This window comes from Carcharhinus amblyrhynchos, chromosome 10, assembly GCF_965287045.1.
Source record: "Carcharhinus amblyrhynchos chromosome 10, sCarAmb.v2.hapA, whole genome shotgun sequence".
Lineage (NCBI taxonomy): Eukaryota > Metazoa > Chordata > Chondrichthyes > Carcharhiniformes > Carcharhinidae > Carcharhinus > Carcharhinus amblyrhynchos.
Window position 1 is genome coordinate 75,362,676 of NC_137333.1, and position 66,363 is coordinate 75,429,038.

The 66,363-nt window shown below is 40.3% G+C and overlaps 1 protein-coding gene and 1 non-coding gene across 3 annotated transcripts; both read right to left on the reverse strand.

Annotated features, from left to right (window-relative positions):
- Window positions 1–3,409: 3,409 nt before the first annotated feature.
- On the reverse strand, window positions 3,410–45,278 carry usp12a (ubiquitin specific peptidase 12a). Of its 2 annotated transcripts, XM_080197390.1 has the most exons (9): window positions 44,674–45,278; window positions 31,183–31,263; window positions 28,026–28,239; window positions 21,313–21,542; window positions 20,844–20,920; window positions 19,726–19,809; window positions 16,380–16,577; window positions 14,381–14,459; window positions 3,410–6,394 (listed from the first exon to the last, which is right to left on the reverse strand). In XM_080197390.1, exons 1-9 carry the CDS (start codon window positions 44,860–44,862, stop codon window positions 6,293–6,295), a joined length of 1,254 nt encoding a protein of 417 aa, XP_080053516.1. In that variant the 5' UTR covers window positions 44,863–45,278; the 3' UTR covers window positions 3,410–6,292. The 2 variants fall into 2 exon arrangements, with proteins under 2 accessions (XP_080053516.1, XP_080053517.1); XM_080197391.1 differs by lacking the exons at window positions 28,026–28,239; window positions 31,183–31,263 and having other exon boundaries at window positions 44,674–44,764.
- Window positions 19,481–19,672, reverse strand: LOC145349602 (U2 spliceosomal RNA). Its single transcript, XR_013888113.1, has one exon. It is a non-coding gene; the product is annotated as a U2 spliceosomal RNA (small nuclear RNA).
- Window positions 45,279–66,363: the final 21,085 nt, after the last annotated feature.

Below are 66,363 nucleotides of genomic sequence, written 5' to 3' on the forward strand. Positions count from 1 at the left end.
AATAGAAGGTGGTGGTGAGCTAATTTCTTGAACTACTGCAGTTCCTGAGGTGTACCACAGTGCTGTTAGGGAGGAAATTTTGGGAATTTGGCTCAGTGACAGTGAAGGAACAGCGATATATTTCCAAGTCAGGATGATGAGTGACTTGGAGGCAGCTGCATTGTCTTGGATGGTGACAAGCTGCTTCTGGCGATTGTTCAATTTGTAAGTGATTGATATCTGTTATCCCTTTGTCTCATTATATGTTTTCTACATACTTGACAACAGACAAGGGGCCATTCATTATGATTGGTCATTTAGACTTACAGTGAGCTTGGAGGCATTACTCATTTGCTTTGGCAGCTAGGCCAAGTTTGTGAATGATACATGTTCACTGCCTATTTAGATAACAAAGCCAGGAAAGGTGCCCTAAGGTGGCCACTGTTGTACGTAGTTTCTTCTGATGCTCAGAAGCCAAATTAACTACTCAAATGGATCACTGGAGAAAGTCACCCAGAAGCGCAGGGTTCTTTTACCACCTTACTGTGGAGCTGGCAGTTCCTGCCACTTCATTGCCTACTGTCATGACTATTGAGCTGGTTCTGGGTCACCAATCATATGTAGATCACCAGCCTATCCTAATGAGGCAAGCCAATTAATTTATCATGCTCTCACTGCCAGCTCAGCAGGACATGTCATGATTCAGGCACAGTCCAATTCTAAAGTTATTATTTTGTAACCTCACTGATTCTAAAAGTTTTAATTTACTTTCTGAAAGCAACAGTTTTAAGCAGCAGGTGGGCTTCCATGCATTGACTGACAGTGAGGATACTGAACTATTTGGGCCAGATGCGAAGGTAAATGGTGATATTTTTCAGTCTGTCTAAAAGGTTACATAGGATGCTAAATGATCAATCATGGCAATTGGACCTTATGCCGATTGTTTCAGTTGGCTTGTGATCTACTGATGATCTTACTGCGCCAATTATTATGGCAGAAAGAGGAAACTATTTCTCAGGCGATGACCTAGTGGTATTCTTGCTACACCATTAATCCAAAACTCATCTAATGCTCTGGGAACCCAGGTTCGAATCCCATATAGCAGATGGTGGAATTTGAATTCAATGAAAAGTCTGGAATTAAGAATCTGATGACCATGAAATCATTCTTCTTGTTGAAAAAAAATTCATCTGGTTCTCTAATATCCTTTAGGGAATGAAACCTGCTGTCCTCACCTGGTCTGGGCTACATGTAATTCTAGAGCCACAGCAATATGGTTGACTCTCAACTACCTTCTGAAATGTCCTAGCAAACCACTCAATTTCAAGGGCAACTAGGGACGGGCAATAAATGCTGGCCAGCCAGCAAAGCCCATGTCCACAAATTTATTTTTTAGGCAATCCATGCAGTCATGTGATTACATTAGGAATACAGAAAAGGGACAGATTACTCTGCCTCAGAATTGCATAGGTATAGTGTTGTTCTGGATTTTGAAATCAGACATCTGCATATGCAATTAAATATAGAAATTTAAGAGTTGGAGTTCTCCTGCTCCTCAAGTTTCACTCCATCGTTACCTCACCAAGAAACTCAGCATTCAAAAATATGGTGTGAAATTGTGCTGCTTACCCACCAGATACCCATAAAACGTGACAGAAAAACCAATGCTTGCCCATTCAAATGGCACTGAAAATTTAGTGTAGAGGCTCATTCAGATTTTAATTATTGTTGGAGATTGTAAAAAAGTTTTGTTTCTTTGATCTCTTCCTCTTAATTGCATTATTCTCCCCCTCCCCCCTTTTGCTTTATGTAGATAATTTTATATTAAATTAAATATTCAACTTTACACTTCTTTCTTTAGACTTTTGAGTCTTAACAGGGATTCCACAATCCAAATGGTAAGACAAACTTGATTGTCCTCTTCACATTGTCCCAGATCCCCTGTAGATGACTACACACTGCAGACTTATTTTCAGTTAATATGTTTTTACTTAGCATGGTAACACTTTCAAGAATAATGCAAGGCTTTTGGAAGAGGCCTGTGAGTAGGGAAGGCTTTAAAAACACTACTTTAGGTATTAGAAATTTCAATTGGTGAAAAAAAGGCAATCTTCCCCCATAAAAACATCTTGAATAATTTAATTGGTTCATTACAAACCATAATGGCTAAATTCCAAAAGCCTGGCTTTACTCTTGGAAGTGTCACCATGCTAGCTAAAAATGTATAGCTGAACATGGGTCCTGCAGTTTGGACGTTTTGTTGTGTACACCTTCCTGGGATTTATCAGTAACATTTAAGATTATCAATGTTTAATGTAAATTTTCATTATAAAATTGACACGTTTATTTACAGAACACCACTGATGGCTCATATAGTAAGATTCCAGTATAATTATTTGGATTCAATTCTAAGTGCACAATCCCTGTCTTATTACCCCATTTTCATTCTTATGTCAACATTTATTATGAAAAGTTGTTGGGCTGTAATTAAACTTCCTTCCCCTAGCAACACCCACTCAATGGAGGCACAACATAGGATAATATAGAAATAAAAGAATGTGGAGTTAATATTGTGACATCTGGTCCAATTATCATGCAGTCTAAAAGAGATTACATTTGATCGTGCATTGCCAAACAAGATTTTTAACATATCAAAAGCCTTAATATTTTCTCATTCTAAATTCTAATGTTCACATTTATAATAATTTCTAATCTAAATTTGAGTCTCTAATGAACCAACCCATCTTCCACACTGGGGAGGCACTACAACACTACCATACATAGGAGGGTGTAATTACAGCACAAGTTTAGATTAATTATTCCACTATAAATGTACACTTAAGAATTTATGATGGGAGTGGGTAAAATATGGCTTTAAAATGGGAACTGAATGACAGCTGCATGCTCAATTATAATTAGCTTCTGACCTATAAAACTGCTTCACCTAAAGACTATACTTGGTTTTAACTCCCAATGACAGATCAACTAGTTTGCAATACATGTTAGAAAAGATCAGATTTGTGGACAGCAAGTGCAAAGTATAAACATACATTTCATGTTAAGTGACTCTCTGCAAACAACACTAAATGAAATCTGCTAGTAATAGATTTAAACAATGAACACTAAATTATGTATATGGTTGACTTTGATTGCAATTCCAGATTGATCATCCCTCTGAATGAGCTCTCAGAGATCTCTGAAATATATGTCTTAGTCCCACAAGAAGTCATTAGACAAAAAAATTAAGTTCTTTTTGACAACACAAAAATGTGAAAATAATGCAGATGCTCAGTGTATAAAAGCAGAGCTTAACTAAAACATACCCCTTTTCAAATATAATGTAATTGGGAGTTAAAAAGATTGACTTGAAGAATAATGTGTGTAATTACAAGTTAAACAAAATTCAAGCAGTCTTTAGGCCTGTAAATTATCTTTTTTTATTTCTGTAAGACAAAAACATAATTAAACAACAGGCCATCTCATGTAACCCTTTAAATACACCTAAAAATCAGTATCAAAAGTGCAATTTATAATTTAGAGTAATTTTTCAATATATATACATACAATATTATGCTATCAAAGAACATACATTTTTCTGTAGAAATTTCTGACCCAATATACAAAATATTCAGCTGCTGTGTCCCAAAGAGCTTCTCGACAAAGACATTAATCAGTTCCGTTATTTACTGGTTACTTTTCCCCCTATCACCCTGATTTCTGATGGCTAAAATGCAATTTTGTAGTACTTAAAATGTCCAAAACTGAACTCTGCACCATTTAACTGCTGCACAGTAGCCGGACCAGTTCCTAATATTCATTAACATCCACACCCAAAAACATTTCTCTATTTTCTTTTAAAAATCCCAAGCATAATACAGGAATAAACGCATAATGTTGCAATATTCTGACAAATTTGAATTAATCACCGATTTTAAAATGATGATTGAAGTACTATTTTTTGATACAATTGAAGACTTTTTTGAAACTATATATAGCAACCATTAAGCATATCATCTTCTAAACATGAAAGTGGGGAGATGAAGAGAAGGAGCAGAAAAAAATTTAACTGAATGTACATGGCTTCTCTATTGTTGAATCTGAAGGTGAGCTTTAATGCAGGAAATACGAGGGATTGATCAAAGCACTTTAAAGAATGCCTAGTGGATTTCAATGAAAAAATACAATTTTGGAAAAAAATACTTTGGGCATTTCAGCCATTTAGAAGCAATCATCTGAACTTCTGCCCCCACAAGTTTACACCTTGCCCTAATAACATGATACTATTCTCCTTTAAAAAAAATACCTAAAGGTAAATGCTAAGGGTTAAATGGCATCAAATGTTAAGACCACAGCATTTCCTGAGCCAACAGGTCAAAAAAGCATTATTCTAAAAGCTACAGAATGTTCTCCGATGAATTAAAGTTCAGTTTAGCAGCAGATAGACATTTTTTCACAGGATTTAAAAGTATTGATATTAGGTACTGTACAAGAGAAAGGTGGTAAAGTTCTCCACCTGATTCATTTAGAACAGTGATCCTGGTCTTAAATCCTACTTTAAAGTTTATGCAAGCCACTTTAAAATTAATTTTATCAGCCTCTTACATTCATCTAAGTCATCAGCCAGAATGGGTGTTCAGATTCTTTTGAAGTTGAACTGCTATTAATCTACCTCCACTTACACATCATTCTGGCTTTAAACCAGGGCAATTAGTCAGACTGTCAAACCATATGTCAGAGGCATGGGCTAGTGTGCACTACAAAGAGGCAGCAAGCAAAAATTCTTTATCAGTTTGATTCAAATACATGACCAGATTTTAAATTAATATGGGAGGTAGGATTTTTTTTTTTACATAAAACTTACAAATTTATAGGTACCATACGAACAATGTACTTGGATTTCCATAAACAGAAATGCAAAACAGAGCTGAATGTACAAATTGTCTAAATGGGAGCTTGAGATATTACATTCATCTGTGACTGAGTTCAACTAAGCGCTTAGGAACATGGACCATATTTTTCTGGCAAACAAGTTGATTACTTCAATTGTTACACTGAAGTATGCTGGAGCAGGTTAGCAATGCAGACAACTAATGCAGGAGACATTATAAGATGCTACAATGAAGATTAATTATATTATACATAATAGTGGACAACCAAAAATTTATAAGAACTGAAATGGTTTATAAAGAAACTAATGGATCTTAAACACAATCAAATTATCTACATACTATATACAACGGAAGATAATTAGTGCACACTCCAATATGGCAGAACAGTAGAGTGTTTCACTTTAGTGAGACATTTAAAATATGGTCTATTTACTTTTTCATGATGCATGGAGTCAAAAAGCAATTGGAATTACTTTTATAACACTGTCACTTTACAGTTTTTCTGGGATAACAAAAATACTTTACAAAACGCATTTAATTCTTTGACACTAACAAATTATGTCACTAATATTTACAAGGCTCTACAGCTCTTTGCCTGCCATTGCTCCTGCCCTGCATTTAACATCGACTCATAGTTAATGCTCCTTGTGCATTAGATCACTATCCAGCAATCAGCACCAGATTTTTTTGTGAATAGAGTGCCAATGTGTGAATAGATGGTAAAACAAAAGAAATACTTGAACTTAACGCAAGTTGACACCAAGTCTGCTGATATTTTATACATTTAGCTTGTGGAAATTGAAAGTAGATACAATTGCAAGGTTGATACCAGTCAAATATGTTTTAAGAGGTGTAAACACCTTAATAATCCAGAATGTCATACTCATCTTTGGCAGGAAATTTTGTTCACATTTGTTAATATCAACTGTCATTGTTTTTGGTCATTTACTTTTAAAAGGGAAAAAAATGTAATCCCAGTAGTTCCCAAATTTAAGAATGTAAAAATTATGTTAATTAAAAAGCCAACAGGATGAAGCCAGAGAGAGATCAATCTGATTGAACATCAGTTCACTTTGGTTTCATGCGTATGCATTTAGCATGCATCACTTTCTCTTGTGTCGATTTGAGCTCTGGAACTGATATCACAGCATCAGTTCAGTGTCACTTACACAGCGTCCCTTATACACAGCTGCTACAGCTTTATTTCAATGTGCTTTCACAATAAGTAAAACTGTTCTGCTTACATGGATATTTTTGCTTTACCATTACATTCAGTATTACTCTAGTGTGACCCAAGCTTTGCAAACAAGACTGAAACATTCAATCATCCTCTTTCTTTTGCATGGTCTCAATGCCTCGTTTCTGCAAAGATGAGCATTGGGAAGTGAATAAGGTGGAACTGTTCTCCTGCATTCTACATCCATTTAATCCCTAGACTGGTAGAAAAGGATATAACCAGACTCAGAGTTCTTTGAGATATCAGATGTCAGTCCATAGAATTCTTCAATGGCTTGCGCATCTATTTTCTGTGTGGTTGGCAACATAAACATTGTTAACAATTTTTAAAAAGAGCAGAGTTTAGTTCAGTTCTAAGAAACAAATTTAGTGCAATAGTAGACCCAAATGCCTCATAAGTCAAAGCTTCTGCCCCAATAGTAAACATACTATACATGAAATAAAGAACTACACAGGTACATGTCTTGCTGTCAAAAGTCCTCACTTACTACAGCTGAATAATAACCTACTCTATCAGATGGGGCAACTCTCTTCTTGACAAATCAATAGGGGCGAAATTTGTCTTCAGCAGCAATATAAAACAGTAACAGTAAATCAGAAGTGACTGGACAGAGCATAAAACAGGTCATCTGTTTTGCCTCACCAACCAAGAAGGGTTTCACCCTCAATGTTTGACTAGATATTTTGTTTAATTGATGGAATCTTCACTGTAGTTGTAAATAATATGTAGATTATTAGGAAAACATGTAGGAATTACTGGTTGGACCATTCAACCCCTTTTGCCTGTTGTGTTATTCAGTTAGATCATGTCTGATCTATACATGAACACCATTTACCCACTTTAGACCTATATCCCTCAATACCCTTTACTTCTCGTGATTTACAACAAAGTTTAGAAACAATACTTGAACAAGGTCTTCATCTCAGAATCAGAAAGTGATCTTTGAAGTGTAATTGATCAGTCACTTTGTGAAGCAGAACTGCAAGTGAAGTACAGTAAACATAAATTAACTGCACGATTGCTCCAAAATATTTTTTGAAAAGGTAAAGCTACCCTTTCTTTTGTGCCTCAGTCTGGCTTTGCTGCCACGTTGTATGTTACTGAATTGCTGACTGGAGGCAATGTAGGATCAGAACTTCCTCACCATTGGACATCATGAAACTCCACTAAGTATTCTGCCTCTACCCAGTTCTAAAGCATAACAAAGGCCAGAATAAGAAGGGACACCTAAAAGACACCAATCAAGACAAGTTCAATGTTTAAGAATTGTACAGTAGTTCAGCAGAATATTTCAAACAGGCAGCCTATAATCTTTTCTCCATCTTCCCTCACTTTAGAATAAAAAAATCAAACACAAAGAATCACTTCTGAAAGTACTATGTATGGATATCTGCCAAAAAGATGGGAAATTCTGACAAGTTCTGTTCCAAATTTAACATTGAAGTGAGATTAGAACTATGCTTTGAAAGTTTGCCAGACAACAGAAAAACCACATTCCTTAATCGAGCTACTTATACTTTGGTACAGTTAATAACACAAAAAAAAATGACTTTTAGACCTGCAAAGGCACAGAGATTTATATAGGAACGCATTCAGCCCTTTGGGTCTGTCCTGGTTCATTGAAAGAGCTGCTAATTAGGCCCACTTTCTGGCTCCTTCCCTTAGCTCTGAAAATCTTTCCTTTTTATGTATACACCCATGTTCCTTCTGAAGGTTATCAAATCTACTCCCACCACCACCTTTTCCTAAAAATATTTTTAGAAGTCTCCATTAAAATAGTGATGTTCTGAAGAGTAGGTTAACAAAGTTTATACTTTTTTTGTTGTAATACAAATATTTTTTTTCCAGAACAGTGAAGCCTAACATGCTCAAACATAAGATAAAAGATGGAGCTATACTAAGTATTTCACAAAAGTCGACATATATATTTTACAAATTAAACATTACATTCTAGAAATCCCCAAAAGCTGTGGATATTAGGCCAGTTAGTGCTTTCAAAACTGAGATTGTTACTTTTGATTTGATAGATATGGATATCAAGGGATATGGAGCTAAGATGGATAAATGAAATGGAGGTACAGGTTAGCCATGGTCTCGCTGAATGGAGGACAATAGACTTAAAGAACTGAATAACTATAGGCTGTTCCTATGTATACATCTGGTAAGTGATCAAGCTCTATGTTGTGAAGGTTTAAAACAGTACTGGAGTTTTTGATAAGAGTAAAAATATCTAAAATAAATAACTGAAAATAATTCAGTAATTAAAGTTAATTGGTATCGCAGGACAGGTGGTGATCCGTCAAGGCTACAGCATGTGGGAGCTAGTGGATACCACGGTTACCCAGGCCAAGTACATCTGCAGTTAACTGGGTCTGCAGCTTGAACAGCTTTGGCTCAAGATTCATTGAACTGGAGACTGAGCTGTGGACACTGCGACACATCAGGGAGGGAGAGAGTCACCTGGAAGCTTTGTTTCAGGAGGTGGTCATGACCCTTGTGATCAAATCTTCCGGTTTGGAAAGTGGTCAGGGGCAGGAGGGTGTGACTGCAGCTGTAGCAGGTAAGATGACCCAGAAGGGGCAGGAATATAAGCCTCTGCAATTACCCAACAGGTTTGAGGTTCTTTCAGCTCATTTGGATGAAAGTGATGTTGCAGAATGGATGAGCTGACTGACCATGACACAGTGGTCCTGAAAGCCAATTAAAGTCGGGAGAGCACTTAAGAATCTAGTGGTAGTAGGGGACTGACACACTCTACTCTGGGGTGGAGAAGAACTTGCAGTAGGAGGGGGAGAGTCCTATTATCACATTCTACATAGGTATCAACAACATACGTAGAATGAGGAAAGAAGTTCTGAATAGAGAGTTTGAGGAGCTAGACACTAAATCAATGGTTTTCTACGCCATGGTATACCTCCGTACTAAAAAAAAAATTGAGGCACATCTCCTATTTTTTTCAGTTTTCTTCCCTTATAGGGAACTTCATTTTTAACTTCTTCCATCCCCTTGCCTGTTTTTTTAAAACCACACTTTAAACTGCTCCGTCTCTCTTGCAGCTCCAAGGGAATTTGTACTTCTTGAGTTTTTGCTTTTTGTGTGGGCGCATGGGACCTTTGTCTTCAGCTCGAAATCCCGTTGGTCATGCACATGGGCCTGACCAACATTAAAAATCTAAACCAACTGGTGCCTGCACAGAAGGTTCAAGATTCTTTGGATCTTGACGATGCTGGCCAAAGAACTGAAGACAAAGGTTAGTTTTAGTTTAATTACATGAATTTTGAATCCTCTTGAAATCTTTTCAAGGCACACCAGGCACACTGGTTGGGAACCACTAAATTACAGAACCTCCAAGGTTGTAATCTCTGGATTAGCACCAGGGCCACGTGCAATTTAGCATCGAGTACGTAACATTAGAGAAATGAATATGCAGCTCAAAGACTGGTGCAAGAGAAATTAATTTTAGTTCGTGGGATATTGGCATCAGTCCTGGGGAAAATGAGGACTGTATCTTTGGGACAGCCAACTTCTGAACCATACTGGGACCAGTATTCTTACACAATGCATAAGAGGGTTTTGCAACTAAATAGAGCAGGGAAATGGTTCTGGAGAGGGGATGCACAGACTTACAAAGCAAAAGGATATGGCAGCATTGCAAGGCAGCTCTTTAGATAACGATATCCAGAGTGTGACAGAAAGGGACAGCATGTGCAAGCATTAAAAAAAGAGGAAATAGGGTTAAAGGAGTAAAACAAAATGGTAAAAAGGAAAAAGGAATGGCTCTTGAATGCATGTAGTAAAGAATAAAGAATATTACAGCACATGAACAGATGCTTTAGCCCTCCAAGCCTGCACCTACCCATGCAGCCTGACTGAACTAAAAAGAACAAAGAAAATTACAGCACTTGAACGGGCCCTTTGTATTCAGCACAAAATAAATGACCGTAGAACCCTACAGTGCACAAAGAGGCTCTTCGGCCCATCGAGTCTGCACTGACCACAATCCCACCCAGCCTTACCCCCACATCCCTACAAATTTTACCTGCAAATCCCTCTAACCTACACATCTTTGAGCACTAAGGGACAATTTTAGCATGGCCAATCAACCTAACCCGCACATCTTTGGACTGTGGGAGGAAACCGGAGCACCCAGAGGAAACCCATGCAGACATGGGGAGAATGTGCAAACTCTACACAGACAGTGATCCGAGCCAGGAATCGAACCCAGGTCCCTGGAGCTGTGAAGCAGCAGTGCTAACCACTGTGCCACCATATAAATGAATTAACCACACAAATTGACGTTAATCAGCATGATCTCATAGTCATTACAGAAACATGGTGTGGGATGGAATAAATATGGTAGCAAGAAATAATCTTGGATTGGAAGACATAGAATATGGATGACCGTAAGAAATAACAAGGGGAAGAGGGCATTGGTGGGAGTGGTCTATAGACCTTCCAACAATAGTTATACTGTAGGATGGAGAATAAAGGCACTACGTTAATCAGGGTTGACTTTAATCTTAGAACATAGAACACTACAGCACAAACAGGCCCTTTAGCCCACAAGTTCCACCGATCACATCTATACCTACCAAGCCATAGAACTATCTGTAACTTCCAATGCCATTAGATCCCATATACTCATCCAGAAGTCTTTTAAAAGACCCCAGTGAGTTCGCCTCTACCACCACCGACGGCAGCCAATTCCAGTCACTCACCACCCTCTGAGTGAAAAACTTACCCCTAACATCTCTTCTGTACTTGCTTCCCAGCACCTTAAACCTGTGTCCTCTCGAAGCGACCATTTCAGCTTTGGGAAATAGCCTCCGAGAATCCACCCTATCTACTTGTCTCGACATTTTATAAACCTCCAACAGGTCGCCTCTCAACCTTTGTCTCTCCAGGGAGAAGAGACCTAGCTCCCTCAACCTAAGGCATGCCTCCCAATCCAGACAACATTCTTGTAAATCTCCTCTGCACCCTCTCAATAGCTTCCACATCCTTCCTTCCTGTAGCGAGGTGACCGGAACCACGCACAGTACTCCAAGTGGGGTCTGACAAGGGTCCTATAAAGTTGCGGCATTACCTCCCGACTCCTAAACTCAATCCCTCGATTAATGAAGACCAGTACACTATATGTTTTCTTGACCACATCCTCCACCTGCGAGGCCGATTTAAGAATCCTACCGACCCAGACCCCAAGATCCTTCTGCTCTTCAACCCAGCTAAGACTCCTACCCTTGATATTGTACTCCTGCATCCCATTGGTCCTGCCAAAATGGACCACTACACATTTATCCACGTTGAAGTCTATCTACCACTTTTCTGCCCAGTCTTGCATCCTATGTCATGCTGCAACTTCTGACATCCCTCCAGACTATCCACAACACCACCAACCTTCGTATCATCGGCAAACTTACTAACCCATCCCTCCACTTCCTCATCCAGGTAATTTATGAAAATGACATGAATCTTCATGTGAATTGGGAAAATGAAGTTGGCAGACATGGCCAAGAAGAAGAACTTAGAGTTTATTTGGTACAGTTTCCTAGAACAATATGTTGTGGATAGTCATTACAGAAACATGGTGTGGGATGGAATAAATATGATAGCAAGAAATGATCTTGGATCGGAAGACATAGAATATGGATGACCGTAAGAAATAACAAGGGGAAGAGGGCATTGGTGGGAGTAGTCTATAGACCTTCCAACAATAGTTATACTGTAGGATGGAGAATAAAGGCTTAAACCAAGGATCAGGCTTTGATCATATGTAATGTGGCAGGACTAATAAACAATTTGAGTGTAAAAGATCACCTAGTAAATAGCAATCATAATATGCCAGAATTTAGCAATCTATTTGAGAATAAGAAACATAGATCAGAAACAATTGTGCTAAACTTAAATAAGCGTAATTACAAAGGAATGAGGGCAGAGTTGACCGGCGCGGACTAGAAAAGAATTTTAGCCGAAAAGGAGTTGATCAGCAATGGCAGACATTTACCAAAATAGTTCATGACAACAAAGATATATCCCAATGAGGAAGGAGATAAATCAATAATGGCTTTTCTAAGAAGTATAGTATTAGACTGAAAGAAAAAAAAACTTAGTGTGGACAAAGGTTAATGATTGGCCAGAAGATTGGGATAAGATAAATTAGGAGGATAAACAAGTAATATAAAAACGGACAGTTTCTTTAAATATATAAAAATGATAGTGGGAGTGATTCATTTTGGTAGGACAAACTTGAATGCGGATTACAGGGTCAACGGCAGGCTTCTGAGGAACAGAGATATCTTAGAGTTCATATCCACAGATCTCTGAAGGTTGCCACTCAAGTGGATAGAGCTGTGAAGAAGTCTTATAGTGTGTTAGCATTTATTAACAGGGGGTTTGAGTTTAAGAGTCGTGGCGTTGTGCTGCAACTATACTGGACCTTGGTGAGACCACATTTGGAATAGTGTGTTCAGTTCTGGTCAACTCACTATAAGAGTGATGTGGAAGCATTGGAGAGAGTGCAGAGGAGATTTACCAGGATGCTGGTAAATCTCCTCTGCACTCTCTCCAAGGCTTTTAATTTTTAGCTGGATATGTTGCAGTTGGGGTCAGGACACTGGGGAGTGAACATCTTTCAACTCTGCCAGGAGAAGCTGGACAGGAAAAAAAAGAGTTGCAAAGGTGCAGGCTTCCTAAGGAACGAGTTACTGTCCAGAATACCAGGAAATTTGGACAGAAAGAATGATTAAGACAACTGGAGCTAAGAGAACAGAGACCAAGGTATTGTTCAGAAGAATTCAAGGAAGAGTAAACAAAGTGCTCTAAGTTAAAAAGGCAATTGCAGTAGCCAGTTTTAAAGTGTGACAGCAGACACCAGAGGTAATTCAAACATTTGATGCCATTATAGTAACAGCCTGGGAATTTGAGTGTCTAAGCAATTGTGAACACAGCATGGTGGCACAGTGGTTAGCACGGCTGCCTCACAGTACCAGGGACCTTGACTCGATTCCTGGCTTGGGTAACTTTCTCCCTCTTTCTGCATGGGTTTCCTCCCACAGTCCAAAACATGTGCTGGTTTGGTGCATTGTCTGTGCTAAATTCTCCCTCAGTGTACCGGAACAAGTGCAGGAGTTTGGCGACTGGGGGATTTTCACAGTAACTTCGTTGCAGTGTTAATGTAAACTGACTTGCGACACTAATCAATAAACTTTAAAACTCTGAACAGCTTGTACAGCAGTCAAGACAAAGAAATCCTAAAGGATGAGTTGGAAAGCCTGGACAAGATTTTGGGGGTGTAGTTTGAAAACTCTTGTGACAGTCATTTTGGGGGATGCTGAGATGAAATCCACAGGCACTAACTTGAGTTCAGAACAAAATGTGTGTATTTAACCACAGCCAATCGGCATGCTTAAATGGAACTGTGTGTTAACAGAATCATTGTAGTTTAACATCTACCTTGTAATTTGTGTTAGTCTTAAAGTCTGTGTTTAATTGTTAAAATAAGGGTGGAAAACAAAGTATCATAATTCAATATTTTCATGTATAATAATTTCTTTTGTTGTTAGAACAAATTGACAGTCCTATGACTCTGTTCCTCCATGTTTTATAAAAAAGTAAAAGTTACAGTCATCGGGGCCAGAGCTCCATTTTGGAATCTTCCAGTTCAATTACAACATCTTTATTCAGGTTTCTGCTATTACACAAAAAAAAGCTAGGAAAAATTCACCAGTTAACCAGTTAACATTGTTAAGATCCCAGATATACTGGTTAACAACTGCATCAATAACAATTTTGCAGATATGGTAAAAAGTGTCATACAAATGTCCATGCGCTTTTTAACTCAAAGTTAAAGTTTATTTTGTTACTCACAAGTAGGCTTACATCACAATGATGTTACTGTGAAATTCCCCTACTCACCATACTCAGGTGCCTGTTCAGGTCAATGTACCTAACCAGCATATCTTTCAGACTGTGGGAAGAAACCAGAGCACCCGGAGGAAACCCATGTAAGCGTAGGGAGAACATGCAAACTCCACAAAGACAGGGACCCAAGCCGGGAATTGAACTCAAATCCTTGGCACTATGAGGTTACAGTGCTAACCACTGTGCCACCTTACCACCCCACTCAAGTTTCAAGTATAATGGTAAAATAATGTTCTTAATTAGTGGCAATATTTGACAATCACGCAGCATAATCGAATCACACCGATACAATGGGACACAAAAGTTGCATTCCAAGCCTGTACTAATTGCACAAAATAACTTTGAATAAACATACCTCTACTATATCATCATCAAACAGCAACCAAAAGTCATGGCTCTTTACTATTGCAATGTAATGCCCTCGATTAGGACCACTAAAGAAAAGAAACAATTAGCATTAGCACAAAATCTCCCTTCAATGTTTCTGTAGTGTCAGATAAATTTTATACTAACAAGAGTTAAGAATAAGTGTTGCAGTAAAATTCTGGCTTTTGAAGATGAAATTGCCGATCCATCATTTTCTCCTCACAGCTCGTATTAGATTTTGCCAGAAAATCTGGCAGGGAGCCTAGGATATAGTGATTAATTCACATCTTAAAGGTTTAATCAGTTTTGCACAAAAAAAATGCTACAAGGGATATTTAAAGTCTCAAAAGACTGCTGCTGGCTATATTACATACAGATAAACCATGTTATGTTTAACAAAATATTAGATTATAGGCTGTCATTAAAGAAGGCTCCAATAGATTTTGATCCAGTTTTCAGATAATAAAAAACTAATTTACAGTATTAGTGCCAAGCTCATTTTGTAAACTAATATCAATATGCAATAAGAAAAAAAATGCTTAAAGCCATTTCAAAATGCTTTGTGATATTCTTAACTCATCAGCTAAAAGTGCTTAAACCACCACTGGCTTCAATCTCCTGTGTATTACCACAGCTGAAAACGTTTCCTTTAGACACAACGGAAGTTCAGAAAAATATTATCTATGACAACTGTTGGGCACTTTTTAAAACTTTGAATGAAATATTAGGCATCACGGTAGCAAGCACTGCTGCCTCTCTGCACCAAGGACACAGGTTCGATTCTGGCCTTGGGTATGTGTGGAGTTTCACCTTCTTCCCCGTGTTTGTGTGCGCAGGTATTTCCTTCGGGTGCGCCAGTTTCCTCCCACAATCCAAAAATGTGCAGGTTAGGTGGATTGGCCATGTTAAATTGCCCCTTAGTTTCCAAAAACATGGAGGTTACGTGGATTAACCACAGTAAATGATGGGGATAGGGTGGAACAAAGGGCCTGGGTGGGATGCAATTTCAGAGAGTCACTGTAGACTCAATCATCTGGATGGCCTTTTTCTGCACTGTCAGGATTACATGGAATATAGTGCAAATGTTTCTCGTTCATCATTACACCTTATAGATGTATTGGCAGGGAGGAGTGGAGCAGATGGTGCAGATCATCTATACTGGGGGAAGAGTGCAATTAGAGTAGAAAGTTCAGAGACATTTTCTATTATAAAATCGAACAAAGCAGTTTAAAATGACAAGAGGTGCCCAGGCAGTATATACAAATGAAAGACATACATTTGTATATGAGTATGAGTTTGCAAATAGGTTTTGAGTATTTGGATTAAGCGCATTCATAAATTACAATCAATACAAGTGTATCATCACCCAAAAAGATTTGAAGAGCTATAGGGGAAGGCAGGGGAGTAGGACTAGCCGATTTGCGCTTGCAGAGAGCTGGCATGGACATGACAAACTGCACTCTTTCTGTGCTGTAACCATTTGATGATTCAATCCATCCATTACTTTGTGCCCAAATGGAACAGACAAAAATCTAGCTCCTATAGTCTAGCAGTGACAGTAATACTGAGATGCAATTCCACAAAAGCAAGATGCCGTCGCAGTAAAGCTTAACTATTAAAGACAGTGCAGAATCTGTGCCTGCTCATATTCTCATTTTACATTCATGAATGTGCATTTTCTAAGAAAGGCTAATGGATTGTGATAAGAAACAAAAATGCAGGTTACTTTTTCCCTTTGTTAGCTCAGAGATGCTGAATGCAATTATACAAATCCATCATAAACAACACATCCTTCAGCTGTGCAGAGCGCTATTCTGGAATTTTACTTGATTTTGTTTGGGGAGTTGTGGGGGATTAGCAATGTCTTTTCTGCCCCTTTCCTCAGGGATGAAATGGTCGGCCAGAATCCTAGATATAGCACAGTATATACCCAAAAGAGATGGATTTTTCTCATATCCTTAAGTGCAAATGGTACATTTAGTGCTTACCTTCCACAGTGTACCACCACAGCAACCAGGTCATACATTCTGTCTGGATTCGTGGCATCGCCTGATGTGTTAAATAGTCGGAGCTCGAGAGGAAAGACTACTCTGTAGGATAACTTTGTGTATCGATGTAATTGATCCATATATTTGAATCTCTTCAGGTGAAGAGCTAAAATCATAGGCAGTTTTTTTACTTTCATCCTACAAAATAACAAAGGATTATGTGACAAATATAATATAATTCTATTTTGATAATCTCAAAAGGCCTATCAGATTAGAGTCAAGTTTTTTAATTTACACATTATTTAGAGAGCTATATTTTTCATCTATTGGTTAAATTATGATTTTTTTAAAAAAGCTCTTCCATGTTCCCTGTCCTCTTCCTCGCTAAATCTTAATTCATCCAAATGACATCTGTTAGTGCGCCACCAAAAAGCAGTCAATGCTTTTCTCAGATGAGTTTTGGAAGACAAAAGTAGATGGAGAGAAAATGGGGAACAAGCTGAATAGATAAAGGTGCGTGAGCTAGATTGGTTTAAATGTTTTATTTTCTTGTGGTATTAACTATATGCAGTTAAGACAAATAAACAAAGCAGCCAGTCTAAATTGGTTGGAATGTCTTAAGAGTTAATATTGCATAATCATGTATGGTTTTTTTTTCCTGATAATTCAGATATTTTTTGCATTAGAAATTAAATTATCCAATAACTGGAGTTATGCAAAGTTAAAAAAAGTACAGCAGGAATTTAATGCTTAAAATTACATGAGATCACTGGAACTACACCACTTGGTATTAAGACGAGAAATGTATAATACGGTTTTCAGTAACTTAAGGGTGAATTAAATAAATGCAATTACAGTAATACATTTGGTCCCTAAAACAACTCAAAATTATTGAAATTGCAACCAGAGGAATCACTTTTAGTCATTTTTAGAATTTCTGGAAACATCTTGCAAATAAACTAAATTTGACATCTGAAGCAGTTCTGCTCATCAGTTTGCAGTGAATCTGTTCCCCATCACCAATATTTGATGACAAAGAGCACACTGTCTGCAGCAAGCAATGACAACCAATGCAGAACTGTGAAGCTTCTTGGTTGAACGGAGTGAACATTCTTCCCAGCAATTGCACAAAACTAAAATACTGAAAATTAATGAGATGACCACTTAGCATTGGACCAATTCATAAGCTGCCCCAATTCTTATCATTTTACAGGTTTGTGGATCTGAGACACCTTGAAATCAGAGGCTATTTCTGATATAGAAAAACCAATAGGGCAGTTCTGTCTGAAGACTCAGTCGAAGAGAATATTGGTTCCTTAAGTTCTGCTTTTACTTGTCCAGACCAATGTGTGTGTTATCCAGTTATACATTCTTTTCTGACACAAAAATACAGCAAGAAAAATGGCCCAACAATGGCTTACAAAACAAATTGAGAATAGTATTACATCGAAAAAGGATCGCAAAGTTGCTAGAAAGAGGTAGCAAGCCTAAGGATTGGGAATTCAGTAAAGGAGGTCCAAGAAATTGATTAACAAGGGAAAAATAGAGCTTCAGAGTAAATGTAATATAAAAATGTCCCTTAAAGTCTGAAACAGGAGAATTTATAGCAGATAACAAGGAAGTGACAGAGCAATTAAACAATTACTTATGTTCTTATGATCTGTGTGGAGGAAGACACACATAACTTCTCAGAAATACTAAGGAATTATGGAACCAGTGAGGAGGAGGAATTGAAGGAAATAAATATTACTAAAAATATTGTTAGGAGAAATGAACGGAACTGAAAAGCAGGTAAATCTCTAGGGCCTGATAATCTACATCCCATGGTACTAAAGGACGTGGCCACGGAAGTACTAGGCGCGTTAGCTTTCATCTCTCAAAATTCTGTAGATTTGAGGGTTGCAAATGTAATCAAGAATCAGTGCTTGTGACCCAGCTATTCACAACATATATCAAAGATTTGGATGAGGAAAATAAATGCAATATTTCCAAGTTTGCCAATGACAAAATTTGGTGAGAATGGGAGTGGTGAGTAGAATGTTAAGAGGCTTCAAGGTAATTCAGATGAGCTGAGTGAGTGGCAAATGCATGGATGCACCGCAGCACCCAAATGTTGGGTGCCTTCTGCTTGTACTCTTACAATCTAGGCCTGTATTCACTGGAATTTAGAAGAATGAGAAGAGATCCAATTGAAACGTTTAAAATTCTGACACGGCTGATAGACTGGATTGGGCGGGGGGGAGGATGTTGTTTCCTCTGGCTGGGTGTATCTACAACAAAAGGGTCACAGTCTCAGGATATGCGATAGGACATTTAGGATTTGAGGTGAGGTGAAACCTGTTCACTCAGAATTCCACAAGTTCATCACCCTCTATCATAGAAGGCTGCAGAGGCCAAGTCACTGAAGATATTTAGAGGGAAAATGTCCATACTCTTGAAGATATCAAGGGAAAAGGGAAGAGCTTGGGAACATGGTGTTGAAATAGAAGATCAGCCATGATCACAATGAATGACAGAGCAGGCTCAAAGGGCTGAATGGCCCACTCCTGTTCCTTTTTTATACATTTTTATATTTGTAGTACCAGAAGCAGGGAACATGCAGTGTTCATTCAAATTAAAAAAGACTGCTGAAACATCAGTTCCTTATTGGAAAATAAATTTAAGGAAAGCAATCTACAACACAGTCTACAAATGAGTTCAATAACACTGGTTTCATGATTATATGCAACTTTACTCAATTCCCTTTAGAGTCATTCATTGCAGAAAGGACATTTCATCTTCTCCTTTCATTCACATATCATTTGATTTTTATTCATTTGGAACAATGACTAATCTAAAAGCAACCCTGAAGGAATATAAAGAATTATGAAATGATTCAGTTTTTTCAGAAAACTGCAAGAAACTATGCATTTCTCCATTTGATACAGAAAAGGACCTGTAATTTCAGGTTAGTCCAACTCTGACAGTCATAATTTTTTTTTTAAACTTTATTCCAATCCAATCAAGTCAAATTAAAGCCAATTCAGAGTCCCAACAAGTCGGGACATTCCCGATCCAAGCTGACAAGACAGGGCTCTCACCACCTGTCTTGAGCTTGATCTACATGATCCAAGCTGATTGGAGTAGGTGTAGCTCCTCCTCCAAGGCTTGATCTAATTTGCATCTTAGCCAAAAGGCTGAGATGCCGCTTTAAAAAATTGCTTCAAATGAAGCTGAAATGTAACCTAATGACTTCAACCAAGTGCAGCATGTCAATACTACACTTGATCTGAGCCAAAAGGCCGAGAAGCGATAATAATGGATTAAAACATGTCAGTTAAAACAATACATATACATAGATTCTTACCTTTTCTGAGCTTCTTGTTTACTGCAGCACACTTCACAGTAATATTTATATTCACTACACAGCGTCTCTGTATTGCTAAACCCCCTGTGCAAGAAAAGGCAAATTTTGCATTTATCTTCTATAATAAATAGAATTTTAAATAAATTCGATTTTTAAAAGATGATAATTGACTGGGGGTGGAAATGCTCCCAGGGTACATAAGCATAGGCCATGTAGCGGGCTTCCCGCTGGGTGTCACAGCTTCCGTGTGTCTCCAGCTGCTGGATTTCTGGCATCGCCAGCTCCATACCAGAAATCAGCGTAAAGCTGATTTGAATAGTAAGATCAAAATTTGAATATCATTAGCAGGCCCATTAGCAGTCCCCCCCACTCCTCCCCCCCGCAGCCAGGGGTGTTTCACTCCAACAGGGTTTACAACAGCTCCACACTAATGGGGAACTGGCAGCCAAACCTCATTGGAGTGATGGGGAACCATGAAGACCTTCGAGGAGGTTGGGGGTAAGGAGGTGTGTGCCCCTCGGGAATTGCCAGCCTGGCCCCCTGGCACTGCCAAAAGGTGCAAAGCCTGGGGGCACCTTGGCACTGCCTAATGCCTGGTAGACAAAGGGGTGGGGAGATCAGTGGGAGTTTGGGGCCCCGCTGCCACTCCGCAAAGAAATGATCGCGACTGCCAGCGGGAGTGGGGGTGGGGTGGTTGCTGGCCTGGACACATCTGGGAGGCCAGCGACGTGGGGCTGGCCAGCAATCTGGAGGCCGGCAGTGCGGGCTACTGCGCAAGCGGCCATGTCCGCTATGACAAAATGAGCATATGCACAGTGGCTTACTCAGCACTATGCTGTCGACCTCCCACTGATTTTTAATGAGATTCACACTAGGGGCTCTTTGTGATGCAGAGTGTGGGATTCATTTCGAAAATCCTGCTGGAAAAGAGTAGCAGGATTTACTCCAATTTTCACACGAATTCGGCACTTAGAATTTTTGACAGAATTCTAACCTAGATACTTTAAAAGACATCTAGAAATCACCTAGTCTGATTGTTCAACTTGATAACAGTAAAATTATACTGACTTCTAAAAATAATTAAAGTTAGATATCTTTTAACATTTTACTCAGCGTACCTCAAGCAATGTGTAATTGAAGTATTCTGCTCCACGTCAACAGAAAGGTCTAAAAAGTCTTCATCTTTGCTACTTACCTGTGAAGAGGGGAAAGTTTAAAGTTACTAGCAGTAGTAATACAATAATCTGAAAGCAGTTTCTCCTCAAACACAACAAAAGAATGCACCAGAGATTTATTCTTTCTGGGATGCTTGTGGATAGTTAAATGAATGGAAACGTGCATCTGTTTTTAAAGCAAAGGTGATCAAACCCAGTCAACAACATAGGAATTTCAAGAAAAATATTAAAGAATCTGGGATAAAGTGGCAAAATAGCAGAAGGATAGATATTCTAATGTGGAGCTAACACTACTAATGCAGCAGCTTAAATGATGTCCACTATATTTCAAGCAACCGCAGACAAAGGAGTGGAAAATAAAAGTTAATTGACAAATTCAGAAATCATGATGTTTACTGAGTGCCAAACTTACAGTTTCACAATTAAGACATCGGGTTTCATTAGTTAATGTTCCTTGAAACATTTCATGCACCCAAGTTGGTTCTGGTACGTCATTGCCATTGTCATCGTTGATGCAGCCATTATGTAGCTGTCCATTCTGTTTTTCCTGCTTTTTCTCTTCCTGCAGGATATCGGCAATGGTGTTTAACAAGTAGTTCAAGAACTCATGAGCATCTTGTTGCATGTAATTATCAAAAAGTTCTGAAACAAAAAAAAGAATGAGGTGAACAATTCTATCTGTACTGATAGGGAGCAAAATATGAGCTGCGTTGTATTGCTAATTGGACCAAGTACTCAATTTAAGTTCCTAATTGTGAGCTTCATCCTAGTGTCAGAGTCAAAAAGAGCAGACCAAGCTATCCATCATTTCCAGTAATCACAATAATAGATGATGTGGGAATGGTGTGAAATGAGTTTAGGATTGTCTGCCTTCAACACACCCAAGTAGATTGTACTGCAATGATGTAATGCTTCCTCATGAAAAATCTAAAGTATCATTATACAGCAATTTTGCTTTCAGTCAGTGCTTGGCACAGGGGAGTAATAATTTCAACATCCTGTTACCGAAATGGAGGGAAAAACTGTTCTGGTGGGACGTTCCAACCCAGGAGCACATGGAGGATGCTGGATGAATATCCTGGAGCTCTGAACTTCAGAATTTTCTTACAGGAAATTAAATAACTGTGGCAATGCTCACAATGCAATCATTGGTTACAGGGAAAAGACAGAACGGGTTGAGGAATTTATCAGCCATTATCGAATGGTGGAGTAGACTCGATGGGTTGAATGGCCTTATTCCACTCCTATGTCTTATGCTCTTCTGGGTATGATGGTGGTATATATGAAATCTTCAAAGCCTGTTCTATGGGGTGAGAATTTTAAATTTGTGATGTGGGATGGGGGGCAGAATTCTATGTAGTTCAACAATGAAAATGTTGCTTTGAGAGTGGACTTTGTGCAAGATAGGATATAAGTCGTATTTTGGGCTGATATTTACAGAAGCTGAAGGATGGGAGACGGGCTGAAAGAGCACTGAAATAGTTAATTCTGAAAATGACAAAAGATGTGGATGAGAGATTAGCAATGACTGACAAAGTGTGTTGAAGACCAACAATGGCATTGGTCTTTAGGGTGGAGAAGATACTCGAGTTTGAATACAATGCAGGACCAACACCTTCAGGAAACAGTGAAAACAAAAACAAACAATTAGAGATATCAGAAAAAAATAACAGCAGCAGAACTTAATACCCCCTGAAAATGGATGCAGGATCACCTTGTGCAATTAAACAACATCCATTCCTTCCAATACAAGTGCTGACTTGAAGTGTACGCAATATTCAGATTGTGTTTAACTAGTTGCACAGTTCTAACATAACCTCCCTGCTTGTATATTTTATACCTCAATATTTCCTTTTATTACCTCTTAAATGGGAGGTGCATTCTGGCTGGAGCAGATCCTCAAAATTGCAGGCAAAGACATGGTGATCTGCAAGAAGGCTGAGTATTGGCACACAAGGGAAGAAAGTGCATTCCAAGGTTTTCAGACACAGAGGCTTTGGTGCAGGAGGGGATATGTTATCTATGCATGGGACAAATGATCCATCAGCCAAACTTGTAGAAGGCAATAGAAAAGCTGCCATTGTGGTTAGTGCAAAAGTGAGGATGGGACGCAGTGCAAGAAGTTTAATTACCTCACTGATATCGACTTCACAATACAACCAGAACGAATGCTTTCTATGGTGCATCTGTAAAAGTTGGTGCGAGTTGTCGCTGAAATGCCAAATTTCCGTACTCTTCTGAAAGAGGAGTTGGTGGGCTTTCTTAGCCAGTGTCAGCATGGGGGGTCCAGGACAAATTGCTGGTGTCCTGGACACCTAAAAACTTGGTATGGCTCCTACTCTGCCCAAGACTGCAAGAAACTACAAAGGGTCGTGAACATAGCCTAATTCATCACGCAAACCAGCTTCTCATCCACTGATACTGTGTATACTTCCTGCTGCCTCAGCAAAGCAGCCAGCACAATTAAGGGCCCCACGCACCACGGACATTCTCTCTTCCACCTTCTTCCATCAGGAAAAGGATATAAAAGTCTGGAGGTCACTTATCAATCAATTTAAGAACAGTTTCTTCCCTGCTGCCATCGGACTTTTGAACCTCGCACTAAGTTGATCTTTCTCTACCCCCTAGCTATGACTGTAACACTACATTCTGCACACTCTCGTTTCCTTCTCTATGTACAGTATGCAAGAAACAATACTTTTCATTGTATACTAATACATGTGACAATAATAAATCAAATGGAGTGAACAAAGTAAGTGACCATCTTCAATTGTCATACCCTTATAACCGAGACACTTGGGTCACGTACTGCTCAATTCATCAACTTTCCTTCACTCAACTACCAACAATGTCAACCAACTATGATTCAAGCCTCACCCCACCCTCACAATTAGCACTGTTGTAAGCCTCACCCACAAGGCACAGCTGTGTACATTGTAAGCTATTCAAACATAGCAGGCACATCACCCAAACACCTTGCACCACATTCACTGACCAATCTCACTCTCTCTCTCTCTTGCAGAATATGTTGGCACATGACCGAAGGCAGCAAGAGCTAACCGACAAGGAAATGGCACAGCTAAAGATCCTTATCCCAGTGCTGTATATCACCAGAGTCATGAATAAGGCCATGACCAGCAGCAGTGTTGGAAATATGATAGAATCCCCACAGTGAGGAAGCCATTTAGGGCAGCAGTGTCTTGCACTGCTGCCTCAGTGCCAGGGACCCAGATTCAATTCTGGCCTTGGGTCACCTGTGTGTTTGCACTTTTTCTCTGTGTCTGGTGTGGATTTCTTCCGAGTGTTCCGGTTTTCTCCCACTGTCCAAAGATGTGTGGGTTAGGTTGATTGACCATGCTAAATTGACAGGAGTATTAGCAAGGTAAATGTGTGGGGTTAGGGGAACAGGGCCTGGGTGGGATGTGGTCGGTACAGACTTGATGGGCTGTATGTACTTTAGGGATGCTATGGATTCAGCCCATCATAATGCAATGACTCTCCCCCACCCTATCCCTGTAACCCCGCACATTTACCACCATTAATCCACCAAACCTGTGCATCTTTGAACATTAAAGGGGCAATTTAGCATGACCAATTCACCTAGCCCGCACATCTTTGGACTGTGGGAGGAAACCCACGCAGAATTGGGGAGATCACTGTGCCACCACATCGAAGATGACATAATGTTCATCCCCAATTCTCCACCTCACAGCTCATTTTCCCCTCACCCCACAATCACTTCTGATATACAGTCTGCACATGCTAGAAGCACGCATCTCTTGTTCCCTGCCATCGCGGAGTCCTCATATCCAAGTTCTACCCTTGCATTTTTTCTTTTCAGGTGCCCAAGAATTACCACCTTTTCAGGCAGTGGTGGAAGACCAAAAGATAAAAGAACAGGAAAACTGTGATGAAGAAATACAGTGACTTATTCTCATACCTGTAACCATCAACTCAAATGCTGAATCTGCACCCTTTTAGAGAGCTGCTCAGAAACAAGGTCTATGTGTGGTGATGCACAGAGCACAAGTGGTCTGCAGCAAGAGCTGGGACTAGGGTACCACTGCTGCCAGCTCGCTGGAGTGTGAGGTGACACACATGTACTGCTGCAAAGAAATCAGATGAGGATTTTGATGGCAGAAATCACCAAAGGCGGCTGCTGGGTGTGAACATTGAACTGCTTTGTACCCTGTCAGGCCTGCCAAAATATATACACTCAATATCAAGAAGCATGGAAGAGTCTGGCACCAACTTGGCACAGGGCTTTGCACTGGTCTTGCTGCCCACACTTTCCAGTCTGGAGCTGGCGTCCAGAATGAGAATACTTGTGGTTTTAGTATCAGATGGCTGATTTCTCAATTTCTATACAGTACAAGGAGAAGGCACCCAACATTTGGGTGCTGCAGTGAAAGCTCAGGATGAAACCATGTAAACTCAGTAGGTGTCATACAAGTTTAGAATCATGTCACTCAATGTGGTTTTTGGGAGAGACAGTGGCTCAGTCTTAGTGCATTATAAGTCCGCTAGTTATTTTGCAGTTACTGTCAGCCAGCCAGTCTAAACTTCCATCCCTCCTACTTAGTCTAAAACCAGGCTCTTGTAGACCAGAACAGTGCAAGATACTCTTGCAAAGTCAGCAATCTTCCATAAGTAATACTGAAGTCAGTGGGTGCTGCACAACACTCCATTGAGGGATTGCATGCTCGTTCACTTGTTTCCCCGGGGCAGGAAGTGAAATATTTGCAAAAGAGCTGACTTTTGTATGGAACAAGTGGGTGGTTTGATTCAGTTCAGATGGAAGGTTAATTCTGAGTACTTCTTGCATTTTCTGTTTTTATTACAGATTTCCAGCATCCGCAGTATTTTGTCTTTGTATTAGCTTGAATTATAAATTTGGTTTGAAAAGTTTATTTTGTGGCCAAGGGGCACTATGACAGGAGTAACAAGGTGTTGGACATTGGTGAAAAAAACTGGGGTTGCATTTGGATGATTCAACTGCGGATAGCTGAGCCAGAGAGGGAATACTCCTTTTCTCCTTCGTCCTCAGCTGCTTACAATATCGCTGATAGAGAGAGATAGCAAGGTGATAGCAAGGTTGTGCAGCATGCAATAACAAATCTTGACACAAGCTCTACTCAAGTACTGGTAGGTTCCTCCAAAACAATTCAGGCAGTGGAAGCACTGTTTATGCATCCCGAAGCTCTGCCCAATACGTGCGGATTTGCTTTCACCATGTGCAAGTTTTTCATATTATGTATTTGTATTAATTCTTACTGGCTGACTGAATTCTGCTGTATTTATGTATTCACAAAAGTGACATAAGTCCCTAACACAAGAAACAGGCAGAGAAAAAGCAGCCATGTAAGAGAACATATACCTGTAACTAAAGTTCTGACGTTTTCAACCTTCTGTTATACAACAGCCCACATTTCCATCCATTGCACACCAGAGTCATAAGCCAGCTGGACAGCAGACAGCCTTTGTCACCCAACAGCCATGTTTTAGTTTGTCATGGTAATTCAAATACCAATGACACATCAGACTACCACAGAATGAAGGCACCAAAATTGCTATCAGAATTGCATGATGCTGAGTATGGTAGCACACCTGGATATTGAGAATGCAAAATCCATTGTTTGCTGCACATCTCAAAATTGAGATCAATGGGCCATGCCACAACCCAAAAGTTTCCACAAAGGCTGCTTGTAAGTCAGTCAGTCTCTATCCTGCACAAAAAAGTTCCACATTCCAAAATATTAGAGGGTACGTTGATGTACATGTGGTGCCCACAAAAGGGACAAACATACCATCGTGTAGCCTACAATCCTCACAAAATCACAAGCTCGTTCACCTGATTTCCCCCAGGCAAGAGAATGAAATATTTGCAGGTTTTTTTGCATATGGAATTTCAATGATCTCTTGTATGCAACAAGATATTGGAGCACCTATGTATTTACGACCAGTCACTTCCACAGCTGCTGACGATGTTACCTCACCCAGCCCCACGGCTGAAACTCAAATGCAACAGCAGTAGATTTCACTGAGTATTTTCTCAGGTGAATCACAGATGTCTAACTTATTGCTGCTCAGAGGTTGAGGTGGAGAATTGCTTTTCAACATGCAGGGTGACTATGGTCTCTTGTTGAGTGTGCTCCTCCCCATTTCCCTTCAAGCAATTCGTCTTTCTCTATTATCTCTTTCCTCATTCTTCCTTTCCAGTTGCAGGCCAAGTGACTGTCCGTAAGCAAGCTGTTTGCCCAGAACCACTGCAGTCAAGACCAAGGCAATTGGATTCCCAATAGAACTCACCAATTTGAATCAACAGAACAGCGATTAAAATCAGGAACGCATAAAGGCCAGAACTACAAATGTGTAGGTATCTCGGTTGTGGAGCTAAAGGAGACAGGGAGAGGCAAAGTGATGAATTAAATTTGAAAACAATAAGAAGCATACATGCTAACTGATGTCACAATCTTCAGTGGCATATCGCTGTGCCTTTGCCAAACACTAGTGCAAGATGGCACCCAGCCCAGCCTGCAACAATGTGTATGCAATGCAGAGAGCGCTCTGGAACAATAATGGCACAAGTAGCATCAAAACTTTACAGAGATAGTCAAAATGCTTTACCATTACAGTACTGGCATCCTTCAATATTCAAATAATCTGTAAATGCTGTGATTGATTTGCCAATTATTGTTTCAAAGAATAAAATCTATCCAAGACGTATAAAGCAAAAATCATCAAATTGTTGGTTTTCTCCATCTTGATTTCCCGAATATTGTCTTACAATGATCAACCATCACCACTCATTTTGTGAGTAACCCCAAGTGTCAGCATTTAAAAATCACTAAAATGTTGGCAGACTGCTTGGATGGAATCCTCCAGCCCTTCCTACTGGCTGAGTACTGGAATTGACCACAATTTTTCAGAGACTTCAGCAGGACCGGAAGATCCTGCCAGCAGCCGATGGCAAATGCCTGCTGGCCACCTCCACCGTGGGAATTCTCGCTGCAAGGGAACCGCCTCCACTGTGGAAACCTCGCTGCAAGGGGGAACCGGAGACTTCCACCTGCTATAACCTGACATTTGTTCACAAATAGGGCTGACCTTGTATAAGAATCTTACCATTTTCTTTCCGTAGTCTTGTTATAAACTTTTTGGGAGGTATTACTCCAACTTTTTTCTTTTGTGTAGCTATATTGTGGAAGAGATCTGCCAAGCACGTGAGTAGGTTTTCTTTTCTCCTGGGCTGATTCTTGTAGGCTAGAACTTTCTCTCGAAATGGACGGCAAAAATAAAGTGCCTGAAGGACTGAATTACAGTAGCAGGTATTCCCAAACTAATAGCACAAGAGAAGACAAACAAGCTGAAATCAGTCAAAAGGTAAATCCAAAAACAGTTCAGAAAAGCAAAACTCTTCACACATTTGTATGAATAAATAACTATAATTTCGTAGCCATTCTGAAATATTGCCAATTTGAATATTTGCTTTCTTCTATTGTGAAACAAAATGTTACCTTGTAGTTTGTATTTTCCAACTGAGGTAGCATTACAGTACATTTTGTTTTACAAAAAATATAAAAGAGAAAGCTACATATATTACTGTGTACATACACAGAAACTAAATTTTGGGGTATTTAAAACATTGGACCACAATTTCATGAATCTAACATGCAGAAATTATACAAGTTTCAGTATAGATCTTTTAATTAAAAAAAAACTGCATAGAAAATTGCTATCAACCTCAAGAAATCTAATTTACGCTGATGCTTCGTGATCTTGAGCCATTCTGCATCCAACTGTTTACATGGAAATCTACACCAGCACATGATTTGTCTAATCCCAAGAACTTTGTATGAATTATTCTTTGCACAGGTGTGGAGCTTTGTATAATTCCCATTTCACTGTTATGCTGTGATATCGAAACTTTGGTATTGTGAACCAGTGCTTCTATTCCTCTTTTGTGATCAATTGAACTGATTGGTTTAAAGACTGATTGTGAGGTTCTGTCACCACCAATCCTTTTCTCCAGAATGTTTGTGATCTTTTAGGAAACAATCAACAATGACTGCGGGATTATAAATACTATAAACAAACTCAATAGCATTGATTTGTCCACCAATAGCAGTTGGGGAAAATCCGTTTCAGGTGGCTATTAAGGATCTTAAGCAAATATTGAGTAGCTGATACTAAATTTAGTTTCATGTAGAATGGCTAGGTTGAATACCGTCTTCCTATTCAAGTCGGGCGAGTGGGAGGGGGTGAATTGGGTGAATTAACATTTAAAAATCCAAAGAGATTAGGAGCATCAGTACAGTAGGACAAAGAAGATAAAGACAAGAGTGAGAGAGGAAGAATAGGTAGTTCAACAAAAATTAAACATCAACAAAAAAAGGCCAAAGCAGGGAATATAACTTTAAAAAAAAACACTGGCAAGTCTGAATGCTGGGAATGTTTTAGAAATCAGGAGGAGGCCACCAAAGGTTGATATAAAAGAAAAATACAGGAAGTGAGATTAAATTAGCCAGAAATAAAGAAACAGATTGTAAAAACTTTTATAAGTATATTAAAAGGAAGAGAGTTGATATAATAAACACTAGTCCCTCAGAAACAGATATTAGGAGAAATTATCATGGGGAACGGGGAACTGGCAGAGGTTTTGAACAAATATTGTGTGTTCTAAAAGAGATAACTGCAGAGATAGTGGATATGCTGACTATGATTTTCTAAAATTACTTACATTTGGAATGATCCCATTAGATCGGAAATTGACAAATGTTACACAGCTTTTCAAGAGGGGAGAGTGAACTACAGGCCAGTTAACCTAACATCAGTTGTTGAGAAAATGCTGGAATCTATTATCAAGGAAGTGTTACCAATACACTCAGAAAAACAGTGTGATTAGAACAAGTCAACATTGTTTTAGTAAAGGGAAATTTATTAATCAAATATGTTAAGTAGTAGGGTAAAGGAGACCCCTCAATTACCAAAAGACATTTGATGAAGTGCTAAAAGATTAATATGGAATATGAGGATTCAAATAGGTGGTACAATATTTTTGTATGGATAGAGGATTGGTTAACAGGTAGAAAGCAGAGAGTGGATATAAACAGGGCTTTTTCCAAGTTGGCAGGCAGTGATTGCAGATTGCTACAAAGATCAGTGCTGGGGTCTCTGCTATTTAATGACTTAGATGAAGGGTCAGAGTAATGTATCAAAGTTTGCTGATGATACGAAGCTGAGTGGATTGGTAAATTGTGGGAATGGACAGACAGGCTGCAAAGAGATATAGACAGGTTAAATGACTGGGCAATATTATTCACTTTGCTCATATGAATAGAAGAGCAGAATTTTTTTTTAAATATGTCACACTTCTAAGTGTTCATGTTCAAAGAGACTTGAATGCGTTTGTGCAAGCAATGCAGAAAGTTGGCATGCAGGTGCAGCAAGCAGGAAGGCCAATTGCATACTGACCTTCATTGCTAGGGGATCGGAAAACTGGAATAAAGAAGTATCGTACAGGGGTTTGGTGGGACCACATCTGGAATTCACTATGCAGTTTTGGTCTCCACATTTAAGAAAGGATATACTTGCATTGGAGGCAGTACACAGAAGGTTAGTTAAATTGGTCCCTGAACTGATGGGAGTTATCCTAAGATAAGACTCAGTAAATTGGGCTCATATTCTCTGGAGTTTCGAAGAATGAAATCATCCCATTTAAACCTACAAAATTCTGAAGGGGTTTGATAAGGTAGACTTTGAGAGATTTTTCTGCTGGTTTGGGAGTGTGAAGGATAGAGAGACAGTCTCAGGATAAGGGGCCGATCATTTAGGACTGAGAGGAGGAGAAATTACTTTACTCAAAGAGTTGTAAATCTTTTGAAATTCTCCACCATTGAATACATTTAAGGCTGAGATAGACAGATTTTTGCTCTCTCGAGGAATGAGTGGGAAAAGGGAGTTGAAGCCCGAGGCCAGTCATGATTGTACTGAATGGCAGAATAGGCTTGATGGGATATATGGTGTATTCCTAAGAAATGTGCCACTTCTTGAGAATAAATTATTAGTCAGAACAAGAAAAAAGAGCTCTGCATCTCTTGCAACTCATCCAACTGATATGGATATGTTAAGTGCAGTCACTGTTTTACTAGAGGAAAATAGTTAACTGTCCCACACCCACATCATTAACTCTCACCATTTATTACACAAATACACATTACAAATGGCTTTGGCGATTAATTCCTTTTGGAGATATTTATAAATATCAGTCCTCTCAACTTACATTGACTAACCCAAAATAATGTTCATTGACCGGAAACTGTTCTGGCCCAATCTCTTTCTCCAAAGCAGAGGCATTGATGCCCTGGTAAAAAGGAAAGAAAATGGTTAGTGATCTGTGCTCATCTGCTGTGCACAGGTAGAGTTGAAAAATGGTGGGCAGACTCTGTCTCACATACAAAGCTGAACGGTTAACACAAAGTTTATAACCCCCTGTTAGTATCTTCACAACATCTGAAGTCCAGGGTTCAGTCTGGGCAGAACTTTTAGGTTCCTGCTGTACTATTAGAGTCATGCTGGTCTACTGAACTGCTAACATGTGCATTTCCTTGTGAACTTTATTTTTATCATTACTTCACAGGACTTTATCCCGAGACTTAAGTACATGATAGAGCTACTTAGACCTACAACGAAGGATAAAGCATCCAGCAATTACATATTTACACAACTGTCAAACACAGTATTGAAGGATTATCATGAATAATTAAATGTTAACTATTTTAAACATTATCTGGCAAGTACAATGGCCAAAGCAGATCTGACCCAGCTGTATGGCTTAAATATCAATGATTTTGAAATATATAAATTTAAGGATATAATCCATTTCATTTTCATATACAGAATGCTTCATCCTTTTCTTTCTTAACTCTCGACTTGATTCGTCCAATGATCTCCCGCTGACCTCCCATCTTCCAGTTCAGCTCATCCCAAACTCTACTGCTCCTATCTTCACCCATCAGCCCATACTCATTGACCTCATCAGCCTACAGTGCAGTCCAGCAACATCTCCATTTTAAAATTTCTGTTCTTGTTTTCAAAGCTGTTCCCCATCCCCATAGCCTCTTCTAACTCTGGTCTTTTGCACATTTCCAATTTTAATCATTCCACCATTGGCACACTTATCTTCAGCTGCCGGGGTCCTGGACACCGGAATTCCCTCTATGCTTCTCCGCTTCATCTACTCCTTTTAAGATGCTTCTTAAAACCTAGCTTTTTAACCAATCTTCAGTCCTCTGCCCCAATATCACCCTATGTAAATCAATATCAAATTTTGCTTGATAAGACTCCCGCAATGATGTTTTGTTGCGTTAAAGGCACTATATAAATACAGGTTGCTATTCTTGTAATAACTAATCCTCATTTGCAACCACCTTTTATACCAACTGTTCTGGAAGCAGTTCCAGTGAAAGTCCTTTTCTCTTTGGGGGATTCTGCTATCAGCTGTGTACATTTTGTTCCAACATTTCAGTCGTGCAAAACATGATGTTGTTTAAAATGAAGCAATGCTTATTTCCCAAAAGGGAGCAAAGATATTAAGTGGTATCAGCAGTGAAATGCTGCAATCTTTTCCAAAATGCAAGGTCATTCTTTCTTCCTTCCATAATTTTTTTTCAAACTGATCACAAGTTATGAATTTAATATTCCTGCTCATGACACCATTATTGATTTTTCTGCATCTAATTCTTTCTGTTCCTGAATTTTCCCAACATTTCTGCGTGTTTTTCCAATTGTTACAGTCACAAATGACCTGTGGCAGCATTTCATAACAAGCAAACATGGGGTGGGGGTTAGAAGCAGCCATTTGTACCACATTGGCTGTCAATAATCAAATAAAAAAGCATGTTTTAATTTGTGAAAAATTAAAGCTTGACATGTTTTATGTAATTTAAAATCTCCATACCCTATTCCACCCTGGTCTTTTTGACTTGTCATGATTTGCTCCATGTAGCCTCCAACTGTACATATTCCTTCCATTGCACGGTGCTGTCCAATCCCATGAGCAAGACAGGACCTGATGTACAACCACTAACCAGCTCCCATCCATTGACTCTGTCTACACTTCCAGCTGCCTCGGCAAAGCAGCCAGCATAATTAAGGACACCACGCACCCCAGATCTTCTTTCTTCCATCCGGAAAAAGATACAAGAGTCTGAGGTCGCGTAGCAACCGACTGAAAAACAGCTTTTTCCCTGCTGCTTTCAGACTCTTGAACGGACTTACCTTGCATTAAGTTGATCTTTCTTTACACCCTAGCTATGGCTGTAACACATTCTGCACTCTCTCGTTTTCTTCTCTATGAACGGTATGTTTTGTCTGTATAGCACACAAGAAACAATACTTTTCAGTGTACGTTAATATATGTGACATCAAATCATTTAAAATTACTACAGTATTTTGTTAAGTTTCAAATACTTTCCTTGTACAACTGATATTACCCTGTATGTTCCAGAAGCAACATGATTTCCTGTCATTTCACAGAGAAATTCCTTTAAAGCTGTAACTGATACTGCTTCAATCATTGGTTATGGTGGGACGTTCCATGTCCTAATAGGCTTCTGCTAAACAAAACTCTCTTTTTTGGCAACAATCTTATATTTACTGGCCTCTGTTAACAACTCATTAACCAGTGGAAATTATTTTACACTGCCTATCTTCTTGAAACAATTCATAATTTTCAACACTGACATCAAATTTCCTTAACTTTTTCAAGAGTTTGATTTGATTTGTCACATATATTGGGTTACAGTGAAAAGTATGATTTCTTGCACACTGTATACAGTCAAAACATACCATTTATAGAGTACACAGAGGAGAAGGAAAGGATAAGGGGCAGGATATAGTAGCTTATCGAGATTTGCCTTCTAACTGAAACCTCATCTGTGATAGTGGCTGACCTTTCCACCTTAAAGTAGGATGCCTAAACTGGGCACAATATTCCAACTATGATTTAACCAATGATGTACACTGGTAGAACATTATGCTAGTACTCAATTGGCTGAAGTTTTGTTTCAGGCCCCGATGCTGGGATCATGAGATCCAGTATCTCACAATCAAAATAATTTTCAAAGAGACAAATTGGTGGTCCATTAATGCTTTGGTTGTCTAATTAGGGGCAGAAGATATGCTGTTAAGGCAGGGGTTGAGTGTATTGATTTTGTGATCTTCCTGCTCCACATTTATCACGTCACATCTTTGTTGTTGCAGCGCCTGCATATTGTTGTTGCTCGTCTCCAAAGCGAAGTAATTCAGCCCTATTTTCAGAGATGGCTTTGCCTGACATCAGATGCACTACAAACGCTGTTTGGGCCCCTTCACCTGCACCCCCTACCTTCTTCCAAATTGGACCAGTGCTCATAGATCAAAGCGTTTGCAAAACTCTTAAATGGCCCCAGTGTGTTACTAAATGATGAGCTCTCTGCTCCTTCCCTTTTTACACACTGCTCTTAAGTACACCCACCTTGATGACTGGCTCCCCATTTCGATGCTGCCTCCTCTTCATGGAACAAGTTGTGTCCCTGCATGTAACCAGTGACTTTCCCTCCAAAACTGCTTTCTCTATTTCAACTAACTGGCTCACTTGCGGAGTGAATTAATGACCCATCACTTTAGGGAAGGTTGCTTCTGCACAAAAACCTAATGTCATCACCAAAAATACTGAGGACCACGTCGGGAAGCTGCCATGTCATTCTCTTTGCTTCTCCAGTCCCATTAGCAACAAGACAACACCACTGGCCTCAGATCATTGGAATTTCTTTCACTCCAGCCCAGGCAGTGTCCTGCTCTTGAATGCCCTCAAGTGTACTTCAGTCTTTGACCAGCTTCATCTCTTTTTTCCATCTAGTGGTGTCCTTTCTACTGCCATTGTACCTCCAGAAGGCAAAATAGATGTCCAGCCAGTCTCAGTCATCGCTCCGTCATGATGTCCCACAGGCATTTCCGACCAATTCTCTGTAGTACTACTTCATCTGAGATGCAGTCTCTCCAAAAGACTGCCAGTAGATGCAAATTGAAAACCTTCTTGATTTCAATAAATTTAACAAGAGGTCTCTGGTGTTCCTGAACGTAAAGATTTGTTCACAGATGATGTGTCACCCTGGAAACCTGCCTGTTCTCGCAAAAGGTGTCATCTACTTTTGCTTTCAAATCTGCTGAGGAGCATCATGATCAAGACCTTGCCAAGTACCGACAGCAGTGTTACGCCGCTCCAGTTGTTGCAATTGCCAAGTGGCCTTACTTTGACAGCTTGACGATTAACCTTTACTTCTAGTCATCCAGGATGCCCTCCTGCAGTCTAAATCTTGTTGAACTGATCCTTGAACCCTCTGTTGTGATGGTGTTCTTGCCACCTTTCAACAGCTCTGCTCATTTCTCTTTGATTCCTGACACGGTAATTTTTTCCAGGTTGGTACGTAGTGCTGTCACCAAACTCAGAACTGGACTGGCTGAGGATCTCCTGAAAATGATCCATCCACCTCGCCTTCTGTTCCTCATCCATCAATCGTGTCCTGCCATCCTTGCCCTTGACTGGTACAGTGGAACTGCTTCTTGCATCCAGTCAGATCCCATATGATCCTGTACAGCATCTTGGAGTCATTCTGATTAGCTGCTGGTTGTGCCTCGTGTCTTTTAACTCTATCTAACCTCATTTGGCACATCCTTTTGTGTTCCAAAATTTCCAGCTTGTCCACCATGGATTACTCCTCCTCAGCCCAATGAAAGTCCAGCTCGATACACCTAAGAGAACCCAGGAGCCATTTCCCTCCCTTTTTAAGAAGGATTATAAATTTCTCTTCTACTTTTAATGAACTATGTAGCTGAACCCCTCAGTCTCTAATCTCTCGCATACAAGTTTATCATCCTGCATGCCCCTACTCCTCTCTTCACTATGTCAGTTAAGGTTGTTCACTCATTTTGAATTCTTCTTTTCAGCATTTCTGAAGGGAACACAATGTGCAAATAACTAAAGTTAGCTTTTAAGAAACTAGTTCTTAGGACCCGGCATCTATTTTGCGTACTTATAGCACAAGCTCTGGAAAATCAAAACTGAACAAAGCAGTGAACTGACAAAGCAACCTGCTTATCTGGGTGTCACAGCAGCACAGTGGTTAGCACTGCCGCTTCACAGCTCTAGGGACCTGGGTTCAATTCTCGGCTTGGGAGACTGTCTGTGGGGAGTTTGCACAATCTCCTGCGTCTGTGTGGGTTTCCTCCAGGTGCTCCGGTTTCCTCCCACAGTCCAAAGATGTGTAGGTTAGGTTGATTGGCCATGCTAAAATTGCCCCTTAGTGTCCTGACATGCATAGGTTAGAGGGATTAACAGGTAAATGTGTAGGGATATGGGGGTAGGGCCTGGGTGGGATTGTGGTCGGTGCAGACTTGATGGGACAGATGGCCTCTTTCTGCACCGTAGGGTTTCTATGATTATGTCTGATCAATGCACCAAGTGACAGCACAATAATTTTTAAACTTAAAATTAGTAAAACAAGTAAAAGTTTAAATTCAGATAAGGAGTCAATTACACCATAGATAAAAGACAGCATTCTTCCTTACTGCACATAGAGATATTGTTATGCATAAAGAGGAATACTAAACACTCAGTAAGTATGGAAATAGTTACCACCTGAGGTGGGATGTCATCCTGAATAATGACATTTGGAGCGGAGTATTAAGTAAGCTTACTGCTTCCATTTATTTATGTCCCTCTAAGACACGTGCAGCATACATCATTTTAAAATGGATAGTCGATTTTTCTACTTGGTCTATGACAAAAGCACTTTAGCTCGCCATTAGCAGGTGCATCAAGAAGGGATAACTCAGCAATTTAGCCTAAAAGCATTAAAAACCCATCTACTTTTACTTTCCAGCCATCAGGTCTTAAAATTGACTTCAATAACTTCAACTGAGCTATCAAAGAGCTCCCATTCTCTTTGATAGAGTTGCTCGTAATGTGGGGTGGGTGCACTCGTGCTTCTGATGTTGGGAGAGGAAATAGGTTGGTGATTGGGATGTGGATTCTCATTGGAGATTTGACTGCAAAGTGATCTGCACCACATGTTTCAACCTGTCTCGTTCTTCCGCCAGACTCCCGAGCAACTGACAGTCCTTATTTCCATTTCCAATTTATCCTGCTTCAACTATTCACATGTTCTCTGGATCTCATAAGTCTTTTATTGTTGTGATTTCTCTCATCCTATCAGTTTTCTTATTTAACCATCTCCTGTTCTCCAACTAATCACATCGCAGTTCATTCTCTTTTGTATTTCCCACCACCTTTTTCCCTGGTGTTCAATTTTATAAGTGGTTTTCTCAACTAACAACAGCTCTCCTTTCTTTGCACATTTGGCCTGACTAAGCAGCATTTTCTGTTTTATTTTCCCCCCTCACGCTGTGAAGATCTGGCTCATGGTCTCCCATCGCCCAAGCACAGGCGAAATTAAACCATGTGCAACCATTGCATAGACAGTAAACTTAATTTCTTCTAACTTCTATTTTCTTTTTATTCATGCCAGTGTGGGAATTGCTGGCAGGGCTGGCAAACATTGTGTGCAGAATGTCCGTTCTGAAGCAATTTCAGCAACAAACAATGTAACAGTCAAATTCACATCAGGCAACAACCAAAGTTTATTTTAGTGAATGCAAACAGCTTAGCAGTGAACAGAACTAGTCAACAAACTAAGCAGTATAAAGCTAACTGGTTAAGAAATTAGGTTTCATTAAAACAAAATAAAGCTGAAATAATCCCCAACTCGTATTGAAACACAATTAGCACAGTGCATCTTGTGACTGGGTATAGCACCCCTAGGAAGTGCAGTTACTTCCCAAGTGTACACAGGAAATATGGTTACCAATGTTAAATATTTATAACTATAAATCTTTGCTACCTATAATGCATTCAGAAATGACATTCTAGTGTGCCTCAGTCTGTAGTAATTGCACTGTGAATTTAAGTAATGACAAATGTTGAATTTTGAAAATACTGTATTTTTTTGGAAAAGAAAAGCTCATTATGCCATAACTTAGCTAAAAGCCACTGCTGAGCTTTTTCAATTTAGTTAAAGTTCAGATGTCAATTACATAAACAGATGCACTGCGTCGTTCAGAAATAATGGAAACTTCACAAAGAAAATTATGCCAACCTTTCTACTTGGTCCTAAATTTAGTGTTTGGAATATATATGAAATTTCAAAGGTAAAGTTTGATATTCTGCCACATCAGAGTACATACTTTGTACAATTTTTTAATCGCATTTAAATCCTCCAATCAATTTTTACTATGAAAGGAAATGCACTAAGAATGCAAGTTACAGAAAATATACTAATTTGCATAGCAATCTACTAGCACTTTGGCAGGGACAGGCCAAAAATGAACTATTTCTGTTGTGAAGAACAGTACTGAAGCTACGAAGTCACACTGAGCATCAGGATTTTAGACCACTTGCTTCACATTTGTAACGATTACATTAAAGAAAATAATTTACAGAAAATTAGAAAAACCCCAAAAGCATTTTATCATTTTCATATTTAGCCATAAAACTCGTTAAGATTTCCTAAAATAAGTTAAAATGTTTTGAAAAATCTTACATACGCCTCGTGTATCATAGATGTTCAGCATTCCAAGAACTATTATTATTGTTAATGATTATTTTTAAAAGTCAAATAAGGTACAGTTAATGATGTGGGATGGTCAAAGCCACTCTTACGCAAGTGCCTTGAAACAGATATAGGGATTGCATAAATCGAGGTTATAACTGATTATTTCATCTCACTTCAGTTCTGTAGGAGTCTTATTTACTCAAATTTGAACTGTGTTTTTCTCTCTTCACAGATGCTGCCAGGCCTGCTGAACTTATCCAGCATTTTTTGTTTTTATTTCAGATTCACAGCATCTTGCTTTTATTCTAATGGCAGTATTTTTCTTTTCTGTAAGTTGATATTACACACCAGTAAGATGAGACAGATGACCCTGTCTGAAATCATATTTCCATATGCAGTTCTGAACTTTGTCTTTTAGAACTTTGCTTGTGAAACTATATTAAGCAAATAATTGGAGTAAGTGCAAAAATGGTAAAATAATTTAGTAAACTGCAAATGTGAAAACAAATTCATGATAAATGTCACTTAAATAATTCTGATAAGACCATTGCATGGGTAAGAGTATCTTCAATACTTCCCATTTTGCATTTTAAATAATTTCAGCGACAGCGCATATAGAAGAAATGCTGTTGAAAGGGATGGTTTTCCAAAACAGGTATGTGACGTGCTATTTTGCTCAAAATAGTATGAATCCTCTGCCACTTTACTTGGGCACAGATGATATAGAGGCAATCAATTTGATGACTTTAACTTGAAGTTGTAGCACAAGGCAAAGGAGTATGTGATGTCTCTACCAGGTTGACAGATGGTACAGCTGGAGCACTATCACACTGTAACTGTTATTTTTACCCCTTCCCTTCCTCATACAAGAGAAAAATTTGATTTCAGACAGAGTCAGCACATCGTCTATCTCAACCTACTGGTGTGTAACATCAATAATTTACAGAAAGGAAAATAGTGCCTTTATAATAAAAGCAAAATACTGCAGATGCTGGAAATCTGAAGTAAAAATAGAAAATGCTGGATAAACGCAGCGGGTCTGGCAGCATCTGTGAAAAAGAAACAGTTAACATTCTGAGCCCATAAGACTTCCACAGAATTGAAGAGTGAAAGAAATGTAATGAATTACATATCCAGAGTAGGGGTGGAGGTGATGGGGAGAATAGGTCATGGATAGGTCGGAGCCAAGGAAAAATTGACAGAAATGTCATGGACACAAGACAATGGGGATGCTAATGGTGGCAATAAGGACTGAAATACTAATAGCTGCATATAGGTAAGACAGCAGAATGTATCAACAGGAGAACAAAGGTCAATGCTCAGTGAAAACAAGCTGAAAGACAAGGGACAGGTGGCCCTGTGGGCAGGAAGGGATTGTATTGGGGTAAACCAAAAAACAAAAGGGGGGGAAAGTTTAGAGGGGAAAGTTTACAGTCTATTGATCTCAATGTTGAGTTCAGAAGGCTGTAACATGCCTAACCAAAAACTGGAAGCACAAAACTCATTTTATGTTGGGCATCACTGGAGCATTGCAGCAGGCAGAGGAAGGACATGTGGGCAGAGCAAGATGTCAAGTTGAAATGGCAAGCGATCAGAAGGTTCGAATCATGCTTGCAGATAGAACGAAGATATTCTGCAAAGCAGTCACCCAGTCTGTGTTTAGTCTCCCCAACATAGAGACTGCACTGGAAGCAGCAAATACCAAATTAATAGAGATGCAAGTGAAATGCTACTTCACCTGAAAGGAAGGTTTTAGCCCTTGGACAATGAGGAGGACGTAAAGGGTGACTGCATAGGAGCCATCCTGGTTCATGGTATTTTTCAAATACTCGACAGTGGACATTCTAACATCTGTTAAAGCACAGTAGTTTTGAAGTCCAAGATTTCCACTATGCAAATTAGTCATATAGTTATTTGTAGGGATTAAACTCAATTTTGAAAGCTTTTTTTAAAGATCATGCCAAACATGTTGCCTTTGTTGTTGAATCAGGAATTAATATAATTCCCTTCCATGAAAGCTGGACTGCAGAATGATCAGCCGAAGCATATTCAGCATTGCCCCAAGTAAATTGGCAGAAGCGCAAGAGTTAAGTGTTGTCCAGATTTCCCTTTTCTCTATTCCAGATAAATCCCCTGCCACCCTTTCACAATATACGGAGATGATCAATGACCACAGAAATGACAGAACCAACCTTGTTGCGGTAATGCAAGGATGGCACCAAAATATTGTGGAGGAAATATGTATAAGCGAAACATCAAAAGCAACAATAACGACAAGTGCAAAAATAGGTGCAATTCAGCTGAAACAGATTTGTACATGTGGATTGTGCACGTATTACAATCAGGCAATCAATTTGGTGTTAATATATGTGCCAAGTTATTGAAGGCATTTGAAATTATAAGCTCTTTATACAAAATTAGAAAATATTGCCAGAATAAAACACGTCCATTTCTTCTGGCAAAAATTTCCCAACAAACGCACGTGATCATTTGTGCATTTTCAGCAATCAACTACATTTATGTATAAATATTTTATTTCATTCATTAAAACTGCAATAAAGTTTGATCTTCTGTTTTTTTTCTGCAGGTGCCTGCACAGCAACAATTAAAGACCACGTCTCAATGTTAGGAAGTGGCATAAGGTTTAAGATGATCAGAATGTTAAGTATCTGCAAAAAAATGCAAAACTCTGATAGAAATAAGAGATCAGAGTGCTGGGAGGAGGTGCAGCAGTGATTGGAAAGGGGCTTGGATATGATGCAGTGCTGAGATGTTAAAGGGATGCACACTGATAAGGGAAAATCAGAAATATGGGAACACTAGGAAGAGGACTGCAGGGGATTATTGATAAAAGCTTATACTGGCAGCAGGGAAAAGAGTTGATGTTCAGCATTGGGGATGGGATTGATGGGAAATGGCAAATCTGTGGGTATGTGCATTCAGTGCTGGTGGACTTTCTTAATTATGACCTATTGATAGCTGTATTGTTTGAAACTTAGCTGAGTAATTATTTTAAATATAATGCAAGTTTTGCTACATTACTGAAGCTGAAAACCAAAAATTCTCTTCCCCCAACACTGTCTGCTTCAACTGTCAGCATCCTCTCTCTCAAATTCCACATACACTCCCAACTGTAGGTAGCACAGCGGTTAGTACTGCTGCCTCATAGCGCTAGGGATCCAGGTTCGATTCTGGGTGCTCCGGTTTCCTCCCACATTCCAAAAGATGTGCTGGTTAGGGGTATTAGCCATGCTAAATTCTCCCTCAGTGTACCCGAACAGTGTTAATGTAAGCATACTTGTGACACTAATAACAAATAAACTTTAAAAATGTGGGCATCTGAAAATTGGCTTAAGTTTCTGAAGTGTTTTTTCAACACTTATCATTTAAAATGATTGCCATTGCTGTTTAAGAACTTCAAACCAATTCCCAATCATGACCAGAAAGTAGTTTTAGGGAGGCTAAATAGAAGCACGGTCCAGTCATGACAATTCTGTGCAAATGGAGAAGTAGGAATCAGGGAAAATGGGAGTGGCTGGGAGGAAATCGTAGCCAAAAAAGGCAATAGCAAGAGGGATGTTGTCAGTATCACATCGCTGGCCAACAAAGCAGTATTAATTGACTTAAGGACATAAATAGAAAGCACAACAGCAAGTAACAATGCCACCCAAGGATTCAGAGCTAGATGAAATAAATAAGCAAATGTAATTGTGATAGAAAAAGGTTGACAAGTGTGCACGAAATAAGCACAGTAGATGCGATAATCGTGGCAAGTGTACACATATAGTTAAATAAAAGCATCAGCTTGATCAGAGTAAGACAATTGTGGGTTCAAACTGTGATCTAAAACAATCTAGGACGGCATTTTAGTATAGTACTGAGGGAATGCTGTGTTGTCTTTCAGCACTAACTGAAATAGAACATAAAGCTCTCCATGTAGTTTGGTCATTATTTATCCAATAACCACAGGTTATTTATCTTCTTTACTCTTTATGGGATCCTGCAATGCCCAAAACAGCTGCAGTATTTTCCTCTGTGATAACACTACTTCAACAGACATGAAAAGTAGAAATTCTCTTCAATAATAATTTAAATAAAAATTGATACAAATTTATATTAAAAATTGCGAACAATTTTCTCTGTGCTTTAAAGATGGTTGAGGTGACCTCAAAACATCAATGTAATTTTTTAAAAAACATTTTCCCAAACCATCACCACCACCCCTACAATCCCAATTTCACTGTTTTGCACTATTTTTCCTATTACTTTAGGTTTCAAATGCTGCTGAGACCAAGCTGTTACTAACTTTTCAAATTAATACCAATTCATACTTGTCCGTTCAGACATGTACGCTCTAGATGGTGACAATTGGTATGGCCACTGCATAGCTGGGATAAAAACCTGGAAATCCTTACTTACACCAGATAAACTGCAGCAGTTCAAGTAGGCAGCTCACCATTACCTCTCCAAAAGTAATTAAAGACAGGCAACACTTGCATCCCAGGACAGAATTAAAGGGACACTTTTTTGTGATACTCAGAAATTGGGAAACCGATCACGAACCACATCTTACTCAGTAATTAGATAAGTGATATAGCATAGCAAAATTACAGAAAATTCCAAAGCAGTTACAGAAAAAACATTTTGAATTGAAAGCTGCAATATTAGAAATACTGTTTTTGCATAGTCAACTTTTTTTTTATATTGCATTTAATCAGCATTGTATCTGAAAGCATTGATCTTATCATGCTCCCTGCCTTGAGAAATGCAGCAAGTTTACTACTGCGATTCTAACAACTACTTGTGCTGTCCACTAACACTTAAATCAGAGTTTGAATTAGTGTTAATGTGAGAAGCATGTAAGCGAATATACAACCTTCCATAACCATAACCAACTGGAAACTGCTTCCCATTTAGATGTGCTGAAACTAAATGCCATTTCTAAAAAAAACATGCTGATTAAGTGTCATTGAACAGAGAAATTAATTTTAAAAATGTTATGCTACACTGCAGAATTCTCAGATGTGACCTGAATGTTGAACTAGAGCAAACCATTTGTTTTATCTATGACAATACATTGGTAAAACTACCCACTCACACCTAATACAATCGTGACACCTACAAACAGAGCAGCAGTTCCTTCCTTACAGATTTATTCACTCTGGGCACTTAGTTCTTTTAAAAACAAAATAAAACTATTTTACAAGGAGAGTTTACCCCATACCGAAATTGCACCACTAAAATTGAAGAAGGCTTCACTACCGCAGATCAATAAATAAAAAGTAGTCTTTTGACAAGATGGTAATGTATACTGGACTATTTAATAAAGAAGGAAAATGGCCTAACCCTGTTTCTTATTTTTAGGATCTTATGACTATTAAACGCACGTAATCTTAAGAAGCATTATGCTACGATATTTCGATCTTGTGTGAAAGCACAAAATCGATCACAGGCATTTTCCAATTAAACCTCGAGGTTTGATTAAACTTAATACAAACACAGGACTTCAGATGGGGCTGGACTTGGGGTGGCTCCTTGAACAAAGTGGCACAGTGGATTTTACTAATCCTGGAGAGGAATGCCACGGGCTTTTTTTTTCACAACGCTTCTTTAAAAGATCCTTTGAGTGGATTACAGAAAAACTAAATACACCAAATGCACCAGAGTGTAGTTCAAAACTAGGAGAGTGGGAAACAGGAGCAGTAAGACTCTCAACACAGGATTCCCAGGCTCTGCAGCTCTCCTCCCTTCCCCCTGCACCTGCCTCCCAGCCTCGGGGGACGCTGCAGCCGCCGCCCGGCACGGGAACAGCCCGTGCCAGCCGCCACTACAGCACCGGCTGAGGGGGAGACAGCCTGACTCCAAAGAGGTAGAGGCCTCGCTCCGTCGTTGATTTTAATGGGTGTTTTCATCTCCTTTCCCCCCCCCCCCCCCCCCGTCCGGAGTCTAACAGCAGCAGGCCGGAGAAGAGCCTGGGACTGGGAGTCAAGCGGCGGCCCGGGGAGCGAAGGGGCGCCTTCGCCCCGCTCTCTGCACCACGGCAAACGGCTGGCGAAGCTGTTTGCAGGACGGAAAGCGAGTGAGCACCCCGAGACTGCAGGGCCTCCACTCTGACCACCTACCATGGTACAAATGGAAGCGAGTTTCCCGACTGTCATTAGTATTTCCATCCGTCCAGCGCCATCTTTCACCCGCTCATTCAGCACCGACTGCGGGCGGGGGCGGAGAAGCACACGGCGGCCGCGGGGTCCTAGCGCCCGCACATCGTCAGCATCACTCAACACACATTCACTCAAGATACATTCGTACATGCGTTTGTAGATTTCTTTTGGGGGAGGTCAAATTTTGAGATGCGGAGCACGTTTTTCGGTATCTGTTAACAAAAACGGTGTGAAATGCAGAAGCATGGAAAGGAAGAGAGAAATAACAAGGTGTGATAAGGTGAAAGGCAGGAGAAATTTAATGACAGAAGGGATGATGTTACAAAGTAAAAATAAATGACAAATAGGATAAGTAAAACAAAAATGGACTTAGTTGAGATATAAGTTTAATAGCAGAATCATTACCAACAGCTACTGTTCAAAGAAATAGGGCCTGACGAAGGAACACCGTTTCCAAAAGCTTGTGAGATTACTATCAAGTAAACTGGTTGGACTGTAACCTGGTGTTGTGATACTTCTTACTGTGTTTGCCCCAGTCCAACGCCAGCATCGCTACATCAAAGAAATAGAACCAGTGATTTCGAACCAGCATTGCTGATCTCAAAAGTGGAGTCCAGGAGACTGTAAAGTGCCTAACTGAAAGATGAGGTGCTGTTCCTGGAATTTCTATTGAGCTTCATTAGGACATGATTGAATGGCAATACAGACTCGATGGGCCAAATGACCTAATTCTGCTCCTATATCTTATCTTGCCACCAGTGTAAGAGGCAGAGGTTTGGTTGGGAATAAGCCAGTGAAAGCATTAGAAACTGGAAGGAGTAGCTATAGTGAAATATAAACTGCGCGTGTGTGGACATATAGAAGTGACACTCCCTCTCCATTGCCAATAAGAACCTGGTCCTCAGGTGTGAGGCAGTTTTAGTGTTGCTGTACGTGAAGTGAGACTGGCTTATTCTTTTGTTGTGATCATTTGAGCCACCTTCTGCTTTATCTTGGGATTGAAAATGGACTGTGTTCATCAAGATAAAGGGGGAAATGACATGCTCAAAGTCACCCTCATCCTAATAGCCACATTTGTGTGTGACTGCATCAAACTGTGCATAGATCTTCAATACACAAATTATAATTGTTTGCTTTCTTGTCAAGAGATTGATTGGCAATTATTGACAAATAGAACATAAGAACTAGGAGCAGGAGTAGGCTATCTGGCCCCTCGAGCCTGCTCCGCCATTCAATATGATCACAGCTGATCTTTTTGTGGACTCAACTTCACTTACCCACCCGCTCACCATAACTCTTAATTCCTTTACTGTTCAAAAATGTATCTATCCTTGCCTTAAAAACACTCAATGAGGTCACCTCAACTGCTTCATTGGGAAGAGAATTCCACAGATTCACAACCCTTTGTGTGAAGAAGTTCCTCCTCAACTCAGTCTTAAATCTGCTTCCTCTTATTTTGAGGCTATGCCCCCTAGTTCTAGTTTCACCCGCCAATGGAAACAACTTCCCTGCTTCTATCTTAACCATTCTCTTCATAATCTTATGTTTCTACAAGATCTCCCTTCATTCTTCTGAGTTCCAATGAGCATAGCCCCAGTCGACTCAGTCTCTCCTCATAAGTCAACCTCGTGAATCTCCTCTGCACCTCCTCCAGTGCCAGTATATCCTTTCTCACGTAAGGAGATTTCTTATGAGACCAAAACTACACAGTACTCCAGGTGTGGCCTCACCAGCACCTTATACAGCTGCAACATAATTTTGCTGTTTTTAAACTCCATCCCTTTAGCAATGAAGGACAAAATTCCACTTGCCTTCTTAATTACCTACTGCACCTGCAAACCAACTCCTCGAGATTTGAGGATACTTGCACTTTTAATTACTAGACTTAATTGTCTGCATTCGGAAAGCCATTGCAAACATGACAGGCCGAATGACCACTTCTACACTGTAACAATTCTGTGATTCAGTGAGTTTGATGGGTAATGAATGTGCAAATGCAGGGGGGAAAAAAAATCACAAGGAGATTAAAGCACAAGATGTTATAAGAACATAAGAAACAGGAGCAGGAGTAGGCCATCTGGCCCTTCGAGCCTGCCCCACCATTCAGTAAGATCATGGCTGATCTGTCGTGGCTCAGTTCCACATTCCCGCCCTCTCCCCATAACCCTTAATCCCCTCTCTTATCAAAAACCCATCAACCCGCGTCTTAAAAATATTTAGCGAGGCAGCCTCCACCACCTCAACGGGCAGAGAATTCCAGAGATTCACCACCCTTTGAGTGAAGAAGTTCCTCCTCAACTCCGTTCTAAACCACCCCCCCTTTATCTTGAGGCTGTGCCCCCTAGTCCTACTGTCCTTTCTGAGCGGGAAGAGCCTCTCCACCTCTATCCTATCCATCCCATTCATCATCTTATACGTCTCAATGAGATCTCCCCTCATTCTTCTAAACTCTAACGAGTACAAGCCTAGTTTATTCAGCCTCTCCTCATAGCTCAACCCCCTCAACTCCGGCATCAGCCTAGTAAACCTCCTCTGCACTCCCTCCAAGGCCAAAATATCCTTGCATAAGTACGGCGCCCAAAACTGCACACAGTACTCCAGCTGCGGTCTCACCAATGCCCTATACAGCCGCAGCAAGACCTCCCTACTTTTATATTCAATCCCCCTTGCTATGAAGGCCAGCATCCCATTTGCCTTCCTGACCACCTGCTGCACCTGCAAGCTGGGTTTTTGTGACTCACGCACAAGGACCCCGAGGTCCCTCTGCACTGTCGCCTGCTGCAGTTTTTCTCCACGTAAGTAATAATCCTTCCTACCATTATTCCTACCAAAGTGGACCACCTCACACTTGCCAACATTAAATTCCATTTGCCATTTCCTGGCCCATTCGCCCAGCCGATCTAGATCCTTCTGCAGACTCTCCACACCCTCTGCGCAATTTGCCGTTCCACCAATCTTGGTGTCATCAGCAAATTTCGGCACCATACACTCGGTTCCCTCCTCCAGATCATCTATATAAATGGTAAATAGCTGAGGCCCCAGCACCGACCCCTGGGGCACTCCACTAGTCACCAACCGCCAATCCAAATAGCACCCATTGACCCCCACTCTCTGCCTCCTATTTGACAACCAGTCCTCTATTCACGCTAACACCCTACCCCCAACTCCATGTCCCCTGACCTTCTGCAATAACCTCTTGTAAGGTACCTTGTCAAACGCCTTCTGAAAATCAAGAAAGACCACATCCACCGGCTTTCCTCTATCCACTGCCCTAGACACATCCTCATAGAACTCCAGTAAATTTGTCAGACACGACTTCCCCTTAACGAAACCGTGCTGCGTCTGCTCCATCAAGCAATTCCCCTCAAGATGCCTCGCTATTTCCTCCTTGATGACGGATTCTAACATTTTACCTACAACAGACGTTAAACTAACCGGCCTATAATTCCCCGCCTGGCACCCTTCTTAAACAACGGAGTAACATTAGCCGTTTTCCAATCTTCCGGCACTTCCCCGGAATCCAGCGACGTCTGGAAAATAACCACCAAGGCATCCACTATCACCTCCGCCATTTCTTTCAGAACCCTCGGATGCATTCCATCTGGTCCTGGGGACTTGTCCACAATCAGCCCCTCCAGTCTGTCGAGCACCGCCTCTCTAGTAATAGTAATGTCATTGAGACCCTCCAGTCCTACCACCTTTCCATCTCTAACACCCGGCAAATTATTCACGTCCTCCTCCGTGAAAACCGAAACAAAAAAGTTATTCAAGACCTTAGCCATTTCCCCATCCCCTACCACTAAGTCCCCCTTCTCATCCTCTAAGGGTCCAACGTTCACCCTAGCCAGCCTCTTCCTTTTTATATATTTATAAAAACTCTTGCTATCCTTTTTTATATTAAGCGCTAGCCCAGCTTCATAGTTTCTCCTACCCTTCTTTATCAATTTCTTTGTCAATCTTTGTTGACATTTAAACCTCTCCCAATCCTCTTCTCGCCCACTACTCTTAGCTACTCTAAACGCCTCCGCTTTTAATTTAACACTTTCCTTCACCTCCTTCGTTATCCATGGCTTATTACCTCTCCTCCTATGGTCCTTTTTGACCATCGGAATAAATTTCTGCTGAGCACCAAGAAAGATCTCCTTAAAAATCCTCCACTGCTCCTCAGCAGACCTACCTTCCAACGCGCTCCCCCAGTCCACATTCGCCAATTCCTCTCTCATCCTACCGTACTCCCCTCTGTTCAAACAAAGGACACGTGTCCGGGAACTCACTTTGTCCTCTGTCTGGCAACTTGTAGCAATTCAGAATTCACAGGGTGCTACAAGTTACCAGCCAATTTTTCAATTATTAATGGTTGTAGTATACCTTCTTGTTTTATTGTAATTATCCTCATACTGTGGGTGCTCAGTTGGAATTTTGTGCTGAACGTGAAATGTGAAGATAATCATGTGGCTAAGGTGAAAGTTCAAAGAATGAGCTGTTTGTCAAAATCATTGTAATTTTATGAATTTAAAACAGATTTTCTAACATTCATATTTGTACACAAATTATTTTTTAATGTAAATCAGTTAAATGTTGACTCATATAAATTGAAAAATAGCATCAACTTTTAAAAGGAAGTGTTAATTGTATTCCAATTGTGGCTATTAATTGGGGATGATATATGCACAAGTGTGTATGCACACTATAGGTAATAGAAACAGTTGAAAAGGAAGGTTCTTGTTGGGGATTTATGGTATGCAATGTGTCTTTGTAAAGAAAAGCTTGTAGGTGAATAAAGGTTAAACACTAGTATTCTATCCTTCATCATTTGCCTATCTCAGTTTCACAAAGAATGGGGATATATGTCTCCAGCAATATTTTCCACCGTAAGTCAAGTACTACATAGTGATAGGATACTACCATTCAATACAAGTAACATTCATGTCATCCAAATGCGAGGTAAGGACTACCCTAACAAGAGAGAATTTAACCATCTCCTCTTGATGTTTAAAGATAACACCATCACTGAATCCCCCAATATCAATGTATAGGTGGTTACCATTGACCAGAAACTGCACTAGCCATATGATTACTGTGGCAAAAAGATCAGGTCAGAGGCTAGGAATTTTGCAGAGAGTAACCAAGCTCCTGAGCCCCCAAAGCCTGTCCACCATCTACATAAGTCAGAAGTGTGATGGAATACTCTCCACTTGCCATCTGTGTCCATAGTAAAATTTTTCCTGGAACAGGTCGCTAGCCTAGCACCAGGGCTTATAGCTTGAGGGGCACCACTCTGCACCAAGCATTACTGACCAGGGGTCTCTCCTGCTCTTACTGCCTGCCCTTGAAGGATTTTTCTGGTTGATACACTAGCTGCTGGCCATGTAATGAACATGCCTTCCTTGACCATCAAGTTCTGGGGTGGGACTTGAGACTGAAGCTGACGCTACCAGCATGCTACCCACCAGGCAACAAGACCTCATCACTTTTATTATTGAATTTTAAAGGAATTGTTTTCTCAGGTTGTGGTAGAATATGAAACAATATAATACCAGATACATGGGACATGAATAACTTGAAACCACTATGGCAAAGGCCATTATGACAGTACAGACATTGGAAAACCTTATGGCACAATGACTTATGTTATTAAAATATATCATACTTTAACTTATTGAAACTTTAGTATTTCTCCACATTTTCATTGATAAAATTGAACAGCTAATCATCTTAGATCTGCACCCATTAAAATCAATGGCAATAACAAGTTTGCTGCATTAACATCAATGCGGCCACTGCAGCCACTCAGAATGTTACAGAATGACACCAGAGGAATCAGGAACAGCAAACTATTCAATGGTTCAGCAAGATTCCTGAGGGTAACATTTTATTGACTTGCTCCAAGAACTTCATTGAAATATTAAATCTCAATTAAGTAATAAATAAGAGTTTTGACAACCTGGCATGTTCTGATTTTCTCCAACTAATATTTCTATATTGTTTATTGAGCTTGTACATTGAATGTAGACTGCAATCAGTATTATATGTGGCTAGGGATCGCACGCAGTTCAGAATTTGGTTTGATTGATTTATCATTGTCACATGTATTAGTATTCAGTGAAAAGTATTGTTTCTTGCGCACGATATAAACAAAGCATACCGTTCATAGAGAAGGAAACAAGAGAGTGCAGAATGTAGTGTTACAGTCATAGCTAGGGTGTAAAAAAGATCAACAATGCGAGGTAGATCCATTCAAAAGTCTGATGGCAGCAGGGAAGAAGCTGTTCTTGAGTTGGTTGGTACGTGACCTCAGGCTTTTGTATCTTTTTACCAACGGAAGAAGGTGATCTAGAGATGGTCGGGGTTCGTGGGTCCTTAATTATGCTGGCTGCTTCACAGAGGCAGTGGGAAGTGTAGACAATGGATGGGAGGCTGGTAAGCACGATGGATTGGGCTACATTCATGACCTTTTGTAGTTTCTTGCGGCCTTGGGCAGAGCAGGCACCATACCAAGCTGTGATATAACCAGAAAAAATGCTTTCTGTTGTGCATCTGTAAAAGATGATGAGAGTCGTAGCTGACATGCCAAGTTTCTTTAGATATTTCTGAGAAAATAGAGGTGTTGGTGGGCTTTCTTGACTATAGTGTCGGCATGGGGGGACCAGGACAGGTTGTTGGTGATCTGGACACCTAAAAACTTGAAGCTTTCGACCATTTCTACTTTGTTCCCATTGATGTAGACAGAAGCATGTTGTTCACTATGCTTCCTGAAGTCGATGACAATCTCCTTCGTTTTGTTGACATTGAGGGAGAGATTATTTTCGTTGCACCAGTTCATCAGATTCTCTATCTCATTCTTGTACTCTGACTCATCATTATTTGAGATCTGACCCTCTATGGTTGTGTCATCGGCAAACTTGAAAATTGAGTTGGAGGGGAATTTGACCACACAGTAAGAGTATAGTAGGGGGCTGAGAACACAGCCTTGTAGGGCACTGGTGTTGAGGATGATCAGGGAGGAGGTGTTGTTGCCTATCCTTACTGATTGTGGTCTGTTGATTAGGAAGGTCTCAGAGGGAGGAGATGAGTTTCATAGGAATAATGGTGTTGAAAGCTGAGCTGTAGTCAATAAGTAGGAGTCTGACATATGTGTCTTGAATCTAGGTGTTCCAGGATTGAGTGCAGGGCCAGGGAGATGGGGTCTGCTGTGGACCTGTTGCGGTGGTAGGTGAACTATAGTGGATTCAGGCAATCTGGGAGACTAGAATTGACTTGTGCCATGATTAACCTTTCAAAGCACTTCATAATGATGGATGCCAGGGCCATTGGACAATAGTCATTAAGGCACACTGCTTGGTGTTTCTTTGGTACTGAGATGATGGTCATCTTCTTGAAGCAGATAGGGACCTCAGATTGTTGTAAAGAGAGGTTGAAAATGTCTGCGAATACCCCCACCAGCTGATCCGCGCAGTATCCAAGTGCTCTTCCAGGTACCCCATGCAGGCCAGTTGCTTTCCATGGGTTGATGTTTGAAAAGGCTGCTCTGACATCTGCAATAGTGACCGCAGATACGGGTTCATCGAAACCTTTCAGAGTGGACGGCATGGTCTCGCTGACCTCTTGCTCAAAATGGCCATAGAATGCATTGAGCTGCTTGTGGAAGGGTGCGTTGCAGCCAGCGATTTTACATGCTTTCATCTTGTAGCCACTTATGTCTTGCAGAGAATGCCATAGTTGACAGGGGTCCATGTGGCTAGCCTGGGACTCTAGCTTGGCCGGTACTATCTTTTGACATCTTATTTGAATCTTTGTAGATCATATCTGGCTTTCTTGCGTAGATCAGGGTTGCCTGACTTGAACACCTCAGACCCAGACTTCAACAAGCAGTGGATATCTCTGTTCATTCATGATTTTTGGTTGGGAAATACCTGGATTTGCTTCTCGATACACACTAACCCAGCCAACTCGATACATACTCACCCATTCACAATATCAATTTACACCTCAAAACTTCTACCAACACATCAAATAAGCTGGACATTGTCCCTCTATACTGCATCCCATCCCCACAATATCAGATCTGTGCCAACTTTTTATCTAAACAATTCATCCAAGTACAAGCTAAAATACATTACAATTTTGAATTACAAATCAGAATACAATACAATCTTACAATAATAAATTTTAAAATGATAACCAATATAACACAATGTCAACAATGAATATGCCATCCTCATGCAACAGCACAAACTAACATAGCACAATAACAACAGCAAATATGCCGCCTTTATACAATAGAAAACAACTTCCATCCCAAATGAAAATAGGGTCCATTGTAAGTTATTTGTAACTTCCTGGGGCTACACCTTCTGAGGCTATACCTTCTGGGGTTAAAGTTTATTTATTAGTCACCAGTAAGAACATAAGAACATAAGAACATAAGAAATAGGAGCAGGAGTAGGCCATCTAGCCCTTCGAGCCTGCCCCGCCATTCAATAAGATCATGGCTGATCTGTTGTGGCTCAGTTCCACTTTCCGGCCCTCTCCCCATAACCCTTAATCCCCTCTCTTATCAAGAACCCATCAACCCGCTTCTTAAAAATATTTAGCGAGGCAGCCTCCACCACTTCAACGGGCAGAGAATTCCAGAGATTCACCACCCTTTGAGTGAAGAAGTTCCTCCTCAACTCCGTTCTAAACCGCCTCCCCTTTATCTTGAGGCTGTGCCCCCTAGTCCTACTGTCTTTTTTGAGCGGGAAGAGTCTCTCCACCTCTATCCTATCCATCCCATTCATCATCTTATACGTCTCAATGAGATCTCCCCTCATTCTTCTAAACTCTAACGAGTACAAGCCTAGTTTATTCAGCCTCTCCTCATAGCTCAATCCCCTCAACTCCGGTATCAGCCTAGTAAACCTCCTCTGCACTCCCTCCAGGGCCAAAATATCCTTGCGCAGGTGCGGCGCCCAAAACTGCACACAGTACTCCAGCTGCGGCCTCACCAATGCCCTATACAGCTGCAGCAAGACCTCCCTACTTTTATATTCAATTCAATGTAAGGTTACATTAACATTTCAATGAAGTTACTGTGAAATTCCTCTAGTCGCCACAGTCTGGCTGGTTAGCTCAATGTAGCAAACTAGTACATTTTTCAGAATGCGGGAGGAAACTGGAGCACCTGGAGGAAACCCACACAGACACGGGGAGAATGTGCAAACTCCACACTGTGACCCAAGCCGGGAATCGAACACCAGTCCCCGGCACTGTGAAGCAGCAGTGTTAACCACTGTGCTATCATGCCGCTGCTCCCCGCCGCCGCCCCCCCCCACATTCACCCCCACCCCATTACAAACAGCTCATCCAAATGTAAAACCACGTTGTCACATAAACACAACATCATCAGATCAGAGCCATTGCTCCGAAATGCTTCCCAATTTATCTGTTATCTAATTCTATGTCAGGCCCTTTACTTTAATGTGTATTAGACACTGGGCATGATTTTCCTGATCTGTTTCTAATCTCGCTGTTGCTTCAATTGTTTTCTCCAGTAAATTCTGACATGTGCTTGCCATGAGAGGAACAAGAAACACAATTCATTAATTTGTGGCATTTATCATCAGTAATGTCACTGCAGCAAATTCTAGTCAGTTTAGAGTTGGAACTTGTTTGGAATAGAATACTTAGTGATCATTTGGGCTTTTTCCAGCATCATTCAGCTCAAAATAATGTACAGTTCGGCCCCAACTTGCTGGATGGGGAAACTAGATTATGGCATGGTAACAGTAACAGGGCATCTGGAACCTTAGTTAACACTAGCACTTAACCATTGAGATTAAAGCTTGAGAAAGAAATAAAGAAGATCAAGACAGATGAATTGGAGTGCATACTTTAAAGTTAAAACAGGTACAGAAAATCTCTAACAACAATTCACTACATGCAGGAATGAGATCAAACACTATGATCATTTATGTGCCTAACAAGTTGGTTGATGTGTTATTAACAAAGGTTAAAAAGGTACTTACATCCTTAATTTTGAAATATAATTTGCCATGACATGTTTAATGGACAATAAATTGGTAGCAGTAGTCACATAATTAGTAGTTATTGACTATTTACCCGAGAAGGCATTTTAGCTGAAATATTTTTTGATAAGAACTCAACTTCAGGATTAACTCCAAAAAAATCCTGATTACTTTATTTGACTTTAATAGAAAAATGCAGACTGGACTCACCAGGATATTAATATGTTACTTATAGGAGACAATATCTACAGTAGATCTGAAATTTGTACCAGTGAAATTGTATATTATTGCTTGATTCCACTTCCATTCTGAGGCTTTGAGTGGTGGCTTCATTCCAGGTAGCAATTCCCATTGGGTACTGTCCAATAATAATGTCACAGATTTAGAATAGTCAACACACCTTTCTTCCTGAGGGAAAAAAAAGCAAAAATTCTGCAGGGTCTGGAAATCTGAAACAAAAACACAAAATACTGGAAATATCAGCATTGTCAGCAGGTCAAGCAGCATCTGCGAAGAGAACAGATGGCTTCAGTTGTTTTTATGATCTTGACTGGGACCAACATTTTAAAAAATAAATCTTATAACCAAGTTATTTGCTGAAAGAATCTAGCCACAAGATTCCAAGGTTCAAAACAAAGCAAATGCTAAATAGTATCTTAACTATTCACCTACACTCTGATACCCAGGGTGACATCTGGAGCCATGTTCACTACCTGGGGAAATGGTGATGCAGGCTCAAAATTCAGAGAGGTCAGAAAAGCGCGATTCTCACTGGCAAGATCACATTTTCTGATTTTGAGCTAACCTCGCCAGCAGAGTGATATGAAACACACATCAGGGAAGGACAGAAATCTAATTTGAATGCATCAGCAATTAGCTAGCACACTTTCAGGTCATTGAACCCACATCGAATTTTGAGCTGGCATCGGTGTGATGTTACATCAGTGACATTTACAACAGCTCTACATAAGTATGGACTTGGTGCCGTTACCTCTGAGGGGGATTCTGGAGGTGAGTGATGGTTGCTCAGGCTGGGTGGGCAGTCCAATATGCAAGGGGCACTAGGGAGAATGCTGGGGATGCACACAAGTTGAGCTCTAGCTGGGGCTGAGAGTCACTGTGACATCAAGGGAGGGGGGTGTGTGTGGATTGCTCAGTGGCCTCACTTTCCCTTCATACCAGGTCATCCCTTGCTCTGAGGGGAAGTTCTGACTGCCAAGCAGGCATTGCTTTCTGGTTCCTTCATGTTGGGTTACCTGTTCAATAGTAGTAATTATAATAATAATAGTATTGGCTGTCCTTCCTTGTAGGAGCTGAAAACTGGGTAGGAGGTAGCCACAACAGAGGGGCGGTATTGTGTATGACTATGAGGTCCTGCTTTGGGAAAGGCCAGGCTGTAAGGTCTGGAGAATCAGTGATGAGGAGCTACTCTCCCTTATGAGGCAGAAAGACCCTTTCACTTGGGAGGGGAGCGAATGCAGTGAAACCTGCAACACTCACTCTGTCAGTGGTGTGAGACAGAAAGAAATCTCACAATACCAGCTTAAAGTCCAACAAGTTTATTTGTAGCAAACATCCCAAGCTTTTGGAACACGTTGTTCCTTCATCAGGCAGGTAGGAGTTCAAATCCATTTCTCTGTGAATTCCAACTCTCAGGTCCAACAGTGAAGACAGCATTGAAGACCCCAAAGAATGAGTCTGTCCTCTAGAGAATTGCTTCAGAACTAATTTCATATCTCTCAGGATGCAACTTTGTCTCATCAAGATGAATGTTGTTGCTAGAGCAATCTTGGAGGAGTCCAACGTGCCAGTTTAATATCCAGAGCCAGATCTAGTTGCACAATCTAGGAACAAAGAATAACCCTTTGGAACACCAATCCCCAAGAATGTAGATGCGTCTTCCAAATCAAGTCTTTGCAATACGCAGCTCACACTGTGGTGAATACCCAGTTTAGTTAGGATGGTGATAGCTTGCACCATTCCCCATGTTCAATATTGTGTCTGGCACCATTTCTGATATGCCTCATCAGGATGTAGACCTTGTTGTCATGTATTCTCTCTAATACACTTTAGCACTGTGCAAGTCAGGACTTACATTTTTCATGGTTTGCAGAATGTGCAGGTGCCATGAGACAAGAGAGACTTAAAACTATTCATCCTGCTGGAGTACAGAGGAAGCTATGTGTGGATGTGGCTGTAATATCAGAGGGGGTAGTGTAAGGGAGAGCTGAAATTCAAGCAAGCAATGTAAAGCACTGGAGTGTAAGTTGCAGATGCATGGAACGATGAGGATCAGGCTATGACAATTTCTCAGTGCTCAGAGTGGTGTTTTTACTCCTTCAGTTGTTAGGAACCAGATCAGAAACTCCAAGTTATATTAGGAAGTTAGCTTAGACCCCAATACTTCGTTGATTTTGCAATAAGGAGAGCATAAGGTGTTTTACTCCAGGTATGATTCGATTGACCCACCAGGAAGCTTTTATTAAAACAAACTTTATTTAACAATTCAGTTAAAATATAACAAAAACAATTAGCATAACTTTTATCATTTGAAATACTTAAACATGACTAGGTATCATTCTTAACAGCTAGCTATCTTTATAGTTCCAAGTTAAGCAGTATCTCCATAGACATGAATTCATGTGAATACAACGTTTCCAGCCTTGTAACCTCTGGCCAGATACAGAAAGACTCCTGTCTTGTGATTCCCACACAGCAGTTTCCAGATAAAGAGCTATCTCCAAACTGCAGAACCTCAGCGAAGGAGACCAATTTTCTGGTAGATCCCAGTCTTCAAATCCAGACAGATAGTGAGATTTATTCCTTCTCTCCACAGATCCCAAGCTGCAACTAAGCTCGTTTTTCTCTGGGAGCCTTGGCCTGCCCTGCCACATGACTTATCCTGTCAATCAACTTAATCAGGCCCCACTCTGAAAAACCCCAGGGGAAAACACTGAAACGACAACAAGATTAAAACAAACATTCCAACAATTAAGATCAATTATGGTTCTACAACATCAATACGTAGGTTGCCAGTCATTGACAAAGTGGCACCTGTAAATACAACTGATTGCTAAAAGGAATTTCTGCACAAGAAACATAACACAAATACATTTCTTAAAGTCACAGTATCATCACTCATGACTCATCAGAATAATGGAGACTGTTGAGTTGGTCTTTCTACTGATTGGGATTGACCAGCAGCAGAGACAACAATGTGCTGCCGTGCATGGCCAGGACTAGTGGCCTGCAACTTCACACATGCAGCAGCAACATTGGAGACAGTGGCGTCCAAGAATTTTCTAGTGTTTGTGTTCCTATTTTCAGTTGTCTGAGCTGCAGTTCCAGAGAAGACAATGTCTGACCCAGGGAACAGTGGACCACCTCTGCCATATACTGCACAAGCTGGTACCCCATGGAACTGGAGGACACTAGGTGCCTGTGGCCCTTAAAGTTACTGCCACTCTGACCTTTTACATGAGCAGTTTGTTTCAGGACAGCACAGGGAACATCTGTGGCATCTCCCAGTCTGCCGCTCATAAATATATTAGAGAAGTGACAGATGCCCTTAATGCCAAAGCTGAAACGTTAATCAAATTTGACCAGGACCAGGCAAGAACCTAACTAGCAGGGATATCCCAAATGCAAGATCTGATAGACTGTACCCATGTGGCTGTTAAACCATGGTCATTCAAGAACCACATGGGATTCCACTTCCTCAACATCTAACTTGTCTGTAAGCACACAATGCACTTCATGCAGGTTTGTGCTCATTTTGTGTGGAGCGCCCAGATATAGGAGCAGAATTAGGCCATTCAGCCCATTGAGTCTACTCCATTACAGTTACATCGTGGGCCAGCTATCTATGAGGAAGAGCAGTGGCTGGAGGGATGGCTCCTTGGGAATAAGGGTTACCCAGTCAGAAGGCAGCTGATGACACCAGTGTGGAGGCCACAAACACTCGTGGAGACTCGATGCAATTCTCACGCTTTGAAGTGTGTGTTGGGTGGAGCAGGCACTCAGACCGTTGAAGTTGCTGTTCTGGTACCTGGACTAGTCAGGGGGTATCCTACAATAAAGCCCCTAGAGCGCATCCCACATCATTGGGCTCTGCTGCACTCTTCACAACTTAGTGCTTGAGGGAATTCAACTTTGACCTGAGATGGGTGAGCAGATCTCCTCAGATGGGCAGGATGTTGAAGATGATGGTGGGCCTCACAATACTGAGGAGGATGAAGAATGCTGGGCAGTGTACAAGGCTAGAATTGGCCATTGAACAAGGGATGCCCTGATCGCCCCTCATTTTGGAGATGAGCGGGAATAGCAGGTGGATGTAAGGTACAAGATGCAATGAAAGAACTCACCAAGCCTCCTCAGACAGCAGCTTCCAAACCCATGGCCACTGCCATCCAAAAGGACAAGAGCAGCAGATAAATGGGAAACCACCAACACCACCTGGAACTTCCCCAGAGAGCCACCCACCATCCTGAATGGAAATATATTGCTATTCCTTCAGTTACTGGGTCAAAATCCTGGAATTTCCTCCTTAACATAATTGTGGGTGTACCTATGCCACACAGACTGCAGCAGTTCAGGAAGGTAGCTGGCCATCACCTTCACAAGGACAACTACAGAAATGTAATAAATGCCAGCCCACAGTGGCTGCAGTGGGCCACATCCTGAGAATGATTTTTTTTTAATGCAAAAGAGGATTGCACAAGGTTACATGGAGAAAGCAGGTGACATTAGGTGAATTACTTGTCTGGAGAAGCTGGTGTCAACATGATGGGTCAAATACTGTACAACTCTATGCCAAGTTTCATTCCCTTGGGATCTTCATTAGTAACTGTAGTTTGGAGCAGCCTTCAATAGCAGCTGAATCATCTGTTTGTGCATCAAATTTCAGGGTGGAGCATGTAATGAAGTTGAACTTGCTGCTTCTTTTGTTTCCAACTAGTTTTGTGCAGAGTGTGCAGAAAGCGATGTGCCTGAGTGTAAGATTCTATAAACTTAAATTATGTCACTTAAATGTGTGACATTGAGTGATACCATACACTAGGTTGTTGCCTAGGACTTCACAAACAGCTATCAGTACATATAAAAGGTTCATAATTTTTCATCTATCTCTTAGGAAAGTCATTAAATTTATTTTGGCTTGCTTTGCCTTTCTAAAACAAGGCATCACTCTTTCTCAGTGCCTGAAGCAGCTGCTCAATAACATCATTAAAAACAACATTTTATTTTCTGCTATGCATTCCTGGCTGATGTGGCGATTGATTATAATAAAGCTAAAGTAAATTTCCTCCTTGGCAATTCAACTTTAAAAATAATCTGTTGGCAAAAATCATTTCTTTGCAGCACCTCAAGCTACTTGGCTATATATCACAGATTTTCAAAATCTACCATCTTTTTGGGCTATAATGTTTCCTTCAAAGGCCTTTCCAGCATATATTCAACAAAGAAATATTATATTCTGATAAAAGGGAGAAAAAGGAGAATGGGTTTTTTTCCCCAAAAAATGTTTCATTCATAAAATTTCTCCAAGTACTATTCAAATTTGATAATACACAAAGTGCATTACAGATCTTTATTTCAATACAGTACATAAGGTGTCTCATAACACTTCTGTATTTTAAATATAACCTGTAACAGCAGTTATATTTCAGGTCAAGCATTCATTAGTGCATACAGCCTGGTTGAGCTCCCTGACATAGTATGGTTGTAGGCCTTTGATAGTAGCCTTTCCCAGTTGAGCCTTTATGGCAGCTGTCCCATGTATCCCTCAGCATGTAGTCTTGGACCTTGGCAAAGTGCTGCAGTCTGGCACATTCCATCAACATATCTTTGTACCAGAAGATGAGCAAATCTCAGGCAGGAGTTGATGCTCCTCAGCAGCAATTGATTCTTATCTGGATGGGATCAGCCCATTGGGCACCATGTTCAGTGTTATGGAGCTGCTTATGATGAACCACAACAAAAATGTCTCCATTTCTTTCTAAACCTGCTTTGCAAAGGCACATTCCAGAAGTGGCAATAATCTCTTCCCCACTATAGGTACCTCAAGAACAGCAGACAGAGGCAGTAAAACTCTGAACATGCAGAAAGGGTTTGAGACATGGCCCTTTTCACTACCAACCAAGTTAGGTCTTTGTGCTTGTTTGAAAGTTTTGGTGATGAGGCATTCTGTCAAATGACTGACAGTGGCTCAGGAATCATCTGACAGGATCTACAATACCCTTTTCCTGCAGGCCTTGAGGACATTAAGTGCAGACCACAGCTTGATGTACTTATAGTCTAAGGTGTTTTTTTTTAAACGGACAGAGCTTTCCATGAGGGGTAGCTGCTATGGCATAGTCCAACCAACTGGAGTGTTCCATGGCAATGTGGCCAGGCCCCATCCTTTGCAATGCTGAAGACATATAGCACTTCAACATGCAAAACGCAAACCAGCACCAAATTGCACTTGAACTGGCAGAGAAAGGCTCAAATATCCAGGGAAGTATGGGAGTTAACCTAGCAGCTGTTCAGGGCTAAACTCCAGACCAAATTTTTCTGTTTCCCTACTGACTTTCAGTGGCGAATTATTTACATGTCTGATAAGGTACGTAATTAAAGCCTTAAAAGTCATACGAGTGTAGACTTCCCTCCTGTAACGTTGTAACTATTCCACAGACAAATGGCTTTACATGTATGAGTGAAAACTTCAATTTAAATGTGAACTTTTATAAAGATGTTAACTTGGTTCATTGAGTTAATAGTATTGATTTGTTTTTCAAATTTGTCCTTTCAACTTTATCATAATTTTTCTCTAATTCCATTTAAGCACCCTAAAATGGCAAGGAGATTATTCTGTTGGGAACTATTTTCTCATCAGAGGAGAGGTAATTAAAATCAGGTTATATTAATCACTTAGTTGGCAAAAATCTACATTATTCACTTGTAGGTTGTTGCAGTGGACCAAGAAGTGATTTCAATGTGCTATTAGCAAACCCATTCATACTGCCATTAGCACCATCTGCATAATGCCACTGTCATGCATTACAGGTACAAACACAAAAGGTAAAATGGCAAAATGGGCAGATATTTGGCAAATTCAATGTTAAATGTAGAGAGATATCAGGGTTATTCATATTAATAGAAACTGAAAAAGCAATATAAAGTAAATTATGCAACGCTAAATGGGGTTTTGGAACAGACACCCAAGAATGTACATATACAAATCTTTGAAGATAGCAGAACAAGTTGAAAAGACAGTTTGAAAAAAAAGAGATTTGACTCATTAATGGACATAAAATATTAAAAAAGGGAGTTATGCTTCTTTTGCACATAAGATAATTAGGCTGCAGCTGGGGTATTGTGGCCAATACTGGCAAGACACTTTAGGAAATGTAACAGCCTTAGAGAGGGGCAAGGAGCAATTTACCAGAGCAGTAGCTGGGATGAAAGGTTTCAGTTATGTTCACCAGGATTGTTTTTCTTAGAGGATATTTAATAAATGTTCAAAATCTTAAGTTGATTAAATTAATTTTTTAAATTCACAATGACTAAGCATCCCCAACTCATTCCTACATATTCTAATGGATCAATTATTTGAGCCATATATTTGTGAAAAATGGCCAGACTATTGAAATCCCTGTGGCAGTCCAGTCCAAGCGTACTGCTGGTTCCCGACTGTGAACACAAACTTCTGGAATTGATCAAAATCCATTAGCACTGTGAAAAATCATCTGTTCTGACCCAATGTTATTCAAAATACTAACTGGATTTGCCACAATGGGGTGCTCTGGGTGTATCGGTTTAAGGCTGTATAAAATACATCGATAACTGCCATCTTGCTTTTTGACTGGCCAGATTGGTTAAAATATTCACACCATTTGTTGCTTTTCTCAGTCTGCAATAATGATTTTAACTGCTTCCATCACTTCCAGCTATATAGGATACTGTTTAACAGCAGGATGGAGAAAGAGAGAAGAACAGCCAAATACCCACAATCTTGTTCATGCACAGTCCAAACCTGGGGATATTGTAAAGACAAAATTTCCCCACACCGCTCAGTCCTCCCAATTTGTTCAGAGGGTTACCAACCAAAAAATTGTACATTTCTGATCCCGCCAATTTCTCTTATAGGGTTTGTGCCACATTATAGTACCTGCCTTAGCTGCGATTACAGCTCTTAACAATTCTAACAGATCCATTCCCAAAATATTCCTTCTCCCAGTAAACATATCCAAACCTGAATCCAATTCCTCCCAACCCCCTATCTCTAATGTCATATGCTCACTTAATACAGCTATCTTAGCTCCCCCAGCTACTCCTACTAATTTTATTGTTTTGTGGGTGGACCACAAGGCTAAGTCCATTATGGATATAGTTGCCCCAGTATCCACTAACATAGTACAATGATAACTCCTAATTTTGCCCAGGGATCTCACTCTAATCTCTAGACTTGTCAACTGTCATTTATCCTAATAACTTCTGCAACTCATCTACTGACATCTGGATTACTGTCTGTGGAGCCTCAGAGGGTTGCCTCACCCATTTGGGATCCTGTCCTTCCTTCCTCCCCCACCCTCCCCTTTAGCCAACAGTTCTTTATGTCATTACCCTTTTTCTGACAACTACGACACTTATTACTCTGTGGATTTGCTTCAACATTCTCTATCTTGATGCCTTTTCTTCCTACTGTTGTGGGAAAGTTACCACTTCGGAGTCAGACTTGGAGGTTCAACAAACAGTTTTATTTAGACAAAGCTTTGGGAGAAGCACTGGCACTCTGCAGTCATCTTCTCAACTACGCAATGGTAGTTGAGAATCTTTTATACATTGTTAGATAATAGACAGTACAGACATTAGCCTTACACATTAAGTAGACAAGTACTGACATTGACAGTTATCACATCGTTGCACAGAGTAGATATATTCATGCAGTTACGTCCCTTCAGTGGCTGATCTTGTTATAAACATTTATGTCCCCCCATCAGTGGCTGATCTTGTTATCAAACTCATTGTTTTGGGTCTGCTTTTATCTCAAGTTTAAAGGTGCCTCAAGGTCTGCAGTAATTTAAACACTACAGGTTTTAACTGTGTACTGTCTGTGCCCAAAGTCAGTGCCTCTTAACGTTTCTTCCCCAGAGACAATTCTGTGCCAGGTAACCACTTTGTTTCCTTTAACTTTGATTTCACTCCAACAGTGCAGACAAAGCATACTCCATTACCTCTACCCTGGGACTGGGGTTTATTGATCTGCACAGGGGTTATTTTTGATGTTTTGTGATTACCTTCTGTTTTCAAAGCCCAATTCATAATTTCCCAATAGTTGTTTTCTATCAGGAGACTCATTTTTATAATTCTAGTTAGGATTGGACTGAATCCTTCTTCAAGTAGACCTTAAAGCATCTCATCATTTCTGCTATGATTGGCTAACCCTCCAGCATCTACACAAGCTCTATACTTTCTTTCCCCATATTCTTCTGTTGATTCTTTGGGTTCTTGTTTAATTAATGTTATCTTGGTTCAATTGACTCTTTCCCCTACCGATTGCCCGTCCGATTCCCCTTTTAAATCTGTCATACTTTTGTTGATCATTTGCCAATATCTAATCTCCCCCTTATAAATCAGGGGGTAGCAAATGCTACCCAGCACTTGCTAATTTTCCCTTCACTAATATCCTTGCATCTAAAAGTTAGAGTATGAACTTCTTTTAATTCATCCATATTATCCCAAAAAGCTGAATTCTGGTGATTTTGTTGTAACGGGCCTAGTTTATTCATAAGCATCAGCTTCTTCGTCGCAGACAGTGGCATTTCTCGTGTAATAACAGTAAGTTGTCTCATTCTGTCCTCATGAGGTTTTATTACAGTTTGAATTGATGCCATATTAGCAGACAGAGGTGCCTCCGTAGAGGGAGTTACCATCATTCTGAACTATTTTCTCCTGCGTAGTTCCCAAGCTCATTCCTTCTCCTGCAATTGGGGAAACTACTGAGGGATCCAACTGTCCCATCACCATTCCACCCATGGGAGTATTCATTGGTTCTTCCAGCACTGCCTTTGCAACAGCCACCTGCCTCCTGACTTTGCCTCCCTCTGGGGACAGTTTTGCATCATAGCAGCCAGTATCACAGCCACCATTTCTGCTTTGAGTTTAATCCACCATGCCTTTGCTCTGGCACCTCTGGATTATACCCTTTTTCTGTCATTTTCTTCAATATTTTTCCATGCGCTATTGCTATCATTTGAATTAAACTATCAGATTCCCCTTTGGAATTTATCAAATCTGGGCCACTCTGTCACCTTGTGGCCCTTTGCCTCACCACCTCTGTTTTGCTGATAAATCTCTCCCTGGAAACTCCTACTGTGGTACCCTCAACATCCCTTCACCTTTATTCCTTAAATCCCTCACTCCTGAACTGTCACCCTTTTTATAGTCTTATTCCTCAGCGCCTCTTAGTGCGGCTTTTATTCCATTGCTCTGTAAATTGATCCAGATGACTGTCTCTAGTCCCTTATGTTAAGGATGTTGAAGTAACCTGCACTTATCTATTGCGCAGTTTTTTAAACTTGCTCTGCTCGCAGGGTGCCCCAGGATTTCATCCCTGGTCTCCTGCTTTAAGCAGTTTCTTTACAAATCATTCAGTATATACACCCCTTCCTGGTTTGGATTACTCAACTTATGGCTTCCAGACATGTGATCCCCTGACTATTGGGTGGCAATTAGAAAATGTACTCACCGCTTCTAGGAAACACGTCTTGTATCTGGATTCCAGTGACCGATCCTGCCGACTATGCCAGTTGTAAGGAGATTTTCTCAGGGCATCCCACTGGGGGAGTCTTGTATTCAGCTCATCTCAGCAATCACAAGGACTTGCGAAAGACAGTATGTGGTTAAAGATGTTCTTTATTTAAAGAACGCATTGGGAGAGACAGCCAGAGGATTCCAACTTCTCTCTGACCTTGTGTCATGTGGGTACAACAGATAGACATTTCTGAAGATTTGATATTCCTGCCCAACCTGTCATCCAAGCTGGACATTCCAATTACATTAATACATTTTATTTACTTTGGCCAATAGCACTCTACTTTCCAGCAGAATTTGGAATTCATTGGTCAATCAAACCCAGAGGTTCTTCCCCTCCTCCTCCTCATCATCTAGTACACTTACCTAAACAAACTTGGGAGATTCAAGGATCATTCCTAACACCAGCAGTTCAGGTGTTAGGAACCAGAAGGGAGTCATCTCTTTTAATCTGTTTTCTGTTCCTTTATCAGTGGAGGTTGAATTGCATTCATTAGACCTAGAAGCTAAATCCTTTTTTCATTTTCAATAATTTTGGCTGCTTGTAGCTGTCTGGCCTGCCCCTGTTAATAAGGTATATGATCTATGCTTCATTGCTCCAAAAGAATGTGATCTAATTATTTTCCATTATGCTAAGGGGCAAATTACTTATTGGCCAAAGCTCACAAAATACAATAAACAGTTTAAATCCATACTTTTTGTTCAGAAATGATTATACATGTGCTTATACAGTCTCTTCACACGATACATAAATGAGGCACACATATATATGGCACACTGTGGTCCCTATTTTAAACCAGTCTACTTTAATAGTCTCAGGGATTTCTGTATCCGCTGCTGCAGGTGATAC

Excerpts from the sequence above, each read along its gene's own strand:
- usp12a (XM_080197390.1), bottom strand. The coding sequence starts at position 44,862 with ATGTACGAATGTATCTTGAGTGAATGTGTGTTGAGTGATGCTGACGAT. Across the intron at positions 31,264-44,673 it reads TCGCTTCCATTTGTACCATG|GGCATCAATGCCTCTGCTTT; the intron begins GTAGGTGGTCAG and ends CCTTTTTACCAG. Across the intron at positions 6,395-14,380 it reads TTGATGATGATATAGTAGAG|AAAATAGATGCGCAAGCCAT; the intron begins GTATGTTTATTC and ends CCAACCACACAG.